Below are 72,089 nucleotides of genomic sequence, written 5' to 3'. Positions count from 1 at the left end.
CCTATGTGCTTTTGTTAAGTTTAAAACCGCTTTTATTATTATCATTTATTTTTTATAGAATTGCAACGTCGTAAAACTGCATCTTGAACCACGTCACAATCAATGCACCCGTAGTTATTGACACATTTCGACTCCGCTGAGATTTGAATTTGGGTCACATAAATGCGCACCCGAATTTAAGAATGTAATTCAATTAAGTCGCGCCTAGAGAAGCGACTACATTTCTATTATATTTGTCTCTAAAAATAAAAGAGAAAGATATCAAACTTACTTGTTTAAGCAACTACATACTAAATCTCTAGTATGTTTGACGAATCCGAACTTTGTTTGATTACCTAATTGGTTGTTTATGAGATGAGAATTACCTCATGCCTTGTCTTCAAAGAGTGAATAAGCTTTGTTAATTTGATAAGGGAGATTGCAAGCAAACTAATAACACATACTAAATTTACATTAAGCGACCCTCAAGTTTGAATTTTAAAATTAACTTATTTAGCCTTGATAAATGAAATCGGCTATTTATTAAGAAAACTACTACTAATTAGATTCGAAAATGCCTATTAGTTTTCCTCAAAAGTCATCGCATTATTTCGAAAACAATGAATCTATATTGAAGCCCATGTCGATCCTATATAGGAACAAGTAATCTAACAAGAGGGTTGGCATACATTATCACCCTGTTAATCGTAACGCCGCATGAGAATTAGTTTGGGGTACACTTATCTTGAAATCAAATGGGACCAAATATAACAGTTTTGACAGTTCAGGGATCTAGACAAAATACATACAGATGCTTGCTATGATTCTATGTTATAATGTCATAACTAAAACAAAACCTAATGGTTGTATGCATTAAAACACGTCTGATTCTAACAAACAAATGCTATCTAATAGTTCATCTCAAATCAGAATGTATGTTAATTCATACAGAGTGTTTGCAGTTTGAATTTAAACAAATACAGGCCAAACTAACATTCGACCTATTTTTGAACACAAGTATTGTAAAGTAAACAGATGTTCATTTCTTTATTTCTGTTTCAAACTTCAAACTTTCAGCCAACAAGGTTTCAAGAGTGTGTACCTGGGAATGCTTACAATCGAAGAAGAAGGGAAGTCAGTAGAATGACAATGGCAACAAAAACAGCAGCAGTAACAACAGGTAACAAATAGAACAACTCCCAGTGCAAGATATAGTTAGAGCCGATGGAAAAATGGCAGAAAGACAGCAGCAAACAATGCAGTAGCAACAAGACTCCAAGACAGACCAAATCCAGGAGAAACAAACAATGTGAATCAACCAATGAACTCAGCTGATACTTGAAAGAAAACAGACTTGATTGAACAAGTTAAACAAAATGAGAATCAAACAAACAGTAGGAAGAAACAGTTTCTGATTTTCTGTATGTTTTTCTCTCTCGTGAGTGTGTCTGTATAAGCCTCTCTGTTTTTCCTCTCACTATCTCTTTCCAGTGCCAATTTTCATTTTTTAAAAATCTACTTGAGTTATCAAGAAGAATTCTTTTTCCAGTTTTTCTGTTTTTCAGAACTCAGCTCTCAATTTTTAATCTGAGTTCCCTCTGTGTGTCTGTGTGTATCCTATCTACTTCTCTCTTCCCCCCTTTTATAAACCTAAAACTTAGCCCTTTAACAGCCTGTTCATCAATCACAAAACACCCCTCCCATGTGCTATCCTTTTTTCAGATTCCACTTAGCTATTTAAGTATAAACAAACCCCATGATATTCCCTGGCAGACTCACTTTTGAGTAATGTTTATTATTTCTGAAACTAAAGTAGAGTATGGGCAGCAGAATGTAGTCTGACAGCATATGCTGTCAAAACTATTTTATTTCAAAAAGGGCCTTTATGCACATGTTGTGCACAAGTGCACATGCCATCAATTCAGATTACAATTAACAGACTACACCTTAGATTTCTGAAATCAAATTAACAATTATAAGTAACTAAACTCAGTTCCTAATTGATTCAAGCAATGCTTAACAGAAGCAGGTCAATTGGTTATTGTTCGGACAATCGAAACTAATTGACGACATATGTCGACTCGACTATACTAAACATAACATGTACAATCGTAGTCAAAAATCAGACATTTAACAGTATCAAGCACATGATTTGAATTGTACTGACTAAGCAGAATTGTTACTCAAGGAATCAGTTAATCAGTTCAAATTTGAAATTCAGCTAATTGCACAACACATACATACATACACATTATCAGAACAAATAGAAGAAGGACTCAAAACACCGAGGTTCAGGCAAAGTGGACAGGACACAGTTGATAAAATTCGAAACAAATTACACAAAATATGAACAGACCTTGAAACCACACACGTACTGAATAACAAGGAGAAAACAAACTTACCTTAGAAGCTTTGAAAGAAGAAACAGAAAATCAGCATTGTGTTTGAACAGACCCTTTTTAAGGTTGAACGGACTCTAATCGAAGTGTTTCTTAGATGAGAAACACTTCGATTAAGGTCCATTAGACCCTAATCTCTTGGCTTGAGCAGGCACGGACCAGGCTTGGGGTTTCTAGGGTTCGTGGATGGTAGATTTGGGATTTGGGCTTCCATGGTTAGATTCGGACCAAACCAAGCATGGTTTGGTCACGAGGGGGGTCTGGGGACTATCTGGTACGAAACTGGGGTGCATCGGTGTGGATCGAGTTTTTTGCTCGAATATTCATTCGAAGATTCGAGAACCTAGAGGATGATTCGACCTAAACGGTCAACAGATTCATGTTCAGGGTGTCAAGGTGGTCCTAGGGTGTTAAGGTGAAGGTCACCGGCGTTCATGCCGCCAGGATTAATGGCGAGGAATAAGGGGGCGGCTAGGGTTTCGTGGGGAAGGGGATGAAGACGAAGGCTGGGGTATTGGATAGGGGGGCAGGGTATGGTTGGAAACTTATATATGAGATGGGTGGGGTTGATCTCAGCCATTGGATGAGGCGAAATGGAAGGCTCAGATCTTTCATCTGATGAGGAAACGGTGTCGTTTCTCATTCAGGGTTTGGGGGTTGGTTTTGGTAAGACGGGTCGGGTTAGTTCATGGGTATGGGAATGTGATCTAGGCCGTTGATCAATCTGAGATCAACGGCCCAGATTAGATCAGGTTAAAACGGTGTCGTTTGAACGCTTTTGGAGTAGGCTGGTCTGGACCGGGTCACACAGGGGTTTTGGATTTGAATTTTGGGCCTTGAATTAAAAGTAAAAATAAGCCCAACTGATTTTCAACCCAATTTTGCACTCTCTTTTATTATTATTTATTTTTTATTATTATATTTTATTTTAAAACAAGACCTAAGTAAATCAGAAATAAAATTAAATAGACACTTAATACAATTATTTGCACACACATATTAAAATATTTGAAGCAGGTAAAAATCAAAACAAAAATCACGGACAAAGATGCCTATTTATGGTTTTCTTATTTAACAACCGGATTACGGTTCCAATTACGCATGACACATACATTTTTTGTATTTTGTTTTAATAAGATAAAATGGGCAAAAATATCATAAATAATTAACAAAGTGCCATGTAAAATCCAAAAACTGTACAGCAGGACCATTTGTTATTATTGTTTATTTCTTTTGGAGCGATTGTCGCGTAAGACAAAAATCACGTGCTCACAGGTAGTAGTCCGCCAAACCAAGGAAACTGCGGATCTCTGTAGCTGAGGATGTACTGGGCCAACTCTGCACGGCCTCTATCTTCTTCGTTTCCACCTGAATACTCTCACTCGATACCACAAGGCCTAGGAATGCCACTGAATCCAACCAAAACTCACATTTTGAGAACTTAGCATATAACTTCTCTCTCAAAGTCTGAAGCACAGTCCTCAGGTGCTGCTCATGCTCTTCCCCACTCCGGGAGTATACCAGAATATCATCAATAAAGACAATGACAAACGAGTTAAGATACGGTCGAAACATACTGTGCATCAAATGCATAAAGGCTGATGGGGCATTGGTTAGCCCAATGACATAACAAGGAACTCGTAATGACCATAACGAGTCTTGAAAGCAATCTACGAGATATTGGGCTCTTGAATCTTCAACTGATGGTAACCTGAGCGCAAATAAATCTTAGAAAACACCCGTGTGCCCTGAAGCTGGTCAAACAGATCATCAATACGAGGAAAAGGTTAACGGTTCTTCACTGTAACATTGATCAACTGGTGATAATCAATACACATACGCATAGAACCATCCATTCTTTACAAACAAGATAAGAGCACCCCAAGGTGATACACTGGGCCGAATAAAACCATTATCAAGCAATTCCTGCAACTGATCCTTCAACTCCTTCAACTCAGGAAGAGTTATACGATATGGAGGAATAGAAATGGGATGAGTGCCCGACAACAGATCGATGCCAAAATCAATATCTCTATCAGGCGGCATGCTTGGAAGATCAGCTAAAAACACATCGGGAAAATCCCGTACTACTGGAACTGAATCATTTGAAAGTTATCAATACTGACATCTCTCACATAAGCTAAATACGCATCACACCCCTTCTCAACCATACCCTGAGCTTTAAGAAAAGAAATAACTCTACTGGGAGTGTGGTATAAAGTACCCTTCCTCAACACGTGGTATACCTGGCATAGCCAGCGTCAAGGTTTTGGTGTGACAATCAAAAATAGCATAATAGGGCGACAACCAGTCCATGCCCAAGATAATATCGAAGTCAACCATATTGAGTAATAATAAATTGGCTCTAGTCTCAAAACCACTAAGAGCAACCAAACACGACCGATAAACGCGGTCCACAACAAGAGAATCTCTCACAGGAGTAGAAACATCAATAGGGGAACTCAAAGGATCCCAAGGTACACCCAAATGCAGAGAAAAATAAGAAGACACATAAGAGTAAGTAGAGCCTGGATCGAATAGAACCGATGCATCTCTGTGGCAAACCAATATAATACATGTGATGATAGAATCGGACGCAACAGCCTCGGTACGGGCACGAAGGGTATAGTATCTGGCCTGGCCACCCCCTCTAGGGCGACCTCTACCTCCCTGACCTCCACTTCTAGCTGGCTGCGGAGGTGGGGTAGCAACTGGAGCTGTAGCCTGAGAACTCTACGGGGAACGCTGTAGCTGAGAAGTCTGGGGAGGTGCACCCCTCCCAAGTCTAGGAAAATCCCTCACCATATGGCGTGTGTCGCCATACTCAAAACAAGCTATGGGAGGACGTGGTGGCTGTGATTGGATAGGGCCAGGTCTGCTGGACTGACCTCTGAAAGCACTTCGCGCAGGAGGCGCGCTAGATACCGGTGGTGCATAATAAGGCTCCTAAGGTTTAGGAAAAGCTGGAGCACTACTGGCTTCTAGAAGAGTTGAATGAATAGGGAAACTCATATAACCCCTTCCATGACGACCTGCAGCTGGGATACAGGCACCAAAATAATGGCCCGACTCTCGAGATCTCTTGTCCTCCCTATCCTCTCTCTCCCTAGCATGCATACCCTCGATCCTTCTAGCAATGCTCACCACCTACTGATAAAAAATATCCATATCCAACTCATGAGTCATGCTGGATCTGATGCTGGGAATAAGGCCCTCAATAAACCGGCGAAACCTCTCGTGGATAGTAGAAACCAAGGCTGGCGCATGCCTAGCCAAACTGGTGTAACGGACAACATACTCTAAGATATTCATAGTACCCTGGCGCAAATGCTCAAACTCTGCGCGCCATGCGTCCTTGAGGCTCTGAGGAACATACTCTCTCAGGAACAGATCTAAAAACTGAGTCCAAGTCAGTGAAGCAGCCTCATTTAGACTGTCTAACTCATAGGTGTGCCACCACTCATAGGCGGCTCCTCGAAGCTGGAAGGTAGTGAAAGAAACCCTACTCGATCCTGAGATACCCATGGTATGGAAAATGCGGTAACACTCATCAAGGAATCCCAGAGCATCCTCCGATGCTAGACCACTAAATACAGGAGGCTTGTACTTCTTGAACCTCTCAATCCCCATCCTCGGAAGTTGCTGCCCTATCCTCGGGCTAAACTGGCACTACAGGCGACACAGGAATAATCTCAGGGACCTGCTCAACATGCACTCGCTGCTCAAGAGTGCGGGCGGCGGGAGTCTGTGCTCATCCCCCAGCCTGAGATGTGGCTGCAGCAAGGGGAAGCAACCCTGCCTGAGCCAAGGTGGTATACATGCTCATGAACTGCGCCAAAATCTCCTGAAGTGCTGGAATAGTAGTAGCAGTAGGCGTATCAGGTGTCTGGACTCCGTCTAGAACTGCTGGTGGCACTTTGGTAGTAGCTCGCACAGGTGCTCTGGCTGCACCACGTGCGCGTCCTCGGCCTCTGCTCCAGCCCCGACTTTTGGCGACTCTCGTAAAGGCATTGGTGCCTGATCTTTTTAGGTAGCGCATGTCCTCACTATCGGTGAGAGAATAGAAGATAGAAGTTCAGAATTCGTGATGTCAAAAATCTCGCATGACAGGGAAATCAAATGAAGTGGAATTTTCCTAACGGTTACATAGCCTCTCGTAGATAAGTACAGACGTCTCCGTACCGATCAACGAGACTCTAATAAACCGGCTTGTGATTCATGACTCTTATGAACCAAGAGCTCTAATACCAACTTGTCACGACCTCGGTTCGCCCTCCTTGACCATCGTGACGGCACCTAGTCTCTACGACTAGGTAAGCCTAAACTTGCGGAAGATAACCAAAACTTGCGGAAGTAAAACAATTTAAAAACAGAAATAAGGCAATAACATTGTTAAATGTGTCGCTCGGCATACACCAATTTATATAGATCTCAAAACCAATATTTAAATCCAAGACCCGAAAACCCACGAATCACAAGCTCAGATCAATACTACATGGCTCTAACTCTAGAATGTCTAATAAGAACAGAAAAATACAAAAGGGCTAAATACTAAAAGCGGGAATAGAAAGGGACTTCTTGGTCTGCGGACGCGGTAGATGTACCTCAAAGTCTCTAGATCAGTCACCTCCTCAAGGATGATAGGCCTGAGTAGTGGTACCTGGATCTGCACATGAAAAACATGCGCAGAAGGGGCATTAGTACACCACAGCGGTACTCAGTAAGTGCCAAGCCTAACCTCGATTGGGTAGTGACGAGGAAGTTTAGGGCCCTACTGAGGCTAAATAAATATCAAGATCAACAGTATAGAACAAAACGATATAAATAAATATGGTAGTAAAATAACACAGTATGTACCGGACAACAATAACTATATAGAAACAAGGTAAACATGGAAAGGAAGTACAGCTCGGCACCAATAATAACCATTGGGGATCTCCCAGGATACCGTCCTGTAGTCCCATATGTACATATCCAATGGATCTCCCAGGATCCCGTCCCGTAGTCCAACTCATAGTGCGCAGGGATCTACCGAAATTCCGTTTCGTAGTCCCAAATGTACATACCCAGTACTGGGGAATCTACCGGGTGTATTCCCGTAGTTCCATATAATTGTGTTGGGGGATCTACCGAGAATCTAACCATAGTCCCATAGTAAATGTGTAGGGGGATCTACCGGGAATATAATCCGTAGTCCCAAAGTAAATAGACAAGGGAGAGCTACCAGAATCCCACATCTGTAGTCCAAAAATAAATATGGAGGGGGATCTACCGGGAATCTAACCCGTAGTCCCAAAGTAAACAGACAAGGGGGATCTATCGGAATCCCACATCCCTAGTCCCAAAATAAATACACAGCAGCAGCAGGAAGATTTACAGAAATGGAAAAATTTCATATTAAGGAAATAAGTGATTCTAGCCTAGCATGCTGCATAGAACTCAAGTAAGGCAAGTTGAATCAAATAAACCAATTAAGTCACTTAGACATGCTTCCCTAAGCTAACAACAGGCTTAATAGTGCAAGAACTAGAAACATGAAAGGAAACATACTAGTAATTACTTAAAGAAAACCAGATTTCCAACAGTTAGCACAAGTACGCACTTGTCACCTCACGTACAAGGCATTTCAATTACCAAATATACCAATCCTAAGGGAAAGGTCCCCCACACAAGGTTAGACAAGCTACTTACCTCGAACCGGCTCAAAGTCAACCTGAAACCACACTCTTTCCATGAGTACTCGACTCCAAATGGCCGAAATCTATTCAATTCAATCGCATAATGTAAATAACTCTTCAAGTAACTGATTATACAATTAAATTCTAAGCTAATACGCGAAATTATGTAAAATGACCAAAATTCCCCTCGGTCCCACATCTCGAAATCGGGAGAAATTTATATTTTCAGAAGCATTGTACTCTCACGAGTCTATACATAACAAGTACACTGAAATCGGAGTCCAAATGTCCCCTCAAATCTTCAATTAAAGGCCTCTTAAACTCAAGCCCTAATTACCCATTTTTCCCAAATTTCTCGTCACTAATTAGGTCTTTAATCACATAAAAACGAGTTATGAAGTCAAGGACGTTACCTCCAAGCGATTCCCCTTTGTTTTCCTCAAAAATCTCTCTCAAAAGCTTCAAACCCGTATGAAAATGGTGAAAGAATCCCTCAAATTCGTGAAGGCAACTATTTATATGTTCTGCCAAGCGATTTCTGCATTTGCGACCCTGGGACCGCATATGCGATCTCGCTTCTGTGGAAAAGTGTCGCATCTGCGACTTTGACTTAAGGACCCAGCTTTTGCATCTGCGACTTTGACTTAAGGACCCAACTTTCGCATCTACGGAACTCTAACCGTAGGAGCGGTTCCGTTTTTGCGGACATCTCACCGCATCTGCGATTCCTGAGGGAAATCCCAAATTTTGCTTCTGCGGTCCTCTTCACTGCTTCTGCGGCACCACATCTGCGGTCCCCAAACCGTAGATGCGAAAATACCAGAAGAATAGCTACTGCAACAACTTCAACTCCAAAATTTCCTCCGTTAACCATCTGAATTCATCTTGAGGCCTCCGGGACCTCAACGAAAGGCATCAACATATCCTAAAACCTTATTCAAACTTGTACAAATCTTCAAAACACTTCAAAAAACATCAAAACAACCAAAACACATCGGATTCAAGCCTAAGTTTCAAAAATCTTCCGAATTCCGCTTTCGATCAAACACCCAACCAAACACGTCCGAATGACCTGAAATTTTGCACAAATATCCCAAATTACACAATGGAACTACTACAACTCTGGGAATTCATTCCGACCCTCGGATCAAAATCTCGCTATCGAACCGGAACTTCCAAAATTCAACTTTCGGCATTTCAAGCCTAAATTAGCTACGAAACTCCAAAACACAATCTGAACACGCTCCTAACCCCAAAATCACCCATCGGTGCTAACGGAACCATCGGATTTCCATTCTGAGGACGTCTTCACACTATTCCGACTATGGTCAACTTTCCAACACTTAAGCTCTCATTTAGGGACTAAGTGTCTGCAAGCTCTCCGAAACTCAAAACCGAACATCCCGGCAAATCACATTAGCAAAAATAAACTTGGGAAAAGCAGTTAATAGGGGATCAGAGCGTTAATTCTTAATTCAACCGACCGGGTTGTCACATCTATTATTCTTAATGTAGACATATTTATCACACACATTAATCATGAAATTATTTGACAATATTGTATGATCAAATTTCACATCCCATTGTTTATGTGCTTGTGTTAATCTGTAAAAAGACTTAACAAGTACTCACACCTTCTTTTCTTTTTTGAGAACCACAAATATTTCAGGTTGTTTCATGTGGATTTTGTTTTAACATCTATTTGATGTATTTCAAGATCGTACATGGTGGCAAATTCTATTTACACATGAATGCATGCAATCTTCGTTGCTGGCGAGTATGTCTCAAAATAATCAAGACTTTCTCGTTGTTAAAAACCTTTTACAATAAGTCTTACATTATATTTGTCAATAATACCATCATCATTTTTTCTCTTGAAAATATAGTTGGAACCTAAAGATATGTTCGTGGATGAAGAAAACCAATTCCCAAGAATGATTTAATATAAATTATATATCACTATTGACTGCCTCTGTTTAAAAGTGTGCTTACGAGGGAAGACATAACTTCTTTAAAAGTTTGTGATTCATTTTCCAACAAGAATGTCAAAATATTAAGTCCAAAGGAATTAGATGTCCTTTGACGTTTCCTACGTCCTGAATTCTCCTCATTAGATTATTCACTATATGACTTTTTTTTATACAGATACATATTTTCAGAATTTAGCATTATCCGAATCTATAAGCGTATTAATATAAATGTCGGAATTTTCTAATTTGTAAACAAGAAATCGATATGCTTTGTTATTTGTTGCATATCTTATGAAAACACAATCAACAATTTTCAGTCATATCTTTACCTTCTTGAGCTTAGGGAGTCGTACTTTTGCAAAACATCCCCAAACTTTAAAATATTTTAAGTTAGTATTTCTTTCTATTTAATTTTCATATGGAATGGATTGTGTTTTTCTATTGAAACTCGATTGAGTATTTGATTGGTTGTAAGGATATCTTCCCCCACAAGTTCTAGGGTAAATCAAAACTTATGAACAAAGCATTCATTATCTCATTTAATGTTCTCTTCTTTCTTTCTGCAATTTCATTGGATTGTGGCGAGTAAGAGGCATTTATTTGATTAATTATATCATATTCCAAATATATTTCTTCAAAAAAAGATTCATATTTGCCACCATTGTCACTTTTTATTATTTTGATTTTTCCGTTAAGTTGGGTTTCAATTTTACTTTTATATTACTTGAATTCATCTATTGCTTCATCTTTACTAGTAACTAAGTGTCGTTAATTAAATTTATGAAGTACTCCTTTCCGTCGTGATGATATTTACTTCATACGACAAATATCAGTATAACGACCAACTCGGTCATTTTGAGATTTTGTGTTCCTTTTGGTGGTTTGAGACTTTGATTAGCTTCATATGATATATTACTTGTTTTTATGGTTGATTTTAGTTTTCAAGTGGTTCGGTATTGATTTGGAAGAAAGACCCTCGATTTGGAAGCTTTAAGTTGGAAGAGTTGACCGAGGTTTGACTTTTGAGTAAATAGACTCGGAATCGAGTTTTTATGGTTTCGATAGGTTCGTATGATGATTTTTGACTTATACATATGTTCAGATTTGGTTTTGAAGGTTCCTAGAAGGATCCGACAATATTTATCGAATATTGGCAATTTAAAGAAATTAAGAGTCCATAAGTTTGACAAAGAGTTGACTTTGATATAATTGGACTCCAATTGATATTCCGAGACTTTGGATAGGTCTATATAGTTGAATTGAACTTGTGTGCAAAGTTTGGAAGTAATCCAAAGTGTTTAAGATTTATTCGGGAACTTTTTTAAAAAAATGAAGATTTAATAACTTAAGAGAAATTATATTCGGTTTGAGCCTCGATTATTTTTTTGTAATGTTCCTGTGGGTGTTTTGAGGCTTTGGATAGGTTTGTATAATGTATTTGTACTTGTTGGTATGATTGGATGGGGTCGCAAGGGTCTCAGGTGAGTTTTGGATCATTGATTGAGAAACTAGTTAAGTTAAGAATTTGGAGTTTGGCCATAGTCAATATTGGGTCAAACTGACCACTTTTCTGTGTTTTGAGTGTGCGATAAGGTTCGTAGCGTATTTTATGGTTGAAATGCATATATGATTTGTGTACGGGAGGTTAGAATGAGTTTTGAGTGCTAAAATGAAGATTTTTTTATTGCTGACATTTTTCTGGTATAGATAATTACGAAAATATTATTTATGTTCCTGAAATTTTCAGACTTCCTTTAAAACATCAAAACATTAACTCCCTTATTTTAATGCCAAATTGGGTGATTGTCATGACCGATAATCCCAACCTATCATGATGGCACCTAATACACTTGCCAGGCAATCCGAACATATAGAGAAATAAAATATCGGAAATATATAGAAATAACATAAGTTTGAAACCTCAATGCAACAAAATACCGCTAATACAAGATGAATTCCCTATGAACTGATAAATACAGAGTCATGAGCTCTATAACGGAATACAATTCTGAATACAATATAACAATACTGTCTGAACTGACAACAACAGTATATAAGAAAAGACAAGCCAAGACTACGAGTGGAACATGCAGTTTTACCTCGTTTCTCGATACTCAGCCCAACAAGAAACACTGCTATGGATAAAAAGTACCAACACTTGGATCTGCACAATTAAATACAGAGTGTAGTATGAGTACAACCAACTTAATGTATTCAATAAGTATCATAACTAACCTCGACGAGATAAGAGAAGCAATGTCACGACCCAAACTGATGGGTCGCGATGAGCACCCGGTGCCTAACTCAACCGAGTACCAATGTAACATATCTTTCTCATTACATCAATATGGGTAAATGGGCTAGAAGGGGCGTATGAGGTAACACGAATAAAACTTGAGGGAACACTCGATATAAAACGACCCAACCTGATATACTGACTTATACATATGACGTATGGGCCTATAAGGCCAAAATAATTACTCGTATACTGAATATAGGCCGACAAGGCCATACAATCTTTACAATCTTTTATATATATGACATATGTCTACAAGCCTCTAAGAGTACATAAATGTCATAAAGCCATAACAGGGCCCCGACATACAAATCAATACATGTCTAAATCATACTGACCAAATAAGCAACTCTGGAGCAAATGGAGCGCACCAATATCTTCCGCTGAGCTGATAGCCTACTTGGAGGACTCTCTACCTGTCTATTGGGACTTGCGGGAATGAAACGCAACGTCCCCAGACAAAGGGACATCAATATAAATAATGTACCGAATATGTAAGGAATGGGCATCAGTAAATAAGAGTCATAGAAACATGGAGTAAAGGACTCGACATGTAAGTTTGAATAGCTCTGTGAATCATTTAATATTTAAAATGTCATGCATATGCATATAAAAGTCATACCAACCATAGGTATATGCGTTCATAACATTATCAAGCCTCTGAGGGTATCCTATCATATCATCTCGGCCACTTTGAGCAAAATCATCAACGTATACCAGCTAATCAGGTGGTGGTGCATATATAACGCTGTAACATTTTCCCATATCCCTTATACATGTATATATATTGTTACGCCCCACAATATTACATCGATATTACATCCGGCAGTATTATATTATGATAATGTTACGCTTTGCAGTATTAAATTACGACGATGTTGTACCATATAGTATTATACGTTGAATTTATCGTAAGGTAATTGTCATCAGTCCAGAGAATTTTTTTTTTGGAGATTATAAGGATTATGCTATTTCAAACAAGTGGTGAGTAAATTCGTGAAGGTGAAAGGGGAAGCAAGTCAAAGAAAATGAATTTTCGTCCAAGTTTAGCATATTGGGATAAAATTCGGGCCAAGCATTAATACCTGTTATTTATGGACTAGTACCATACAAGGTACCATATGACCATGATAGTAGGATGTATAAAGTGTATTAAAAATAAGTAGAATTTTAAGTAATTTGAGACAATTCTTAATTATACGGGTAATTGGTTAATTACCGAATAGCGGGATATTACCTAATTACATTAATTAATTGTTGGATAAAGATCAAAATTCCTCCACCCAAAAACGTGGCAGCAAGCCCTTTCCTAAGAACATGACTATTAGCTAGTTTTGATTAGTTGGCAAGTAATGTGTCAAGACACCTTATTTTCTCATAATTAAAATACCAAGACTTGTAAGTAATATACAAAAACCTTTCATTCATATTAGTTTGAATACAAGGAATACTATCAGGTGAGAGAATTGGCTCCTTACCAACGAAAATTCTAACCAAATTCCTACAAGTTTGTAAAACTAGAATGTTATTTCCTACGAGTTTTCGAACAAAATTCTTGCGACCAAATCGATTCCAACAAGAATTATTAGAAACTTAGCAACATAAAATTTTGCGGTTCTAAAAGAGTACGATACAATCTTTTCCAAGAACATCATACGGATTTTCCCTACTCTAGATATATTAATGTTATCCCTTCTTTCCTTTTGGCATGATCCAAATAATACAAATGAAACGAGAAAAATACGCAACTTTCATAAATGATTCTATTCATAGAAATACTATGGGTGTCTATATTTTTGATTCCCCATGTGAATTATCATTATATCTTCTGTTCATGGGTCTCAGAAAAATACGTATCTGATAAAGTTTAGCCAAAAGGTATATTAATTTGTATGGCATTCCGAGAAAATCTATTAACGTCTTTCTCATGCATTTCATGCAGCTATACATGTACATTGACTCATGACCATATGGAGTTTGATACACATGTATATGTATATTATATGGATATGGGGTATGGGAAAAGATTACGGGATTATATACGCACCACCACCTGATCAGCTGGTATACATTGATGATTTTACCCACAGTGGCCGTGATGATACGACGGGATGCCTTCAGAGGCCTGATGATGTTATGCAACATGTACCTATGCACGACATGACATTTATACGCATATGCATGACACTATAATTATTTCTTGAATTACAGAATTATCCAGACTTATAGGCTGAGTCATTTACTTCGCATTTCTTTCATGTCTGTTATATACTTATTTATGTGCCTTACATACTTGGTACATTATTCGTATTGATGTCCCTTTTGCCTGGGGATGCTGCATTTTATGCCCGCATGTCCTAAAGACAGGTCGAGAGTCCTTCAAGTAGGCTATCAGCTTAGCGGACGGTGTTGGTGAGCTCCATTTGCCCCGGAGTTACTTCTTTGGTCAGTATGATTAGTACATGTATTGATGTGTATGACGGGACCCTATCCCGACCTTTATGATATTATATATTCTTAGAGGCTTGTAGTTAGATGTCATGTATTCGGATACTTGTATGGCCTTGTCTCCCTATGTTTTGAGTATATAAAGAATCATGTCGGCCCGTACTTCGTATGTATAAGTTTATATTCCCTCATGCTTGTCGCGCCCCCTTTTTTCATCCTTTGCATCGAAAAATCGGGTTTATGATATTTTGGGTATAGGACAACTCATTTTTTTGGGGAACTGAGTTTTGCATTTGAAGAGTCGTCACCTAATGATTTAAAGTGCATTAGGACACCTATAGGGTTCATTTCTAAGTTTGTTTGATAACCAGAGATAGGGTAAGGGCTTGAAATTATCCTATGGGGAAGGTGTTAGGCGCCCCTCAGGATCCACTAGTGTGGTTCCCGACCAGATAGTTTTGTGAATTTTGTACAATTAGCAGATAGATAGGTGTAGGCTCAAATAGTAGGGGATTTAGGTTTAAACACATAAGAGTTTGAAAGAACAATTATTAAAAGGTGAATTTTTAAAAGAAGTCACTGTTCTACAAATACTTGAGAATATGAAAGAAAATGGAGGGGGGTTCCTAGGTTTATTTATAATATGGATCACATCAATGCGATACCCGGTATGACACTCCTCAGAAGTGGGGATACACGTGGTATTAGCGCACCGGTCATCATATCCATACCTACCCTTCCCACCCCATTAAGGTATTAAAGCGCGGATTGGTCTTGACCTCTATTGCATGCTATTACCCGTCCCATTTCTATCAGTATCGGAGGAACTTAGGACTACTATTCCTATAAGAGGAAGGATTTTAGGCTGACTCTTGAGTTTTTAAAGGTAAAAGACTAAGGCGACATTCAAAACACATAAGACTGCACATTAGGGGAAATATATAAACAACTAAGAGACTCATATATAACTCCTCAAGTAAAGCATATAAATAGCATGACTTAAATACATTTAGGGTTAGAATTTAAAGTACTAAGGCAGTGAAGTCTTAATTGTTGAAGCAGAACAATTTATTAAATAACTCAGATAAGAAGTTCGAATCAGGCCTACCTGCTGGTTGTAGCAGTTGCTAATTAAACAAAGGCGGATTCAGTTTTGTTGTTATTACCTAAGGCTTGCCTAAGTGTGTATTGATGATGTCCTATAAGCATGATGTCTATTACTGATTAAGAAGCAAAGCAGTGACAGTTTTAAACGAGCGATTTGGATCCTATAGGCATGCTATCTAAATCGTATTAATAAAAGGAGTAGGTTGTTTAAAATTGATTTAGACAGGCATGAGTCAAACTGATTTTAACTAAGTTGATTTTAGATCCTATAGGCATGATCTCTAAGTATTAAAGGCTGATTTTTAATTCCTATAGACCTGATATCTAGTTGAACGTGAAATGAAGCAGACGGGACTTACTTGAAATTCCTATAGGCATGAATTCTATGAAAAATACTGATTTTAATCTTATAGACATGACGTCTGATTATAGCCATTTAGATCCTATAGGCATGGTGTCTAAGTATGGTAAATAACATGCAGAGTTCATTAAACAAGTCATATAGGCATGTTCTCTATCTGCGTGAAAATGTAGCATACAGAACTTGGATTAAAATAGAACAGATCCTATAGGCATGGTGTCTACCCGTCTAATAGCTAAACATGCATAGTTACCCCATCCCTTTCATTAGCCAACCCCAAAATTTGTTGAATTATTACAGACCAAGTACCGAATTACAACAGAAAAGTGCAAAATAAGAAGGTACAACCATAGGAAGCCCGATTCTGACTTCCTCTCTGAGTTATGGAATAAACCACCTCAAATGCCACTTGTTTCAAAGCCTTTCTCAGATCTGGGTGTGTCAAAGTTCCCTAAGGGTCTCAAGGGACCCCGGGCAGTGCTTACACCCAGGTTTGCATAACCAGATAAAAATGAGTGCAATGTGGAAGGGCCAACCCTTATGTGTCCAAGTTCAGAGGGAGTTCAAGGGTCCCAAGGCAAGGCGCACACAAGTGGGGTAGAACCTAGGTTCTAAGAGTATAGTGGAAGTGTAGAAACTGAGATTTATTTAAAACTGGGTGAGATTAGTAAGGGATAAGTGTGATTTGAAAACAGTAGTAGTAAAACTTGAACTACACAGAATCGGTAATTGCACAAAGGGGTGAGGGGTTTTAGGAATATATTACATGAAGCATATGACCCCCAGAAGTGTCAGGTTTGGACATGCACAACAATAGATGATGCTGACATGCCTACAAACCAACCAGAGAACACAAACACATAGGGGGATATGGGGGTTTGGGATTCATGAGTCATCAAATCACATAATAAGTGACTGGCAGAGTACATACATAAGGGAAAACATTAATTTAGAAGGGGAGGGAGCAGATTGCAGCATGCTTAGTAATGTAACTTGATTGCATAAACATACGAAGAAGCAGACAAGAGTGAAGGAAACTGAAACAGCTAAAGAAACATGTTGTTATTGATGCTTGAAGATTAACTAGGACATACCAGTAAGAAGCAAAGTACAGAAAGGAAAAGTAAGCAAATTTCCACAGCCTAGCCTTGGCTTTCAGCCAGCTAGACAAAGCAGTAGCACAAGTAAGAGTAGAGAAAAGAGAGAGTTTTGAGTTAAGTGTGTGTTCTGAACTCAGATGGTTCGTCCCTTTGAAAGAAAAGAGGATGGGTATTTATAGTTTTGAAAACAGGTGAAGAATAAGGTAATAAGTAAAGTCTTAACACAAACATGAAAACAATCACAAGTCAGAATCAATTAACCCAAGTGATTCCCTTTAATTAAGGAATCACTGTTTAATGGGTAGCAGCAGGTCTAATTAAGGAAGGAAAATCAGTTTGGAAATAGATTGATTATTGTCATAAAAGGGGTAGTAAAAGCATGAAGTAAACAATCAAGTCTAATTACAATGACATGCTTATTTTGGAAAAGATTCAGTAAGGTAAAATATCATAGTAAAGGAAAAGGATCAATTAACTTTAAATAGATGAGTACAAATTAGGGCTCGTAAAAGAAAAGCTTTTGCAATCAGTCACAAGACCAAGATCAATCAAGGAAGAAACATGATTCTGCACTTCAGTATATAAATAGAGTGAATAGAAGCATCAGACATGCGAGGCCAAGCACATTGGTAAAAGAAACAACATACAATAGTAGTAGAAATAAGCATAGGATTCAGAGTGAATAAAGTTAGATAGCCATGGCTCACACGTATAGCCAAAGTGAAGAAGAGAGTCAAAACAAGTAAAGGTCTCACAGTAACACGTGAGGAAAACATTTTAAGAAACTAGGGCTTCAACAATAGTCGAGTTAAAAAGATAGTGAAACTCAGAATTAGATAGGTCACATAAAAGACAAGAGAGTCTGAAACAAGGAACCTTTAATCGAGTCAAGTATACTTTCAAACAAGCAGTCTCAGACCAAAAGATCTAGGGTTTTCCAGAATAATCGAGTTTAAAAGATGGTAAAATTCAGAATCAAATAAGTCAAACAAGAATGAAGAACTTAATCGAGCAAGTACACATTCAAACATGCAGTTTCAGAACTCGAATGAGATAAAAAGGGAACTAGGGTTTTAACATGCTGACTCAAGTAGAAGGAAAGCATAACAAGCTGTTTGAACATAGTAAAACCATAAAACAACACCAAGAATCAGAGAAGAGATTTTTTGAAAGAGAGGTTAAGAGAAATCCTAATCAGAGAAAATGAAGATTCGTTTTGAAAGAAAAGTTGAAGAACTTTCGAGAAAACACTTAAAACATTCATAGGAAGTACAGGTCTAAAGTAGATCTGAAAGAAAAATCAAAAGATATTAAATATTAGGGTTTTGGAAAACCCTGAAAAAGTGAGAAAGACCTTGAAAGTTTCTAATCTAACCAGGAAAGTTAAGGATCTGCCTTGAAAGGCCATGAATGGACGGAGAGAGGTCATGGCTGATCGGAGAAAAGCTATGAACAGAAGTCGAGCAAGGATTGGACCAGATTCCCTTGAGGTCTGGCCATGAAACCATAGAAACAAGTACCCAGGAGTCGTAGGAGGCTGATACATATCTCAAATGACCATGGGAGGCCATGGATTAGGCAGGGGTTGAGGTAGATTAGGGTGGGGTTAGATGGCGGCGGCTAGGGTTCTTGAGAGGTTTCAGAGAGAGTTGAGAGAGAAAGGGGATTCAAAGGCGACAGGTGTAAAGAAATGATTTAGGTTTAGGGGTCGTTCAGGGTTTAAAAAGGAAAGGGAGGACGGTGGCCGTTGATCTAAATAATCAACGGCTAGGATTAAAGGGGTTAGGTGGGGAGTCCGAGTTAGGTCATTTAAATGGGTTAGGGGTTGGTTTTGAGTTGCAATTGGGCAGGGAAATTGGGTCTGATTTGGGCTCAATTTTAGGCTGAAATTGAAAGCCAATCTGGCTAGATTTTAAATAGCCATTTTACTTATTTATTTTCTAAAAATAGTAAATTAAATTCTAAACAAAAATTAAAAGCACTAAAATGATTTATAACATATCATTAACAATTTAAAAATATAGGACTTGATTTTATGAATATAAACACAGTTAAATCTTAAAAGAGGCTAATATTGCAATTATGTGCAATTTAGCTTAAAAATATTAAATAAATTTGTAAAAATATATAAAAATTACCTTAACTATATTCTAACATAAATATGAAAGTCCAATAAATTAATTAACAAAATAATAATTTTGGAAACAATTATTAGGTTTTTATGGATAAAAGAGGGAAATAAATTGATTTTAAAAACCTTTAAAAATTATGGAAAAATAATAAAACACTTGAATGTGCTCACATATGCATATATATTCCATTTTGAAGTTATTTTGCATATTGAAAAATATATAGGAAAAAATTGGGTATCAACAGCTGCCCCTCTTTACCCAGGAAGGATGAAAGAGTTGTTGGGTAATGATATGATGGCTAATTTTGACCAACGAAACACTTCGAAGAAGATAGGATGAACCCTGGCTTCTGAGCTACCTACATATCACTGGTTTTATAGGAATCGGGCCATATGTAGTTCAGGATCCGTCGGCGGAGTATGCCGATGGAGACTTTCCAAGAATGGATGCAATATCCAGGACGGGGTGATGGGCGGCTTGTGAGAATGGTTAAGGTTTGATATGGTTGTGGGAACTAGAGCGGTCTTGCTTCTGCCGGGATGGCCGTTGCTCGCCGGTGTACCTGCAATTAGAAAAACTACAAGCGTATATTGTGCATAAATTTAAACATGATGCAAATTCCTGTCGGACCATAAATGTTGTCTTTGGACGGTTAAGATGACGTCCTGGGCCATGAAGTGTACAATAAAGGATTTGCAGGCCATGAAATGATGCTCTCGGGCTATGAGGATGATGCCTCCGAACCATGATGCCTTTGAATAATGTGTAAAAGATTAAAAGGGATCATCAGGCCATGACATGGTGTTCTCGGGCTATGAAGATGATGCCTCCGAATGATGATGCCTTCGAACAATTTGGCGATCTTTCAGCCCATGCAGATGCAGTATGAGGCGATCTTTCAGCCATGCAGATGCAGTATGAGGCAATCTTTCAGCCAATGCAGATGCAGTATGAGGCGATCTTTCAGCCAATGCAGATGCAGTATGAGGCGATCTTTCAACCATACCGATGCAGTATGTGGCGATCTTTCAACCATAAGCATGCAGTATGTGGTGATCTGTCAGCCATGTCGATGCAGTATGTGGCGATCTTTCAGCCATGCCGATACAGTATGTGGCGATCTTTCAGCCATGCCGATGCAGTGTGTGGCGATCTTTTAGCCATGAGATGCAGTAAGGTAGTGTTTATCCTTATGCAAGGATGAATGCAGTGTTATGAAAATGCAGATGGAGGTAGAGCTTAACCTCGAAAGGCAGAATGGTAGCCTTATGCAATGCAAAAATGCAGATAGAGATAGCGTTTAGTCTCGGAAGGCAGAACGATAGCCTTATACAATGCAAAATGCAGATGGAGGTAGAGATTAACCCTGGAAGGCAGAATGGTAGCCTTATGCAATGCAAAAATGTAGATGGAGACAACGTTTAGTCTCGAAAGGCAGAACGGTAGCCTTATGCAATGCAAAATGCAGATGGAGGTAGAGCTTAACCTCGGAAGGCAGAATGGTAGCCTTATGCAATGCAAAAATGCAGATGGAGACAACTTTTAGTCTCGAAAGGCAGAATGATAGCCTTATGCAAGAAATAAAATGGCAAATGGTAGTAGAGCTTTCTTAGCTAATAGCAGATTGCGACATTGTGATTGTTGGGGACATTGTGACATGCGGAATATCACTGGTGTGTGCGGATAGCAAAGGTTGGTAAGTTCAATGGTTTTGAGAGTTGTGTTCCTAAATAATGTTTGTCCCATGGGTGTATAGTATGTTTGATGATTTTGCAATCCAAGTGCCTACATCCAAAGAAAAATCGTGAGTTTTGTAAAGGGGGGAGTTTAGTTCATATCTCGCTGGCTTTGCTTGACCTTCTCGGCTTTGATCTGGTGATACTGTATGTATCATTGGGGTAGCGTTGCTAAACAAAGCAGTTTCGACAAAAAACATGCATGATTTTGTAAAAGTATGACATAAGCGTATAATAAAAAGCTTTAGATGAACCGACGACTGTGACATGGTTCAGAACATTGCAAACTCTCTTGCTACGGAATTTTGAGAGTCCTCCTCAAAATTCTACCCCAATTTCCAATTGCGGAAGGGAAATGAAATTTTATTGAATCGCGACTGAACCCATATGGCTGCCTACATATCCCCCCTTAAACGGGAATTAGGTCAGGCGTAGTTCAATTTACATCATATAAAGGAAGCATAAAGATTACACATAGTAGCGCTTGACTGCATCTGAATTGATCGGCTTTGGCCAGACCTCTCCATCCATTTCTGCAAGTATGAGGGCTTCTCCTGTCAGAATCCGGTGAACCATGTATGGACCCTGCCAGTTGGTAGAGAACTTCCCTTTGGCTTCGTCTTGATGCGGAAAAATTTTCTTTAACACCAGCTGCCCCGGTGTGAACTGTCTCGGCTTTAATCTTTTGTTGAAGGCTTTGTACATTCTGTTCTGATGGAGTTGACCATGGCACACTACATTCATCCTCTTTCCATCGACAAGGGCTAACTGCTCATAATGACTTTTCACCATTCTGCGTCGTCGAGCTTAACTTCTTGTATGATCCTTAGGGAAGGAATTTCTACCTCAACAGGAATGACAGCCTCTGTACCATAAACCAGCATATAAGGGGTCACCCCGGTTGATGTGCGGACTGTGGTGTGATACCTTAATAGAGTAAATGATAACTTCTTGTGCCACTATTTATGCTTCTCTATCATTTTCCTCAATATCTTCTTGATATTCTTATTGGCGGCTTCTACAGCTCCATTTATTTGAGGCCTATAGGTTGTGGAATTCTTGGGTTTGATCTTGAAAGTTTCACACACAACTTTCATCAAGTCATTGTTGAGGTTGGAGCCATTATCAATAATGATTGACTCTGGAATCCCGAATCGACAATCAATACGGTCGCAGACAAAGTCTGTCATGACTTTCTTAGTTACTGCTCTATAAGATGCCGCTTTAACCCATTTGGTGAAATAATTGATTGCTACTAGGATAAACCTGTGTCCGTTGGAAGCGGTAGGCTCGATTAGTCCAATAACGTCCATTCCCCGGGCGGCGAACGGCTATGGTGAGCTTGTTATATTAAGCTCATTTAGAGGTACCTTTATCGTGTCCGCATGTATCTGACAGCGATGGCATTTTCGGATATACTGGATGCAATTTGTTTTCATAGTCATCCAAAAGTAACCAGCCCGGAGTATTTTCTTTGCTAAGACAAAACCGTTCATATGTGGATCGCAGGTCCCGGCATGAATGTCCTCTAGTAGCCTGGATGCTTCCTTTGCGTTGACATACCTTAATAGTCCCAAATCAGGAGTCCTCTTATACAGGATTCCTCCGTTGTGAAAGAAATTGTTGGCCAATCTCCGAAGTGTGTGTTTCTGAGTAGGATTTGCAAGTTCTGGGTACTCTCCTTTTGCCAAATATTCCTTGATATCATGAAACCAAGGCTTTCCATCTGCTTCTTCTTCGACATGGGCACAATAATATAGCTGATCATGGATCTTTACTGGAACGGGATCGATGAAATTTTTGTTTGGATGCTATATCATAGATGACAGGGTAGCCAATGCGTCGGCGAACTTATTCTGGACTCTGGGAACATGTTGGAACCCGTCTTTGTGAACTTTTTCCTCAGTTCCTGTACATGATGCAGATACGGGAGTATCTTAGAGTTCTTGGTTGCCCATTCTTCTCGTACTTGACGTATAAGCAAGTCTGAATCTCCGATTACTAGCAGTTCCTGAACGTTCATGTTAATGACCATTTTGAGGCCTAAGATGCAGGCTTCATACTCGGCCATATTGTTGGTGCATAGGAACTTGAGTTTGGCGAACACCGAATAATGCTGATCGGTTTCCAATACTAGGACTGCTCCTGTGCCAACTCCTTTGAAATTTGCTGCTCCATCGAAAAACATTCTCCTACGGTCGTAGGATTTTGTAATATCTCCTCCTATGAATGATACCTCTTCATCAGTAAAATACGTTTTCAGGGGTTCGTACTTTCCATCCACGGGATTCTCAGCAAGGTAGTCTGACAGCACTTGTCCCTTGACCGCTTTCTGAGTTATGTAGACAATGTCGAACTCACTCAACAGGAATTGCCACTTGGCTAGCTTGCCAGTGGGCATGGGCTTCTGAAAGATGTACTTCAAAGGATCCATCCTTGATATGAGATATGTAGTATAGGCAGAGAAGTAGTGTCACAGCTTCTGAGCTACCCAGGTCAAAGCACAACAAGTGCGCTCTAACAGAGAATACCGGGCCTCGTACGGGGTGAACTTCTTACTAAGATAATAGATGGTCTGATCTTTCCTCCCCATTTCATCATGCTACCCCAGAACGCAACCAAAAGCTCCATCCAATACTGCAAGGTAGAGTAATAAGGGTCTACCCGGCTCAGGCGGGACCAAGATTGGTAGTGTTGACAGGTACTCCTTGATTCTATCGAATGCCTTTTGGCAGTCATCGGTCCATTTGGTGGTGGCGTCCTTCTTCAACATCTTAAAGATTGGCTCACAGATAACTGTAGACTATGTAATGAACCGGCTGATGTAGTTAAGTCTTCCAAGAAACTCATCACGTCCTTCTTCTTCCTTGGCGGTGGCAATTCTTGAATAGCTTTGACTTTTGAAGGATCCCGTTCTATTCCTCGGTGACTCACAATAAACCCAAGCAATTTTCCAACAGGAACCCCAAATGCGCACTTCGCGGGATTTAATTTCAGGTTGTACCTTCGCAATCTATTGAAGAACTTACTCAAATCTTCCATGTGATCAGTGGCCTTTTTGGATTTAATGATGACATAATCTACATATACCTCAATCTCCTTGTGTATCATATCATGAAAAATGGTAGTCGTGGCCCTAATGTAGGTGGCCCCTGCATTTTTCAGACCGAACGACATCATCTTGTAACAATACATTCCCCACAGCATAATGAAAGCCGTTTTCTCAGTATCTTCTTCATCCATCCAGATCTGATGATAACCAGCGAAGCAATCTACAAATGACTGCAGCTCATGCTTGGCGCAATTGTCAATCAAGATGTGTATGTTTGGCAAAGGGAAGTCGTCTTTTGGACTAGCCCAGTTGAGATCCCGGTAGTCGACACAGACTTTGACCTTCCCATCCTTCTTTGGCACTAGCACGATGTTGGTAAACCATGTCGGGTATTCTACTACCCTGAGAACCTTAGCTTTGACTTACTTAGTGACTTCTTCCTTGATTTTCAAACTCATATCATGTTTGAATTTTCTGAGCTTTTGCTTTACCGGCGGACATGTCAGATCAGTTGGTAGTTTATGCACCACAATAGACGTACTCAGAACAGTTATGTCATCATACGACCAGACAAATATGTCCTCATATTTCTTCAGAAATTCTGTGTATTCCTTCTTTTCTGATGGCGATAAGTGAACATTGATTCGTGTTTCCTTGACATTTTCTGCATCTCCCAAGTTAACAATTTCTGTCTCGTCCAAGTTGGATTTAGGTCTGTTCTCAAAGTTCTCAACTTGTTTGACAATCTCATTTGGTATGTTATCTTCCTCTGAATCAATGTCCCTTTGTTGCATTGTCTCATTTCATGTCACAGTCATTGGCTCATCAAGATAAGTAATAGTGATGCTGTATAAGTAAAGTAATGAGAGAAAAATAATAATGAGTGTTGATTCATAAGGAAAGTCAAAATGCTTTGATAAATTGCATAACTATTTTGAACATAGAAGATCTTATTGCGGGAATTGAAAATGCGGAAAGAAAATCATTTAGTAAATAAAACAGTGAATAATGCTTGTTTTATCCTTGCTACCACGAGGCTCGTCGGGCTCTGGCTGTCCTGATGGTCCAATTATTGAGGCGTTCCCCTCTGCTCACAATCTGTATGGAAGGGCCTTCCTCCCCCTCCTCCTCGAGAACAACACAACAGTCCATGTCATTGTCGTCTAGGAACAAGTTCTTCACTGCTGCCAGTGCTTCTTCTTCGTCTGATCCGTAAACGATGTCAGCCTGTTGAAAGGTCTGCTCCAAACACGGTATTGGCTGCTCCAGTGGATTGTAAGGACCGCGCCACGGTGGCGACCAGTTGTTGAATTCTTCCCATGTGTAGTCATATCCTAGACCGAAAGTAGTACCATACTTCTTGAGTTTTATGGTCTTAGCGATTCCTTGGAGGTTCTTGCCGATCCCTTTGCCAGGTTCGTACCCACTCCAATTCAGTATACTCTCGATTTTGTTATCCCGCCATTTGTCCTTGTCAACATCATTTACCCGTTAAATGTGAGAGTAAGTCTCTCCACCCAGCTTCCTTCTTCCTTCGATTGTCGGAATGATCCGACGACTATATATAGGGTTGCTATCGTCACTGTGAATGATCACCTCTTGGTGATTCCATTCGAATTTTACTGCTTGATGTAGTGTTGATGCTGCGGCCCCAATAGCATGAATCTATGGCCGTCCCAATAGCAGGTTGTAAGATGCTGGCATGTCTATCACCTGGAAATCGACATTGAACCATGTCGATCCCATCTGAAGGCATAGGCTAATCTCACCAATGGTGAACCTTTGAGAACCATCAAAAGCTTTCACATTGAATGCTCCATCTTTTATCTCATGCAGCCCTTTACCCAATTTCTTGAGTGTTACTAGTGGACAAATGTTAAGACTAGAATCTCCATCGATCAGGATTCTGGTGATAAAATAGTCCTCGCATTGCACGGTGATGTGCAATGCCTTGTTGTGCCCCAAACCTTCAGGTGGCAGCTCGTTCTCATAAAAGGTGATCTTATGGCTCTCCAACACTTGTCCTACCATGTTAGCCATTTCCCCACCAGTGATGTTACTTGGTACGTATTCTTCACTTAGTACCTTTAGCAGAGCATTCTTGTGTGCCTCAGAATTTTATAGCAAAGCAAGAATGGAGATTTGCGCCGGTGTTTTATTCAACTGGTCGATGACAAGTACTCCTTGGCCTGTATTTTTCTCTAAAGATCGTCTGGACATGTCTCAATTATGGGTGGTCGATTGGAGGCCTGTTTGCTTGACTCAACTAGATGTTCCGAGGTATAGACTCTACCAGTTCTTGTCATACCCTGTGCTACAACAGTCTCTTCTAACTTGACCTTGCCTTTCCTCCTTGCCTCAGCTGTATAGTCCTAGGGTACAGCCTTTGTATGGAATGGTGTCATGGCTGACATCGCCACTGGGATCGGCATGGCTATCCTTACTCCAAACAGAGCATGTGCCTTGGGTGGTAAAACTGCAACTTCAAACGATGTGAGTGCATTTGCCGAAGACACGAATTCGACCTCAATTGGTACTGGTGTCTTTTCAAACGATGTCGCTTCGAATTCAAGTGGCACAAACATATTTACCTCAGCGCCTCCAGATGGTTGAATCTGGACTATGATTGGATTAATAGTAACTATTGGCTTCTTTGGGTCATCACCTTCTGCGATCAACCCGATTGATCCCTCGGGACCCTAATCATCCTCTATTTCAATCATGTGGATACCTCCATCCTTATGGTCTAGCAGAGGGTTGTTGCGGTCATTTGGAGCGGGTTCCATTGCCATAATAATCTTGTTATCAATTAAAGTCTGGATCTTGTCTTTCAAGGAACGACATTGGTCGATGGTGTGCCCTTTCATGCCGGAGTGGTATGCACAGGATTTGTTTGGGTTAACCCACTGAGAAGGGTTCTCAGGCGTTGCAGCAGGGATAAGGGTGACATAACCAGCAGCTTTGAGTCTCTCATACAATTGGTCAATGGGTTCAGTAATGGTTGTATATTGCTTTGGAGGTCTGCGATCAAAATTAGGCCAGGGCTTATGGAAGTTTTGGCGTGCAAGGGATGACTAATAGTGGGATGGTTGAGCATTATAGGTTTGGTAGAAATGGGTGGGTTGGAAATATCTAGGTGAAGTAGGTTGATATGTGGGAGGTGGAGGTGATTGATAAGTGGGTGGTGGAGCTTGGTATGAGGGTGAAGGTGCTTGGTAATTTGAGGTTGGCTGATATATGAGTGGAGGTGCTGGATAAGTTAGGTATTTGAGGGGAGATTTGGTCCTCTGTGAAACCATTATGGCCCCTACGTCCCTTTTCTTAGACACACCACCAGACTACAAGGCCTTATTTGTAGCTTGTAAGGCCTTGAAGTTTGTAACCATTCCGCTTTTGATACACTCTTCAATCCTTTCACCCATTTTGATAATGTCGGAGAATTTGTGGCTCTCGATCATCATTAATCATTCATAATACTGTGGGTCCTGATCCCGGACAAAAAATTTGTTCATCTGTTTTTCCTCTAAGGAAGGTCTTACCTTAGTAGCTTCAGACCTCCAGTGAGTAGCATACTCACGAAACATTTCTGTAGGCTTCTTCTTTAAATTCTGAATATAAAACACATCTAGCGCATTCTCTTTGTTAAACCTGAACCTGTCCATAAAGTCGGACGCCATGCTTACCTAGCTTGACCACTTCTTTGGATCTTGGCTGACGTACCAGGACAACGCTTCTCCTTTCAGACTCTTCATGAACAGCTTCATGCAGATTCTCTCGTCCTTCCCTACCCCAACTAGCTTGTCACAGTACGTTCTCAAATGGACCTTTGGATCCCCTGTACCATCAAACATTTTGAACTTCGGAGGTTTGTACCCCTAGGGCAGTTCGACATCAGGCTGTATGCAAATATTTTCATAGTTCAGCCCCTCGATTCCTTTGCTTCCCTCAACGCCCTGAATCCGGCTAGTCAATTTCTTAAGTTCCTTAGCTAGGTTTCTGATAAGCAGGTCCTTTTCATCAGACTCAGGTATACTTGAGATAGGTTGGGTGGAGTGTGGCATGGTCTCCACATATATAGGGGTGTTATGGTGGGTGTGAAAGTGGTCGTCTGTGGAGTTTTGGGGTTTCGGGATGAGTAGCGGACTATGGTTTGGGGTATGGCATGTGTTGCATTGGGTCTTTGGTGGAATAGTGTGATGGTGAAGAGTGGGATGATTCTGTTGCTTTGGGATGTTTAGAGGCGGTGTAGGGTTTTGAGTATTGGGAAAGGTGATATCTGGGGTGCTAAGGGAAAATGACAGGCTTGCCAGATTTCGGACCTGATCGAGCTCTTCTTGGAATTTTAGCAATTTTTGTTCAAGTTGGGATACATTCTCCTTAGGAACCTGAGTACCATCGCCATTGGTGGCCTCTACCCATTCAGTTGAATTCTCCTTTCTGACGTTGTTCAAATCTTCCATTTTGCCTTTGTTCTTGTTTGTGACAGGACTAAGAGGAGGAATGGGCGGAGGGCCCCTGGATCTCATGGAATAGGATGATGTTGCCAGAGTGCACGAACTAACCTTTGGGGAGGGGAATAATAAAAACAAAACAAATAATAAAACAAAAAGGTAACCAAGTTAGTGAGGATCATAAAAAGTATTGTAATATTTAAACACATAGTGCGGGAATTTAGATCGTGTCCTAATTTGGGGAACTCTTTATGCCCGAGGTGGGCCTAGCGACAAATTGATTTGGAGAACTTAGGATGCTAAATGCCTCATTTTGTTGATAAAAAATAGACGAATCCCAAATTGACACTAAATAAACAGGAAATAAAAAGTCATTAATGGTCATTGGCCTTATTACATCCATAAAGCGAAAAAAGGTAAACTCCTATCTACTTGGTCCTAGAAGGACCTTCCTCAGGTTGAATGCTCTCGTTAATCAAATGCTCTAGTTTGCGTATGTTCACCAGTAAAAATACCTTTGTCATGTGTTCTCCTTCGTTTCCCTCAGTGTTTTTGCAGTCGGTGACTCTCTTCCTCACTTTTCCTTCCAATTCCAGAAGACTGTCTTCCAGATATTCCAACTTTTCGCTAGCTTTGGCGGCCCTCTCCTTCCACTTATTGATTGGGTCATTTGATGGAAGATTCCTCCACCAGTCTAACAGGAGTGGGGGCGTGCTAATCATACCGAAATTGGGGACCCCGTGCCTCATTTTTTGTAAAACAAAAGGGTTAGGCCCTTACTCCCACCGGACTCAACTATTTAACATCAACAATTAGCATGAAGCATTTAGTTCTCCAAATAAATGCACAGAACGTGGTGATGTCCGTATGGGTTTAGAGAAACCTAGTGGACTTTGGACAAGGCTATCTTAAAGGATCATTATGTGAACAACATAACTGACCCGGCTAGGTTTGACCATGATGCATGCACAATTTGAACAGAGTAAGGTTTCTATGGGGTTTTAGACTGGTACCCTTGAGCGGACAACTCAAGGGGGAAGGAACGGAATTGTCGACTGCACAGCTAATCGACTAGTTTTACCGCAAATATGCCTTTTCGAATTTAGGGGTAATGATATAGGAAGAGCGCAACCACTCATTATAAGTATTTCTATAGTATTTGTTTGGCACGAGTGGAGTATGATGTTGAGCATGATTATGCAATAATTAAAAAATGTTGGCACGTATGTTAAGAAAGTGATAAATACACTAGTTTCATAATTTAAAGCAGCAATAAAGGAAAGAAACAAGAAGACATGTCAGTTTTGCTTTTGAAAAGAAATTAAATACTTAAAGGAATTAAACAAGTAATTGAACATAAGGGAGGGTACAAATTCACAAGAACAATCTGAAGTGGTAAAAGCCTAAGTATCCCCAGCAGAGTCGCCATGTTGTTGCGCCCCCCTTTTTCCTCCTTTGCATCGGAAAATCGGGTTTATAACATTCTGGGTATAGGACAACTCATTCCTTTTGGGAACTGGGTTTTGCATTTGAAGAGTCGCCACCTAATGATTTAAGGTGAATTAGGACACCTATAAGGTTCATTTCTAAGTTTGTTTGATAACCAGAGATAGGGTAAGGGCTTGAAATTATCCTAAGGGGAAGGTGTTAGGCACCACTCAGGATCCACTAGTGTGGTTCCCGGCCAGATAGGTTTGTGAATTTTGTACAATTAGCAGATAGACAGGTGTAGGCTCAAATAGTAGGGGATTTAGGTTTAAACACATAAGAGTTTGAAAGAACAATTATTAAAAGGCGAATTTTGAAAAGAAGTCACAGTTCTACAAATACTTGAGAATATAAAATAAAGGGGGGGGGGGTCCTAGGTTTATTTATAATATGGATCACATCAATGCGATAGGTATGACACTCCTCAGAAGAGGGGATACATGTGGTATTAGCGCACCGGTCATCATATCCATATCTACCCTTCCCACCCTATTATGGTATTAAAGCGCGGATTGGTCTCGACCTCTATTGCATGCTATTACCCGTCGCATTCCTATCAGTCCTGGAGGAACCTAGGACTACTATTCCTATAAGAGGGAGGATTTTAGGCTGACTCTTGAGTTATTAAAGGTAAAAGACTAAGGCGACATTCAAAACACATAGGACTGCACATTAGGGGAAACATATAAACAACTAAGATGCTCATATATACCTCCTCAAGTAAACCATATAAATAGTATGACTTAAACACATTTAGGGTCAGAATTTAAAGTACTAAGGCAGGGAAGTTTTAATTGTTGAAGCAGACCAATTTATTACATAACTTAGATAAGAAGTCCGAATCAAGCCTGCCTGCTGGTTGTAGCAGTTGCTAATTAAACAAAGGCGGATTCAGTTTTGTTGTTATTACCTAAGGCTTGCCTAAGTGTGTATTCGTGATGTCCTATAAGTATGATGTCTATTACTGATTAAGAACGCAGTAAAGCAGTGACAGTTTTAAACGATCGATTTGGATCCTATAGGCATGCTATCTAAACCGTATTAATAAAAGGAGTAGGTTGTTTAAAACTGATTCAGAACAGGCATGAGTCAAACTGATTTTAACTAAGCTGATTTTAGATCCTATAGGCATGATCTCTAAGTATTAAAGGCTGATTTTTATTTCTATAGACATGATATCTAGTTGAACTTGAAATGAAGCAGGCAGGACTTACTTGAAATTCCTATAGGCATGATTTCTATGAAAAACACTGATTTTAATCTTATAGATATGAAGTCTGATTATAGCCATTTAGATCCTATAGTCATCGTATCTAAGTGTGGTAATAGAACATGTAGAGTCCATTAAACAAGTCCTATAGGCATATTCTCTATCTGCGTGAAAATGGAGAATGCAGAACTTGAATTAAAACAGAATAGATCCTATAGGCATGGTGTCTACCGTTCTAATAGCTAAACATGAATAGTTACCCCATTCCTTTAACTAGACAACCCCAATATTTTTTAAATTATTACAGACCAAGTACTGAATTACAACAGAAAAGTGCAAAATAAGAAGTTACAACCATAGGAAGCCTAATTCTGACTTCCTCTCTGAGTTATGGAATAAACTACCTCAAATGCCACTTGTTTCAAAGCCTTTCTCAGACCTGGGTGTCAAAGTTCCCTAAGGGTCTCAAGGGACGTCGGGCAGTGCTTACACCCAGGTTTGCATAACCAGATAGAGATGAGTACAGTGTGGAAGGGCCAGCCCTTATGTGTCCAAGTATAGAGGGAGCTCAAGGGTCCCAAGGCAAGGATCACACAAGAGGGGTAGAACCTATGTTCTAAGAGTACAGTGGAAGTGCAGAAATAGAGATTTATTTAAAACTGGGTGAGAATAGTAAGGGATAAGGGTGATTTGAAACAGTAGTAGTAAAACTTGAACTACACAGAACTAGTAATTGCACAAAGGGGTCAGGGTTTTAGGAATACATAGCATGAAGCATATGACCCCCGAAAAGGCCAGGTTTGGACATGCACAGCAATAGATGATGCTGACATGCCCACAAACTAGCTAGAGAACACAAACACATAGGGGGATATGGAGGTTTGGGATTTAAGAGTCAGCAAATCACATAACAAGTGACTGACAGAATACATACATAAGGGAAAATATTAATTTATAAGGGGAGGGAGCAGATTGCAGCATGCTTAGTAATGTTACTTGATTGCATAAACATAAGCAAAAGCAGGCAAGAGTGAAGGAAACTGAAATAGCTAAAGAAACATGTTGTTATTGATGCTTGAAGATTAACTAGGACATACCAGTAAGAAGCAAAGTGCAGAAAGGAAAAGTAAGCAAATTTCACAGCCTAGCCTTGGCTTTCAGCCGGCTAGACAAAGCAGTAGCACAAGTAATAGTAGAGAAATGAGAGAGTTTTGAGTGAAGTATGTGTTCTGAACTCATATGGTTCGTCTTTTTGAAAGAAAAGAGGGTGGGTATTTATAGTTTGAAAACAGGTGAAGAATAAGGTAATAAGTTAAGTCTTAACACAAACATGGAAACAATCACAAGTCAGAACAATTAACCCAAGTGATTCCCTTTAATTAAGGAATCACTGTTTAACGGGTAGCAGCAGGTCTAATTAAGGAAGGAAAATCTGTTTGGAAACAGATTGATTATTGCCATAAAAGGGGTAGTAAAAACATGAAGTAAAAAATCAAGTCTATGTACAAAGACATGCTTATTTTGGAAAAGATTCAGTAAGGTAAAATATCATAGTAATGGAAAAGGATCAATTAACTTTAAATAGATGAGTACAAATTAGGGCTCGTAAAAGAAAAGCTTTTGCAATCAGTCACAAGACCAAGATCAATCAAGGAAGAAACATGATTCTGCACTTCAGTATATAAATAGAGTGAACAGAAGCATCAGACATGTGAGGCCAAGCACATTGGCAAAAGAAACAACATACAATAGTAGGAGAAATAAGCATAGGATTCAGTAGTGAACAAAGTTAGATAGCCATGGCTCACACGTATAGCCAAAGTGAAGAAGAGAGTCAAAACAAGTAAAGGTCTCACAGTAACAAGTGAGGAAAAACTTTTAAGAAATTAGGGTTTCAACAATAGTCAAGTTAAAAAGATAGTGAAACTCAGAATCAGATAGGTCACATAAAAGACAAGAGAGTCTGAAACAAGGAACCTTTAATCGAGTCAAGTATACTTTCAAACAAGCAGTCTCAGACCAAAAGACCTAGGGTTTTCCACAATAATCGAGTTTAAAAGATGGTAAAACTCATAATCTAATAAGTTAAACAAGAACGAAGAACTTAATCAGGCAAGTACACATTCAAACATGCAGTTTCAGAACTCGAATGAGACAAAAAAGGAACTAGGGTTTTAACATATTGACTCAAGTAGAAGGAAAGCATAAAAAGCTGTTTGAACATAGTAAAACCATAAAACAATACCAAGAATCAGAGAAGAGATTTTTTAAAAGAGAGGTTAAGAGAAACCCTAATCGGAGAAAATGAAGGGTCGTTTTGAAAGAAAAGTTGAAGAACTTTCGAGAAACCACTTAAAACATTTATAGGAAGTACAGGTCTAAAGTATATCTGATAGAAAAATCAAAAGATCTTAAAGATTATGGTTTCGGAAAACCCTAATCTTTTCCCATACCCCATATCCATATAATATACACATATAATAAGACCCAATTTCCCAGTCAAATTGCAACTCAAACCCGACCCCTAACCATTAAAATTTTAAAGATTAGGGTTTCAGAAAACCCTTAAAACAATTTGGCTGGGAAATTGGGTCTTATTTGGGCTCAATTTTAGGCTGAAATTGAAAGCCAATCTGGCTAGATTTTAAATAGCCATTTTTTCCTATTTATTTTATAAAAATAGTAAATTAATTTATGAAAACAAATTAAAAGCACTAAAATGATTTTAACATAAAATTAACAATTTAAAAATATAGGACTCGATCTTATGAATATAAACGCAGTTAAATCTTAAAAGAGGCTAATATTGCAATTACGTGCAATTTAGCTTAAATATACTAAATAAATTTGTAAAAATATGCAAAAATTACCTTAACTATATTCTAACATAAATATGAAAGTCCAATAAATGAATTACCAAAATAATAAATTTGGAAATAATTATTAGGTTTTTATGGATAAAAGAGGGAAATAAATTTGATTTTAAAAACCTTTAAAAATTATGGAAAAATAACAAAACACTTGGATATGCTCACATATGCATATATATGCCATTTTGAAGTTAGTTTGCATATTGAAAAATATCTAGGAAAAAATTGGGTATCAACAATGCTTTACTCTGGTTCATTTACCTATGATAGAATGATATGAAAGATACATTATGTTGGTACTCGGTTGAGTAAGGTACCGGGTGCCCGTCACAACCCATCAGTTTGGGTCGTGGAAAAAGTGGTATCAGAGCAGTTCTATCCTAGGGAGTCTACAAGCCGTGTCTATTGGAGTTTTGTTTATGGGTGTGTCATGCACCACACTTATAAGCAAGAGGCTACAGGGTATTTAGGACTGTCACTCTTTCTTCTTACTCTAGATCGTGTGGTAGAGCTCGGTTGTAAGAACTCAATTTCCTAAACTCTATCTTATTCATGATACGATGACGCCTACATCTAGAAAGATGTTGGGTAAGGAATTAGATGTGGTTGTGGAAGAATTGAGTCAGAGGAATTCGATTTTGCATCATGCTTATGATGAATGTAAGGTCTCCAGCAGAACATGAGGACACTAAGACGTGCAAGCTTCTTGATAAGGATCCCTAAGGCAATAATGTCTATCCACTCTTATGGTAAGGAATAAGAGAATCAGAAGGTAGACACAAGTTTCAACAAATAGAAGAAGCAAGGTGAAGAAGGGTACGAGGTACCTAATTAGTAGAGATGAACATTACCTACAATACATGAAGAGAAATATAAGCATTTTGAGTTACCTTCATTAATAACAGAGGTATGTACAATTGGTCGCACCCATCTCAATTATGCCCTATGGGGGTTAACATATGTAGTTTAAGAAAAGGGTGGAACATTAGAATCCGGTTGGGGTTAGAGTAACCCAAAATGGTGAATGGATTGTTTGTACTAGTTGACATTTCCAAAGGATATTATAGATATGCTAATAGATCTCTTTGTAAGACACCCAGGTGATGCAATCTAGAATATTACAATTAGATGTGAATACACGCATGATCAAAAAAAAATCCGAAGATAGGCACTGAAATGACGGGAAAGGATAAATATTACCTTAGTGTGACTCTCGTGCCTAGTAGAGCAAGGACGTTGAGCAACCCGAAGAGCCGATGAATGAAGCAAGGAGAAATAAAAGCGAAAGAATGTCTTGTTGAAGTTTTCATAAGAAAGAGATAGGCAGAAATATTAGCAGAGTAAAGAGAAGAGAGATAAGGAAGAATTATGAGTGAAATGCGATCTATGAGTGACAATGGTAGAGTGTTACAGAATCTATAGTCATGAAGAAAAAAAGGATGAGAGCTGACAGGCTTTGAGATAAGAAAAGAATATAGGCCATAAAGTCATATCCTCATTTCGAGAAATAAGCTTGTGACTCCAACACGACTACCAGAAGGAAAAGTTAGACACTAGAGTAATAGAAATCGGTATGGACTAGTGAACAAGGTAAACTAAACATGAATTAAGGACTGAGTAATTTGATAATGGTCGGCATCATGAGAATTTCAGATTGCATTCCGGCCTTAATAGAAAGGACAACAAAAGAAGATTCATAAGAAATTAAGAGAAAGGTCATTCAGGAAGACGCTTCCCTAAAGCAAGCAATGTGAGCAAAGTTAAGCTTAAGGGACTGTATGTGCCAGTTGCGCTAAGTGTCACCATCGCGAGTAAGGGAATTTGTTATCCTTGGTACAGAAGGATTGCTGCAAGGTGAGTAAGGATCATTAATGTTGTGAAACGACACCAAAGATGAAAAGGTAAAACATCTATAAGTAGATCCTTGTCGCTTCAGCTCTTAGTACTCCCCTAAAGGGGGGAATATGGAGTGATGTGGCGTTAAATCAGAATTAAGTGGTTCTAGTGACTATGGAATAGTAAGGGGAGAATGCGATAAAAATGAAAAAGGAATGAGATGGCACTTATCCAAAATCCTACAGATACACTACGATTATGAAATGTGGTGCAAGAACGACGTTAAGGAGAGAAAGTAAAGGTTCCTGCCCGATCTGTTATTAATAAATAAGGAGCTAGTGCGACACGTAAATTAAGACAAAGGAAATAACCCAAGAAAGATTACGCGGAATAATGATATGAGAATGGGCCAACGAGTATTTAGTAATTGATCAGGAAGATCCCAATTATGACTAAACAGGAGGTTAAAGATGAGTCAGCAGATCGTGTAAGATAAACATAGTAAAACCCAACATGGAGAATTCAGCCTCACAGTAATGTCATTATAATACATGAGATATATTCAAATAGGAGTCGGGGTAGTTAAAGGTACCGTATGAGTATTACGGGGATAAAAAAAGTGCCTCTAGGAAGGCAGTCAAAATATCAGTTCAGAAGCAACCCTACAAGCACAAGGACATGGAGGAAAGCAACTACGGATGATTATAGGTAAGGAAGGACATCAAAAAGGTCTGTAATAATCTCACAGGTTTACGAGAGTCAATGGTTCTCCCTAAGTACTACAATGAAAGACCAGCTGAGGAGATAAGGAAGAAGGCTTCAACCTAAGCATAGAGACCTAAAGAGGAAATGGTCATGTAACAACAGTCTCGCAACAACATTGTAAGCACTCTAAAAGAAAGTGGCACCTACCGTGGCTAATGAACGGGAAGTAAAATTAAAAGTAATATTCGAGATCATATGAGTTGTATGAAAACTCTGGTAAATATGGGCACTAAGATAAGCTAAGTATGGACACAACAAATAGGCAGAAAGACTAGGAAAAGTAATAGCTTACATTGAAAGAAAGTTAAGATAGAACGAAAGAAATTATTTGATCAATGATCCATAGTGGGTTACGTTATGAACGCACTTACGGGTTCAAAGTTTTATACGTACAGCATATACAACCATAGAAGATTCTAGTATACGTTAAAAGAAAGACTTGAGCCCAGGACTTAGACGAAAGATTAAATTGTTAAAGGATTATATCATGTATATTCCTCAGCGCCAATGAGAGGCTAAACAGAATAACTATTACCATGAACCACAAATCGGGAGATAACTTAAGCTAACATAAAGGCAATCAGAAGAAAGAGGAAACTAAAGAGTTACATCAACTAAGTAAATAAGGAGTCTGCTTATTGGACCCAGAAAGTTACAAGCATCAAGATTGAGAATATTGTAGAATCACTCTTAATATCAGAAGTACAAGAGAAATAGTACAGTAGCCATATTCTATAATAGCTCTACGATAGAGCCAGTTAGAAAACTACCAGCCTCATAGGAATTCGATATGGAGCTCGCACTGGATTGTATAGGCACCAGAGGTGCAAGTATTATGATTAAGCTTCAAATGGTGGATGTGATTTATACCTTTGTGGGAGGGAGATTATGAAAGAAATAGAAGAATGTGAGGTGATATTTTAAAGTAAGTAAGGTAAAAGTAAATAACGTACGAAATACTCAAGTATAGAAGGAGTGGTCCATACTACAGGTAAAAGACTAGTAGCGTTGGGATTCAGTATCTAGGAATGATAGCAGTGTCGTCGGTGGCATATCTTCCAGCCTATGGTTTCTAAGAATCGAGAGGTCTATTTAGGAGAATAAAGAAGAGTTAGAGACGATGTGATGTCTCGCTTGATGTTCCAAAATAACATAAGGAAATCTATGGTGCAAGCAAATCGAAGGAAGGTTGGGAACACGTATGAATAGATATGTGTAGGTCGCAAGCTAAGGTATGGTAGAGCAACAAGGTTTTAGGAAGACAAGAGTAAGGATAAGAAAAGGTAAGTGAAAAGGTGACAAGAATGGATAAGTTCTTGGGATTAAGCTCATGAAAATAAGAGAGCTGATGGATTCTAAGTTATAGAAGGCTTAGTATAGCTAGAATGAACTCAAAGGAGTCTAAGACTAGTAGATTTTAGAAGAGATTGAATGCTGCCTTGGTAGTGGAATAAGGGCGTAATTGTGATAGATAAAGGATGACGTTCGGACCTTCGATCGAGTAATGACTTGAAGAGGATTGTATGAATTATAAGGGGCTAGAATACCCATATAAGGTGAGTCACATTGGGATGCTATAAAGTGCGGTTATGGAAGTATAGTATCAATTCTAGGATCAACCTAATTACTCCTGATGTCCCCGATGAGACGCGAGCTCTAGCGGCGATATTACATAAAAGATCAAGTTATCAGTTGTAGATAATGAATCGACATTAAGGTGAATCAACAATATATGGAAAAAAGTCCAACAGTATGAGATGAGATTAGACCATCAGTCCTAAGGATAAGTATTGAGATTAACCTGGAGTTGGTTGCAGACCTCAGTAACGATAAATCCAAGTAAGAATTATGGTATAGTATAACCTATGTAGAGGCAGTAAAGTCATACGAATTGATAGTGAGGTCTACGAAATAAGATATAGCCATATTCCCAAGTTCGACAAAGTACCAAGCAAAGAACTTCAGTAAAACCTATAGATTTCCGGAGAGGCATCCTATTAAACATTGTATATGTTTACAAAGTAAGGCCTAGAGATTGGCTAAAAGTTGGAAGAAAAAGGAGAGAAGATTCGCATAGGCACACTTACAAGGTCAGTATTGTAGAGGTTGCATGATAGAAGGTAGCAATATTTACAAGATTGAAAGGAAATCGATCACAAGTCATGGCATAGGAAAGAGGCCTAAAGGAGGGAATGCCCTGGCCTTGGATTTATTCACAGAACAACTGCCTAAATGGCAAAGAGAGTATTGAGGTACTCACAAGAGCTATAAGTTGTGAAAATGGTAAGAGCATCAGTCAACATTCGAGGATGAATGTTCCAAAGGGTAGAATGATGTTACGCCACACAATATTACATCGATATTACTTCCTGCAGTATTATATTACGATGATGTTACACTTCGCAGTATTAAATTATGACGATGTTGCACCTTGTAGTATTGTACATTGAATTTATCGTAAGGTAATTGACATCAGTCCAAGAAAAAGATTATTTGGAGATTATAAGGATTATGCTATTTCAAACAAATGGTGAGTAAATTCGTAAAAGTGAAAGGGGAAGCAAGTCAAAAAAATGAATTTTCATCCAAGTTTGGCATGTTGGGATAAAATTTGAGCCGTGCATTAATACCCGATATTTATGGACTAGTACCATACAAGGTACCTTATGACCATGATAGTAGGATGTATAAAGTGTATTAAAAATAAGTAGAATTTTAAGTACGTAGAGACAAATCTTAATTATGCGAGTAATTGATTAATTACCGGATAGCAGGATATTAACTAATTAAATTAATTAATTGTTGGATAAAGATCAAAATTCCCCCCACCCCCAAAACGTGGCAGCAAGCCCTTTCTTAAGAACATGACTATTAGCTAGTTTTGATTAGTTGGCAAGTAATGTGTCAAGACACCTTATTTTCTCATAATTAAAATACCAAGACTTGTAAGTAATATACAAAAACCATTCATTCCTATTATTTTGAAAACATGAAAGACTATCAAATATGAGACTTGGCTCCATACCAACGAAAATTCTACCCAAATTCCTACAGGTTTGTACAACCAGAACGTTATTTCCTACGAGTTTTCGAACAAAATTCTTGCGACAAAATCGATTCCAACAACAATTATTTGAAACTTAGCAACGTAAAATTTAGCGGTTCTAAAGGAGTACGGTGCAACTTTTTCCAAGAACATTATACGAATTTTCCCTACTCCAGGTATGTTAAGGCTATTCCTTCTTTCTTTTTGGCATGATCCAAATAATACAAATGAAACGAGCAAAATACGCAACTTTCATAAATGACTCTATTCATAGAAACACTAGGGGTGTCTATATTTTTGATTCTCCATGTGAATTATTATTATATCTTTTGTTCAAGGGTCTCAGAAAAATACTTATTATATAAAGTTTAGCCAAAAGGTATATTGATTTTTATGGCATTCCGACAAAATCTATTAAGGTCTTTCTCATGCATTTCATCCAGTTATACATGTACATTGACCCATGACCGGGTGGAGTTTGATACGCATATATGTGTATATTATATGGATATGGGGTATGGGAAAAGTTTACGGGATTATATACGCACCACCACTTGATCAGCTGGTATACGTTGATGATTTTGCCCACAGTGGACGAGATGATATGATGGGATGCCCTCAGAGGCCTGATGATGTTATGAAACATGTACCTATATATGACATGACATTCATACGTATATGCATGACACTATAATTATTTCATGAATTACAGAATTATCCAAACTTACAGGCTAAGTCATTTACTCCACATATCTTCCATGTCTGTTATGTACTTTATATGTGCCTTACATTATTTGTACTGACATTCCTTTTGCCTGGGGATGCTGCATTTCATGCCCGCAGGTCCTGATAGGCAGGTCGATAGTCCTCCAAGTAGGTTATCAGCTTAGCAGAAGCTATTGGTGCGCTCTATTTGCTCCGGAGTTGCTTCTTTGGTCAGTATGATTAGTACATGTATTGATTGGTATGGCGGGACTCTGTCCCGACCTTTATGATATTTTGTATTCTTAGAGGCTTGTAGATAGATGTCATGTATGCAGATACTTGTATGGCCTTGTCGGCCTATGTTTCGAGTATATAAAGAATCATGCCAGCCTTATAGGCGCGTACTTTGTATGCATAAGTTTGTATTCTCTCATGCTTTACTCTGGTTCATTTACCTATGATAGAATGATATGAAAGATATGTTATGTTGATACTCGATTGAGTAAGGTACCGGGTGCCCGTCACGGCCCATCGGTTTGGGTCGTGACATATATATATATATATATACATCCTATCATGGGTCAATGTATATGCATAAATGAATGCAATGCATGAGAAGTACGTCAATAAAATCTTTCGGAGTGTCATAAGACCATTGTGCCTTTGATTAATATCATGAAGTAAACTTTATCAACTTACATATTTTCTGAGACTCATGAACAGATGATAGAATAATAGGACACATACGGAATCAAGAACATAAGCATCTCTAGCATTCTATGAATAGAGTCATTTATGGAAGTTGTGTATTTGCTCGTTTCATTCGTGTCGTATAGATCATGCCAAAAAAAAAGGAATAGCCTTACCATACCTGAATCGATTTTTTTGACAATCCCTTTAACACTCGTTGGTTGCGACAACACGTAACGACAGATTGAAGTAGGGGAAAATCCGTATGATATTCTTGAGAAAAATTGCACTGTACTCCCTTAGAATCGCAAAATCTCATTGCTATTACACAATGTAATTTCATATGAAATTTTTGCTTAAGATCATGTTAATCTATCTTACTTTGTAAAAGATTCATATGAAATCTTGTTTGAGATTTTCCATCTGTAAGTGTCTCACTTAAAGATATATGAAAATCCCTTACATTTAAGATTTGTGGGACCCACTTGCATAATGACTAAGCCACCCAAAATTTACCTAGCTTTGCCACTTTGCAACATAATTCATGAGTCACTAATTATAGTATTGGGCTTCCACATTGAGGAAGGATCTAATCTTATACACTTTCTCTAATTACTCACCCAACAATTTTTAATCAATTAGGTAATTCCCATTATCCAATAATTAACTAATTACCCACATAGTTAATAATTATATCAACATACTTAAAATACTACTTACTTTAACATACCTCATATACCTTACTATCATGGTCATGTAGTTCCTTGTATGGCACTAGTTCATAAGTACCGGGTATGATAGCTCGGACCGTATTTTATCCCAAATTGTAAAACTTCAACGAAACTCATTTTCTTCGAACCGCTTACCCTCTCACCTTCACGAATTTACTTATTGCCTGTTTGAAATAGCGTAATACCAATAATTCCAAAATAAATCACATTCCCGAACTTACGTTGATTAACTTACGACGAAACTTTAATGTACGAAAATGTGAAATGTAACATCTCATTTCCGAACTTATATAAATTTACTTATGGTGTACTTTCATGTATGAAAATATGGGGTGTAACATCATTCCCCCCATTTGGAACATTCGTCCTAGAATGTTGACTGATGCATTTATCATTTTCATAACCTATGTGTTCTGAATACTTTAGTACTCTCCATTCCATCTAGACAATTGTTCTATGAATAAATACAAAGGTCGGGGCATTTCTCCCTTTAGGCCTCTTTCTCACACCATGACTTATAGTTAGAATCCTTCAAATATCGTAACTGTTGTTACCTTCTATCACGCAGCATGTACGACTCTGACCTTGCAAGTGCACCTATGCGACTCTTCTCTTCTTTTTCCTCCAACTTTTAGCCCATATATAGGCCACACTTTGTAAACATATACAGAGCTTGACAAGATGTCCCTCTGGGTCCTCTATAGGTATACTGAAGTTCTTCGCTGGGTACTTTGTCGAACTTACGAGTATTGCAATATCTTATTTTATAGACTCGATTATCCATTCTTATGACTTTACTGCATCTAAGTAGGTCATAATATACCATAACTCTTACCTCGATTTATCGTTACTGAGGTCTGCTACCAAACTCTAGGTTACGTTCGTTGCTTACCCCATATGTATACATCTATTTCCTTTAATGCTTCCTCATTACTGTTCATCTTAATAATGACGGCCTAATCTCACCTCATACTTTGTGACTTTTGTCAATCCATTGTTGATTCACCTTAATGTTGATCTATCATCTACCACTGATAACTTGATCTCTTATGTAACACTGCCGCTAAGGCTCACGTCTCATCAGAAACATCTGGAGTAATTAGATTGATCCACCTAGGGGCGATACTGTACTTCCATAACCCTATTTCATAGCATCCCTTCTTTTTTTCTTCAAATCATTACTCAATAGAAGGCCCAAATGTCATCCTTTATCTATTACAATTATACCCTTATTCTATTATTAGGGCAGCATTTCATCTCTTCTAAATGCTACTTATAATGAGTAACTCCTTTGAGTTCATTCAGGCTTTAATGAGCTTTCTATAACTTAGAGATACCATCAGCTCTCTTGTTTTTATGGGCTTAATCTTGAGGACTTATCCATTCTCGTCACCTTCTCATTCTCCCTTCTGTATCCATACTCATGTCTTCCTAAGACCTTGCCGCTTTACCATACTTTAGCTTGTGACCTGCACATATCTATTTATACAACTCGCAACCTTCATTCAACTTGCTTGCACCATAGATTTTCTTATGTTATTTTGGAACATTAAGCAAGACATCACATCGTCTCTAACTCTTATTTATTCTCATGACTATGCCTCTCGATACATAGAAACCATAGGCTGGAAAATATGCCATTGATGATGCCGTTATCATTCCTGGATACTAAATCCCAGTGCTAGCCTTTTGTCCGAAGTATGGACAATTTACAACCTTCTGCATTTGAGTATCTCGAATGTTGTTCACCTTTACCTTACTTACCTTAAAAATCTTGCATCACATCTTCTATTTTTTTCATGACATCCCTTCCACATAGTTATAATTCACATTCATAACTCAAAGCTCTATTATAATACTTGCACCTCTGGTGCATACACAATCTGGTGAGAGCTTCATGCTGACTTCTTATGAGGCTGGTTCAATTCTAACTAGCTTTATCTTAGGGCCGTTATAGAATATGGATATTCCACTCTCTCACTTGTACCTCTAATATTAAGAGTGATTCTGCTATGTTCTCAATCAAGATATCTATAATCTTCTGGTTCTAATGATCAGACTCCTGACTTACTTAGTTGAAGTAACTCTTTAGTTTCCTCTTCCCTTTGATCAATCTTTATGTAGGCTTAAGCTATGTTCCAATCTGCAGCTCATGGTATTACTTTGGCCTTTCATGGACGCTATGGAATATCCATGATACAATCTTCTAACAATTTAATCCTTTGTCTATGACCTGGACTCAATTCATTCCTTTAACTTATACCGGAGTCTTCTACAGCTGTATGATTATCAGCATATATGTTGCATGGATAATACTCTAACATCTTAGGTGTATTCACAATGTAATTATCTCTAGATCATTGATCGAATAATTCCTTTTGTTCCTTCTCAATTTTCTTTAAATGCAAGCAATTGCTTTTTCTGCTCGTTGTCGCACCTCCTGTTTACCGCGCCCGCGTGGGTGCGTGGGGAGTTTTCTCCAATTGAAGGACAGTCGAAACGGGATTTATTTAATTATTTCAGAGTTGCCACCTGGGAATTTTAAGGCGTCCCAAGTCACCAATTTTAATCCCTGAATCGAGGAGAATATGACTCTGTTTATTATTCTGCGAACCAGAAATCCTGAGTAAGGAATTCTGTTAATCCGGAAGAAGGTGTTAGGCATTTCCGAATTCCGTGGTTCTAGCACGGTCGCTTAACTGTTTTTATTATTGGCTTAATTATCTTGATTTTATTAAATACATTTGTTACGTGATTTTTCTACCACTTTTACTTATTGTGATTAAGGACGCTTCTTTGAATCGAATTACGCGTACGTATATTCGTGTTATAAATTTAAAATTGCGGAATTGTGTCACGCGTACGTGTACACGATAACTTTTGATAATATATTTATTAAACAATCATTTTTTCGAAATTGTGTCGAATCAAGAAAATTTGTTTTTCTTAAATAGTGAACCGTAAATCTCGGGTTTTTATGAAATTGATTTAACGCTTTTGGAAAAATCCTTTTCTTGAATATTCGCTCGAAATTGCGCGTACGCATAATCCGAATTTGCTTTTAAAAATATAATCAGGGTACGCGAACGCATCCCTAATTGCGCAAAATACTTGTAATGGTATTAGGGATTTTCCATAAATTGTTTATTATATCTACACATTTTATATGTGAAAATCATGAGAAACTCCCATTTTAGAGGCCTATAAATTCTTTGAAAAGAATGCACAATCTATTAAAGGTTGCCCGTCGATTATAATTTCCGAGTATAAATTATATTCATTCCAGCTATTCAAATTCAGAGAACAGAATAAAAATATGATTAATACTATTTTTTTTTAAACAAATATGACATATATATATGCCAAAGAATAAATTGCATATGAAACTGAAAATGAATGATTCATAAGGGGAGGAAATATTTTCCAAGAATTTTCGTTATTTACTTAGTGCAAATTCTATTTCTAATTACCATTGACATAAATTGTTGCAATTTGTTCTTATACATATCATCTCATTCTCACATACTTGTTTTTAATCCAATAGGCCTAATTATTTATTTAAGATGGTAAATAGGCATCAAATTGATAAGAAAGGGAATTATAAATCAATTAATAATATTGCCTTACATGTAACATAGTTTGTATGTCTAAAACATTCATAGCACTTTAACATCATAATGAGCCATAACAACTCAACTTGCCATCCACTTAATGGTTCTATAGATACCTGTTATAATGCCACATAAGAACGTACAACTTATATCATTCCTTCCACAACTAAATCAGATTATCAGAATAAACTAGCAATATGGTTTTGACATTTTCACGCTATTCCTTATTCAACTAACAACGTCACAAGGCCTAGTTAATGGCCAATCTTTATGTCATGTTTCCTATCTTGACAGTTCAAACATGACTAAACTAATGAGATGAAGGGCTAACATTATTACAAAGCTTTATACAAATTTCAAAGTAAGACAATTAACTCATAGTTATCAAATTGAATTCTCTACTAATTAACTACCATGAAACAAAAATGAAATTTAAACTGATGAACTTGGACAAATGGAAAACAGAATTGCAATTCAAACTTCATTGATTAGTCATGTTGAATCTCTTTCCAACATAAAATTTAAAAGGCATGTACCTGAAAATGAAGGTAGAAGGAGTAAATTTCAGCAACAGCAGCAGTAACAAAATACTGGCAGAATATCAGTATTCCCACAGATTTGAGTAATAATAAGACCCGAGAAATCCAGATTCACAAGAGCAACGCTTCTTAAAGAATTTCAGATTTTTTAAAACCAAATAGTATCAATACCCAGACCCGGACAGATTCCAAAAAGAACAACAAGGTTTCAGATTTTTCTTAACAAGGTTTCAGATTTTTCTTTTCTTTTCTGGTATCTGTTTCAGCTTCACTGTGTGAGTGTTCCTTTTTGTTTGTTTTTCTTTTCAAATTTCTATTTCTGATTCTATTTCAATCTCTTTCTTTCTTTCTGTTTTTCTCTTTCCTGAACTATCTTAAAATCTGATTTTTATTTCTCTTTCAAACTCTTCTATGAAAAAAAAACTCCTCTTTTCTGAAAACTGATCTTAAATCAAATTTTTCTCTCTCAATTCCCTCTTCTAATCTGATTTCCTTTCTTTTTCTTTCTTAAAATCTTCTGTTTTTCAGATTTTCTCTTTTTTCTCCTAAATCAGATTTCTTCAATCTAAAAAATCTGCCCTCTAAAGTCTGTCCAGCTCCCTGTATTTATACAGGGCTGGTCCTATACTCTTTTAATGCTGGATGGACCCTTTTCTCTTTTTAAAATCAGAAAGTTTCCATTAAAACTGCTTTTGAATAATTTAAAACTAAGTGCTATTTATCCTGTTTTTCAGCAGCCCCATTATCCCTTGTTCCCCATTATTACTTAAATTATAGCCACTATCATATTATTGAAAGCACACTATCGCATTACCCTATTGTTTCATTCTAAAATAAACCTGAAATCCTTCTGTAATTACAGCCCTTAAACTAAAATCAGAGTATGTTGCAAAACAGATTTTAAAGTCTGCTTTAACAGTTATAACCAGTCCTAGGATTAAAGACAGTACATCACATTTATGCACAAGAGTTGAATTAAGATAGATGATTCTCAATTGAATACTGAACCTGAATAATACCCACTAACATTACACAGAATATGCAGGATCATTTCGACTGAGATTCAAAACTGAACCAAAAAAACAAACAAATACAGGAGCATTGTCAATATACTGACAATGCCCTGAAACTCAATGCTCAGAAATCAACACATATACAGCATTCATTTGAATTTACTGGTTTATTAAACAAGAACTAACTGCTTAACAATAACTAATTAACTGGTTATAGCAAAATAATCTATTCAAAACAGGCTATCTCAGTCAACATTTCCAAAAGCAAGATTCATAATACAACTAATCGACGAACTTAATCGAGTCGATTACACACATTGTACATAATCACAATCAACAGAAACAATTCACATTTAGAATCAAGTTGACGGGTAGGGGACAATATAACAAAATTTGACTAGAAAATTATGAAAAATTAAACAAACTAATGAAACGAACATAGAATACACATAGAATGCACATAAGAAACAGAAATTACCTCTGAACCTTTAAATTCAACTGAACTCAACTCGACTTGGATTTGGACTTTGTTTGAAATCAAACAGACCTTAGTCGAAGTATTTTCCACTGAAAATACTTCGACTAAGGTCGATTAAACCTCAATCTTTATTCAATCTGGACAGAATCCAAAAGTCTGGTATTTTTAGGGTTCTTGAAAGTTCGATTTGAGATTTACTCATTTCTGGTTAGATTCGAGGGAAACCAAAGATGTTCTAGGCACGAGGGAGGTCAGGGGGTAACTGGTGTGAGTTTGAAGTAGGTTGGGATAAGGTTAGGTTGTACTCGAATCTTCAAATGAAGATTCGAGTAGTTCCAGTATGATTCGAACCATGCAACTAACAGATCCTTGGTGAGGGAATTTAGGAGAAACTGTGGTGTTATTTTGGAGGTCATCGGAGAAGATAAGGTTTTCAGGCCAACCTTCGATTTAAGATTCGAAGAGTTGGGGCCTGACTCGAAGGAAACCAATGTTAGATCTGTGTAGAGGATGTTCAGGGGATTCTAGGGTGTTATTTTGGTGACCGGCGGCGTTGATGCCGCCGGGTTTCAGGCGGTGGGATCCTAGGGCGGCTAGGGTTAGGAGTGGGGGTTTGGGGACGATGATGAATAGTAAGGAAGGGGGGGTGTTTTAGTTAGGGGGCCGGGGTAGGGGTCTGGAACTTATATAGGGGAGGGGTGGATTGATCTTGTCCGTCCGATCAAGTAAGATTCACGGTCAGGATCATCTCACTTAACCAAACGACGTCGTTTGGTTTAACGTTGGGGTCGGACTGAATCGGGTCAATGGGTCGGGTTACGGGTAAGGGTAGGGGATATCAGCCGTTGGATTGATTTAATCCAACGGTCCTTGATGGAGTGTGACCAAACGTCGTCGTTTGGATTTACTCATGAGTTGGACCGGACAGGTTGGTTTGGATTGGGCTGTGAGGGGGGAATTAATTCGATTTGGGCCTGGATTTTAATCCAGGTCCGATTTTGTATATATGTATTATTTTTATTTTTATTTTTTTCATTTTTTCTAATTTAAATTTCTAATTTTAATTATAAAACAATTTTAACTTCACAAAAATATATTAATTATTCTATAACAATTATTTAACATATAGACAAAACATCAATCACACAGTGGAATATTTAAAATAGAACTATTGCATATTTTTTTGTGATTTTGTTTAAATTATCTTTTAAATACATAATTAAATCCTATATGCATGCAACATGTATTTTATTTTAATTTTCATTTCATTATGACAAAGTAAACATTTACGGACATAACACAAATATTTAACACCACGCAAATTCAAAAATTACACAGTAAAAGAAATTTATTTTACTTTTTGATTTATTTTGGAGTAGTTTTTCGTAAGGCAAAAATCACGTGCTCACACACATCACCTACCACAAGTAAAATGTTTAAAGAACTGAAGCCAGTAAAATTTCACGATAGGTACCACTTTCTAATGGGGTGCATACAATGTTTTTGTGAGACTGTTGTTACAAGACCATTTCCTCTTTAGGTCATTATCCTTAGGTTGAAGCCTTTTTCCTTATTTCCTCAGCTAGTCTTTCATTGTCGTACTTAAGGAAGACTCTCTGACTTTTGTAAAGTTGCGAGCTTATTACTTCGTATACCCAATAAATATTTTGATGTTTTTTCTCACCTATATTTATCAGTAGTTACTTACCTCCACACCCTTTGTATACGGTGAAATCAGAGGGTCTAATTCCTCGCCATTGAGGCACCTCAGAAGGTCATCTCGAAGCCTCGAGGCTACACGGCTATGATCGAGTTTCCTCCCTCGAGGTTCATCGACGCCCGACCTTGGGACAATGTTGACCACGACTATGGTAGAAATGGGGAGTTCCCAAGGTACACGACTAGGACTGACAGAGCCTAGTGGACTACCCTAACCCTGAATCAGGGTGTCATTTAGTTGTCTCATCCCCTTACCTTTGTAATTAATGCATTTTGTATTATGTTGGGATTCTCCTCATATATAAAGGGGATCCTTATCATTTTAGAGGGGCACGTTGCTTTAGTTGCTCCACATGAAATATACAAGAAAATGCTCTTTGCTTTCTAACATATTCTTTGATATTATTGCTCCCATTTACTATCTTCATTATTGTTCTTCATTTATTGCTTATCATTGGCCATAAAGAGCCTTCGTTGATTTTATTATAACTATTAGTCATACTTCGATCACCTTCGATAGCTCACAGTCGACCCTCGAGATCGACCCCGAGGCCCCTGAGTTGACAAGCTCAAGGACCCGATAGTTAACCTATCGGTTTGATTATCATCTTACTCCTTACTCTTATCTCGTTTATTACCTTGGGGCCATTGTCGCCCCCGATCGACCCCGTGATTCTCGACTTCTGCCGACGTTATTAGGTGACTCTAGGCTAAATTCATCCTTTGTTCTGGCGCATTGTTTATATGATCAGGTATTATTCTAACATGATAAAGGAGATGCCCTTCACCCTCAACGACCTGATCCGGATGTATAGTCCCTGTCTCCTCCGAGAGGCTTTAATCAAGCTTCGCTTTCGAGCCCCGAGGTCCCCTTTTGCCTGCATCGAGGAGCTCGATAACGAAGGATGGATAAGTCGATTCATTCGAGTGAGGACTTCTGACCTGATTCCGGCTGAAAAGATGCCGCTCCCTGAGAAGTGGAACGCTGGTCATAAGTAAACGCGTTGTCGGGTCTTCCTTCGCTTCTCTTTGGCAATATTTCTTCAAGCATTTAGCTCCATTTTTCTTGCCTTTTTAGCCCTAGAAATATACCCTGGTAAGGTTTCAGACCTCCAGGGCTGGGTCGGCCGCTTATACTCAATTTGCCCTTACGTCGAACGAGTGTGGCGGGATTTATCCCGAGTCCAGTGGGAAGCCAAAGACCACGGTAAGCTTCGATCCTTATTGCATCCACATATTTTGACGCAAATCGCTATCAGTAGCATTTTCCGTTCTTTGTGTTTAACTTCTGCATTTGTATAGGTCTGGGGGAAGTCCCTTTGACGAAGGGGGCACCACCGCCGAAGAGGACGCCCTAGTGCCTGGCGAGAGGAAGAGAAGGCAGGGGGATTTTCCGGTCGAGCCTCTGGAGTTCAAGAGGGTTAAGACGGAGGGATCCAAGGTTGACCTGGCAGCTCCGACCTTGAAGACGGCAGAAAATCCTCGGGCTGAAGGTGAGGGGGAAAGCAGCTTCCCAACGGCCTCCGAGGAGCGTATAGACTTGGCCGATTGTCGGGCCGTGGGGATGGAGGCTTTCGAACCGGAGACTGATGCCGATGTGGCTTATCTTCGTGGTGGGGAGGCAACAGATGGAGTATGGAGTACTATCCCCAAGTCGGCTGGTGGCCAGAATTCTTCCAGAGTTGAGGTGCCTTTGGTGGGTAGTTCGGAGGGGCCCAGCTCTGGGGTCTAGGGTGAACAAGGGACGGAGACTTTGACTGATGGTGAAATCGAAGGGTCCAATTCCTCGCCATCGAGGCACCTAATAATATCATCTCGTAGCCTCGAGGCTATAAGGCTATGATCGAGTTTCCTCCCTCGAGGTTTGTCGACGTCCGACCTTGGGATAATGTCGACCACAGCTATGGTATAAATGGGGAGTTCCCAAGGTACACTACTAGAACTAACAGAGCCTAATGGACTACCCTAACACTGAATCAGGGTGTCTAGCTGTCCCATTCCCCTATCTTTGTAATTAATGCATTTTGTACTATGTTGGGATTCCCCTCATATATAAAGGGGATCCTTATCATTTTAGATAGGTCTATTGCTTTAGTTGCTCCACACAAAATATACAAGAACATTCTCTTTGCTTTCTAACATATTCTTTGATATTATTGCTCCTATTTACTATCTTCATTATTGTTCTTCATTTATTGATTATCATTGGCCATAAAGAGCCTTCGTTGATTTTATTATAAATATTAGTCATACTTCGATCACCTTCAATAGCTCATAGCTAACCCTCGGGATCGACCCCGAGGCCCTTGAGTCGACAAGCTCAAGGCCCCGATTATTAACCTATCGGTTTGATTGTCACCTTACTCCTTACTCTTATCTCGTTTCTAAACCTCACACTTAGCATCAACTGCTTAACAACCAGCATAAAAATAGATCACGTATTTTTAGAGTCCCATAATCAAATTTAATTATTATTACCATTTTCACAGTAAACACCCTTGTACTTGTAGGGTTGCCTTTGGACTGATATTTTGACTATCTTTCTAATGGCACTCTCTTTTACAGTACCTTTTAAGTACCCCAACTCTTATCTGAATATTTCTCAAGTATTACAATGACATTACTGCGAGGCTGAATTCACTATATTGGGTTTTACTATATTTATCTTGCATGATCTGTTGACTCGTCTGTAACCTCCTGTTTAGCCATAACTAGGCTTTTCCTGAATCAATTACTAACTACTCGTTGGCCCATTCTCATATCAGTATTCCGCGTAATCTTTCTTGGGTTATTTCTTTTGTTTAAACTTATGTCCCGTACTGGCCCCTTATCTATCAATAACATCTCGGGTAGGAACCCTTACTTTCTCACCTTGACGTCATGTTTACATAATGTTCTGGAATCGTATAATATCAGTAGGATTTGAGTAAGTGAAATCTCATTCCTTTCTCAATTTTATCGCATTCTTCCTTTACCACTCCATAATTACTAGAACCACTTAATTTTGTTTTAATGCCACATCACTCCATATTCCCCCCTTTAGGAAGGTGCTAAGATTTAGTGCTATGACGAGCTACCTATAGATGTTTTTCCTCTTCCCCTTTGGCGTCCTTTCACATCATCGATGATCCTTACTCACCTTGCAGTAATCCTTCTGTACCAAGGGTAACAAAATTCCTTACTCGCGAGGGTGACACTTAGTATAACTAGTACATACGGTCCCTTAAGCTTAACTTTGCATACATTGCTTACTTTAGGGAAGCGTCTTCTTGAATGACCATTCTCTGAATTTCTCATGAATCTTCTTCTGTTGTCCATTCTATTATCGTCGGAATGAAATCTAAAATCCTCATGATGTTGACCATTATCAAATCACTCAGTCCCTAATCCATGTTTAGTTTATCTTGTTTGCCAACCCATACCGATTTCTATTACTCTAGAGGTCTAGCTTTTCCTTCTGGTAATCACGTTAGAGTCACGAACTTATTTCTCGAAATGAGGATGTGACTTTATGACCTATACTCTTTTATTGCATCAAAGCCTGTTACCTCATATTTTCCTTTCCTTGTCTATAGACTCTGTAATATTGTCATTTTTTTTATCTACCGTTGTCATCTATGTATCATATCTTACTCATAATGCTTTATTATATCTCTTCTTATTTCCCTGCTAATATTTTTGTCTATCACTTTATTCTGAAAACTCCAACAAGTCATTCTTTTGCTTTTAGATCCCCTTGCTACATCTACTGGCTCTTCGGGTTGCCTAACATTCTCTCTCTACTAAGGACGTGAGCCATACTGAGATTATATTTTTCCCTTCCATTCTTCTAGTGTCTATCTTTGTAGTACTCATATCTAGTTGTACCTCTTTTAGAGTGAACCATCTGGGTGTCTCACAAAGAGATCTATTAGCACATTTGTAATGTCCTTTGGAAATGTCAACTAACGCAAATAAACCATCCACCATTTTAGGTTACTCTAACCCCAGCTGGATCCTGATATCCCATCCTTCTCTTAAACCATTTCTGTTAGCTCCCATAGGGCATAACTGAGTTCGGTGTGGCCAATTGTACATGCCTTTGTCACTATTGAAGGTAACTCAAAATGCTTATATCTCTCTTCCTGAGTGGTAAGTAATGATAATCTTCTCTAGCTTAGTACCTCGTACCCTTCTTCATCTTGCTTCTTTTACTTGTGGAAACTTGTATATACCTTTTGATTCTCTCATTACTTTTTATCATTTGGTGGATATAAATTCATGCCTTAGGACTCCTTTTCCTAGAAGCTCACACGTCTTAGTACACACATGATCTGCTAGAGACCGTAGATTTACTCATAATAAATATGACGAAAGATCGAGTTCTTCTAACTCAAATCTTCCATAGCCACATGCAACCTCTTACTAATTGTCTTTCTGGATGCAGGTATCGTCGTATTTCAAATAAAACAGAATTTAGAAGTTCGAATTCTTACAACTGAGCTCTACCACACGATCTAGAGTAAGAAGAAAGAGTGACAGTCCTAAATGCCCTATAGCCTCCTGCTTATAAGTGTGGTGCATGACACACCCATAAACAAGACTATACTAGACACGGCTTGTAGACTCCTTAGGATAGAACTACTCTGATACCACTTTTGTCACCACCCAAACCGATGGGCCGCGACGAGCACCCGGTGCCTTACTCAACCAAATACCAATGTAACGTATCTTTATCATTACATCAACATGGATAAATGGGATAGAAGGTACATATGAGGTAACAAGAATAAAACATGAGGGAACACTCGACATAAAATGACCCAACCTGATATACTGACTTATACATATGACGTATGGGCCTATAAGGCCAAAATAATCACTCGTATATTGAACAAAAGCCAACAAGGCCATATAATCTTTCATATATATGACATATGTATACAAACCTCTAAGAGTACATAAATGTCATAAGGCCAGAACAGGTCCCCGACATACCAACCAATACATGTCTAAATCATACTGGTCAAACAAGCAACTCTGGAGAAAATTGAGCACACCAACATCTTCTTCTGAGCTGATAGCATACTTGGAGGACTCTCGACCTGTCTATTGGGACCTGCGGGTATGAAATGTAGCATCCCAGGCAAAAGGGACGTTAGTAAATAATGTACCGAGTATGTAAGGAATGGGTATCCGTAAATAAGAGTCATGATAGAAACATGGAGTAAAGGACTCGACATGTATGTCTGAATAGCTTTGTGAATCATTTAATATTTAAAATGTCATGCATATGCGTATAAATGTCATATCATGCATGGGTATATGTGTTTATAACATCATCAAGCCTCTGGGGGCATCCCATCATATCATCTCGGCCACTGTAGACAAAACCATCAACGTATACCAGCTGATCAGGTGGTGGTGCATATATAATGCCGTAATCTTTTCCCATATTCCTTATACATACATACATATATATATATATATATATATATATATATATATATATATATATATATATACATACATACATACATACATACATACATACATACATATATATATATATTGCTGCGGCGTGCAACCCGATCCATAAATATATAATCCTCAATGCATGAGAAGTATGTCAATAAAATTTTTTGGAGTGTCACAAGACCATTATGCCTTTGATTAATATCATGAAGTAAATTTTATCAACTTACATATTTTCTGAGACTCATGAACAGATGATAGAATAATAGGACACGTGGGGAATCAAGAACATAAGCATCTCTAGCACTTCTATGAATAGAGTCATTTATGAAAGTTGTGCATTTGCTCGTTTCGTTCGTGTCTGTGATGACCCAAAAAGCCATCTGTTGTTTTTGAAGTCAAATCTATGTTTTGAGGCCTTAAAACCCTCATTTTGTCTCACCTCTATTTGCATGCACAGTCCGAACGCGTTTTCGAAAAGCTTTTATGTGAAATTTAGGAGAAATATTGAATTTAGCCTTTTAAAATTGATTAAAGTTGACTTCGGTCAATATTTTTGGTAAATGGACCCGGAACCATAATTTAATGGTCCCGTAGGGTCTGTAGTAAAATATGGAACTTGGGCGTATACCCAGAATCGAATTCCGAGGTCCCGAGCCCAAGAAAAGAATTTTTGAAGAAAATTGTTTGCTAGAAAATATAAAGACTTTTGGAAATGAAATGGTGTGTGTTCTTAATGGTATTGGGCCCATATTTTGGTTCCGGAGCCCGATGCAGGTTTAAAATAATATTTAAGTCGAATCTATGAAATTTGGTAAGAATCAGAGTTGATTTGATATAAATCGGCCCTAGGTTGAGAGAATAGAAAATTTGAACTCTCTTATGAATTTCATGAATTTGAGGTTAAATTCGTAGTTGTTGATTTTCTTTTGATGATCTAATCGCACGAGCAAATCCGTATGATGTTTTTGGACTTGCGTGCATATTTGGTTTGGAGCCCCAAGGGCTCAGGTGAGATTTAGATAGGCCACAGGGTGATTTGGACTTAGGAAACTCAGTTGTGCATCTGGTATTTTTGCACAGGCCTCTAATCTCGCAATTGCGAGATCAAGCTTCGCAATTGCAAAGTGAACAGGCCTGGGAAATGCGACAAATATGTCGCAAATGCGAACCAGGCCTGGGCAAGCCACTCTCGCAAATGCTAACTCTGGGCCGGAATTGCGAAGGTCATTCAATAGCAAATATGATGTTTTCTTCGCAAATGCGAAGGTAGGAGTATTTCAAAGCATTCGGAATTGCGAACCCCTGATCGCAATTGCGATAATTGCGACCTGTTAAGTGAGATTTCAGGTGGGATTTTCATCGTTTTGCAATTTTCTCAAACCCTAAACATCCCTAGGCAATTTTTCAAAGACCCAAACTTCTCTAAATCATAGGTAAGTGATTTCTAACTCATCTTCTTCAATTAATTCATCTTTTTACATGATTTCACTTCAAAATCTAGGGTTTTTCATGGAAAATTCGGTGTTTTTGGGTAGGAATTAGGATTTTCAAATTTTGGCGATTTGGACCGCAATTTGAGGTCGAATTTCAAAACCAATTGCATATTTGAGTTCGTGTGTGAATGGGTGATCGGGTTTTGGTTTGAACTTCAAGTTTTGACCAAGCGGGCCCGGGGTTGATTTTTGACTTTTTGGAGAAAACATTGGGAAATCTATATTCATGCATTAGAATTGGTTTATTTAGCATTTATTGATGTTATTAAGTAAATTATGACTAGATACAAGCGGATTGGAAGTGGAACCGAGAGGTAAAGCGGTAATTGAGGCTTAATCTTGTCCATGAAATTGAGGTAAGTGTTTGGTCTAACCTTAGCTTGAGGGAATAGTAGTTATGGTCTTATTTGCTACAGGTTAATGTTGAGTACAACGTATAGGTGTGGTGACGAGTATCTATACATTGGTGTCAAGCATGCCTATAACTCGTGTACCATGATTGTTGTGACTCTAATATGTATTGTTCATGCATAAATTGATGATTATCAATATTGAACAAGACTTATGATAATTTCTTGGTAATTGACCATTGTTGAGTATTGACTCAAGTTGAGATTTATTTTGTGAAGTAACTGTTAAAACGATATTGGTCATAGTTGATTCCCTTGCCGAGATGTTATTGTTTCTATTGTTGATTCCCTTCTAGGGACGTATTGTTTCTATTATTTGGGTGAGGAAGAGTGTAAAGCATGAAGGGTGATGTCGTGCATGATATTGTGAGTTAGTGTAAAGCAAGAATGGTGATGTCGTGCCGATATCATGAGTGTTAATGCATGAAGGTTGATGTCGTGCCATGATTTGAGAGTTAATGCACGAAGGGTGATACCGTGCCGATATTGCGAGAGTTAATGCATGAAAGGTGATGATGTGCCATGATTATGAGAGGCAATGCATGAAGGGTGATGCCGTACCATTTCAGTTGTTTCATATGGTGAGGATGAGAGTAAAAGCATGAAGTGTGATGTCGTGCACGTGTTATTGTTTCAATATTCTTGTTGATACAAATATGATGTTCATTATGCTTCACTATTGGGTTACTGTTAGAATTCAATATTCCCCGCAGCATGTCCCCTTCCCATCTTTATCTGTTGTTTCTTGTTTCTATTGTTCTGTTTGTATATGATTTAACTGCACAGGTTTATATGGTTGTCGAGTCCTAGCCTCGTCACTACTTCGCCGAGGTTAGGCTCGACACTTACCAGTACATGGGGTCAGTTATACTGATACTACACTCTGCACTGTTTTATGCAGATTTTGGTGCTGGACCTTGTGAGTAGCTTGACGTAGATGCCTTCAGTCCAGGGAGACCAAGGTAGATCTATTGGCGTTCGTAGATCCTGAAGTCCCTCTTCTCCCCATTTTAGTTTCTTTCATCTCTTCTATTTCGAGAACAATTATACTTCTTTCAAACTTGTATTTGTAGTAAAATCTTAGTGCGTTTGCGAACTGACCCTTTTGTTGAAAGCTCTAGACATTCTATTTTGATAAAGCTGACCGTGACATATTGCGTTCATTCTTTTTATGTTTATGAGGGCTATTTGCTCATAGCGGCTCCTTATCCATTCTGCATCACTGAGTTCGGCTTCATGTATGATCCTTAAAGAAGGAATTTCTGCCTCAGCTGGAATGACAGCTTTGAGTATCATAAACCAGTAAATAGGTAGTTCCCCAATTGATATGCGGACCATAGTGCAGTACCCCAATAGGGCAAAGGGTAACTTCTCGTGCCATTGTTTGTGATTTTCTACCATTTTTCTTAGTATCTTTTTGATGTTCTTGTTGGCAGCTTCCACAGCTTCATTCATTTGATGCTTGTACACTATAGAGTTCTTGTGCTTGATTTTGAAGGATTCACACATGGCTTTCATCAAGTCACTGTTGAGGTTGGCAGCATTATCAGTGATAATGGACTCGGGAACCCCGAATCGGCAAACAATACGATCCTTGACAAAATCTACGATGAATTCTTTGTTACAGCTTTGTAAGATGCAGCCTCTACCCCATTTGTGAAATAGTCGATAGCCACTAAAATGAACTGGTGCCTATTAGACTCTGTGGGCTCGATTGGACCAATGAAGTCCATTCCCCAAGTAGTAAAAGGCCATCATGCACTTGTTGCATTGAGCTCGTTTGGTGGTACCCTTATCATGTATGCATGTACCTGGCATTGGTGGCATTTATGGATGTATCAGATGTAATCCGTTTCCATGGTCATCCAAAAATATCTAGCTCTGAGTATCTTTTTGGCTAGAAAAAAAACCGTTCATATATGGTCCGCAAGTTTCGGAATGTATCTCCTCAAGCAATCTAGAAGCCTCATTTGCGTCAATACACCTTAACAACCCTAGATCAGGAGTTCTTCTATACAGGGTACCTCCACTTTGGAAGAAGTGATTGGACAACCTCTGCGGTGTGCCTTTCTGGGTATGGCTTGCCTGTTCTGTATATTTTCCTTTTGCCAAATATTCCATGATGTCGTGGAATCAAGGTTTTCCCTCTATTTCTTCTTCAACATGAGTACAGTAAGCCAGTTTATTATGGATCCTTACCAGGATGGGATTGATGAAATTCTTATCCGGATGTTGTATCATTGATGACAAGGTAGACAGTGCATCTGCGAACTCATTTTGAATTCTGGGCACATGTTTGAATTCTATCTTTGTGAATCTCTTAATCAATTCCCGCACATGATACAAGTATGGTAGTATCTTGGTGTTCTTCGTAGCCCATTCTCCTTGAACTTGATGTACCAGAAGATCCAAATCGCCAATTACCAGCAACTCTTGTATATTTATATTGATGACCAAATTGAGCCACATAATGCAAGCCTTGTATTCTGTTATATTGTCGGTGCACGGAAACCTAAGCTTTTTGGATACCCGGTAATGTTGACCTATTGGTTATACCAAAACTGCTCCAATGCCCACTCCTTTGAAGTTTGCAGCCCCATCGAAGAACATTATCCATCCTTCGTAGGCTTCAGCAATGTCCTCTTCTACGAATGATACTTTTTCATCAGGAAAATACGATTTCAATGGCTCGTATTCTCCTCCCACCGGATTTTTAGCAATATGGTCTACTAGTGCTTGTCTTTTGACCTCCTTCTAAGTTACACAGATGATATCAAACTCACTTAACAATATCTACCACTTGGCTAACTTCCCGGTCGGCATGGGCTTCTAAAAGATGTATTTTAGAGTGTCCATCCTAGATATGAGGTATGTGGTATAGGCACAGAAGTAATTCCTCAATTTCTGAGCTGTCCAGGTCAAAGTACAGCAAGTGCGTTCAAGTAGAGAGTATCGTGCTTTATAAGGTGTGAACTTCTTACTCAAGTAGTATATGGCTTGCTCCTTTCTTCCTGTCTCATCATGTTGTCCCAAAACACATCCGAAAGCTCCATCTAACACGGATAGATAGAGTAGTAAAGGTCTCCCAGGTTCTGTTAGGACTAGGACTGGCAGTGTAGACAGGTATTCCTTGATTTTATCAAAAGCTTTCTGACAATCCTCGGTCTAACTGGTTTCAACATCCTTCCTTAACATTTTGAAGATGGGTTCACATATTACTGTGAACTATTCTATGAAACGGCTGATGTAGTTGAGGCATCCTAGGAAGCTCATCACGTCCTTTTTGCTCTTTGGTGGTGGTAAATCTTGGATAGCCTTAACTTTGGATGGATCCAACTTGATTCCTCGACAACTGATGATGAATCCCAACAGCTTTCCTGTGGGAACCCCGAATGCACATTTTATGGGGTTCAGTTTTAGATTGTACCTCCTTAGCCTTAGAGTTAATTAATTTAATTTGGTAAGATAATTTGGTTTAGGGATTAATTTAGGTTTTATTTTTAATTTTTTGAAAAAAAAAGGAATTTTGAAATAAAAAGAAAAGAAAAAAGAAACAAAAGAAAGGAAGGGGATCAGATTTTGGGCTAATTTAATTCCAATTCACCCAGGCCCAAAACATTTTCACCCTTTACCCATCCAAACCCGACCAAACCAGCCCAAAACTCGTTCCCCTACCCGGTTCGGTCATTTAAGTAACTAAACGGTATCATTTTAGTCGTTCATCCTTGGCGGTTGACGATGAATCCTAATATCTTTCCTATGGGAACCCTGAATGCTCATATTGCGAGGTTCAGTTTTATATTGTACCTCCTTAGCCTATGAAAGAACTTTCTCAAGTCTGCTCTGTGATCTGCGGCCCTCTTGGATTTGATGATGACGTCGTCAAGATACACCTCTATTTCCTTGTGTATCATATCATGGAAGATGGTCGCCATGGCTCTCATATAGGTAGCCCCAGCATTCTTTAGACCGAATGACATCATTTTGTAGCAGTACACTCCCCATGGTGTAATGAAAGCTACTTTCTCTACGTCTTCTTCATCCATCCAATCTGGTGATACCCCGCGAAGCAATCTACAAAGGATTGGAGTTCATACTTGGCGCAATTGTTGATCAGGATGTGTATATTTGGCAGTGGGAAATCGTCTTTGGGACTTACTCTATTTAAATCCCAAGAGTCAACACACACCCTGACTTTCCCATATTTCTTTGGAACTGGTACAATGATGGCTAACCAGGTTGGGTACTCAACTACCCTGAAGATTTTGGCTTTGATCTGCTTAGTGACCTCCTCCTTGATTTTCAGGCGCATATCTAGTTTGAATTTTCTAAGTTTGTGCTTCACCGACGGACACATTTGATTGGTAGGCAACTTATGAGCCACTATGAGTGTGCTCAGACTGGTCATGTCATCATATGACCATGCAAAGATATCCTCATATTCCTTTAGAAAACGAATATATTCTTCCTTCTCTAACGGTGATAAGTGAATGTTTATGCGAGTCTCCTTAAAGGTTTCGGTGTCTCCCAAATTGATTGCTTCGGTTTTGTCCAGGTTGGACATAGGTTTGTTCTCAAAGTTCTCAACTTCTCTGACAACTTCCTCAGGTATTTCATCTTCTTCTTCTGAGTCACTATCCTTATATTGTGTTATCTCATTACATGTCACAATCATCGGTTCATCAGGAAAAGTAATAATAATGTTGTAGAAGAAAAAATGTGAAAGATAATAATGAATACTAAATAGCAATGCATTAATTAATTTTGAAAATATCCAAAACAGGTATGGCTCAATGACTCGAGCAATTATTTTGAAATAAAATGCGTGTTTAAAACAAAACTACTGAAAATATCTTAAATTCATAGTATGGCTATTAAAACAAGTCAGGCTAATTGCCAAATTACCCAGGAACTTGGTGGGCCCGGGATCGTGTGGCAGTCCAATTCTTGAGAATAGATCCCTTCTCTACAGTCTGAATGGTAAGGCCTTCTTCCTCCTCCTCCTCAACTATCACATTGCAATCCATATTCTCGTCTTCTAGGAACAAGTTTCTCAACCCATCCAAAGCTTCTTCCTCTACAGATCCCCATATTGTATCGGCTTGATGAAAAGTCTGACTTAGTGTGGTATTGGCTGCTCGAGAGGGTAATAAGGACCACGCCATAGAGGCGACCAATCATCATATTCTTGCCATGTATACTGATATCTGAGCCCAAATGTTATGCCTTGACTTTTTAACTGTATCGATTTAGTAATGCCTTGGAGTTTCTTCACCAGCCCTTTGCTGAGTTCATACCCAGACCATGCTAGTATGCTTTCTATTTTGTTACTCCACCACTTGCCCTTCTCAATTGCATTGACATGTTCAATGTGGTGATAAGTTTCTCTACCCAGCCTTCTTCAATTCTCGATAACTGGGATAATTTGACTGGTGTAAATGGGGTTACTTCCATCTCTGTTAATGATTACCTCCTGATGGTTCCATTCTAACTTCACGGCCTGGTGTAGCGTGGAAGCCATGGCCCCAGCAGCATGTATCCAAGGTCGACCCATTAGAAGATTGTATGTAGCTGATGCCTGATATGTCTAGTACTTGGAACTCAACATCGAACCAAGTTGGTACCATCTGCAGACAATGGTTAATCTCCCCAATCATGGCCCTTTGAGACCCATCAATTGCTTTTACGTTCATACTTCATGCCCGTATCTCATGGAAATCTTTGCCCAATCTTTTTAGAGTAGTCAACGGACAAATGTTGAGGCTTGAACCCCTATCTATTAGGACCCTGGAAATGAATTTGTCTTCAAATTGTACCGTGATATGCAGTGCCATATTGTGACTTAACCCTTTAGGCAGTAGTTTATCCTCGTGGAAGGTGATCTTGTGACTCTCCAGTACTTTGCCTACCATGTTGGCCATCTCTCCACTGGTGATATTGTTGGGAACATAAGCTTCATTCAACACCTTCATTAGAGCATTCTTATGTGCCTCTGAATTTTGCAATAGTTGATAGGATGGATATCTAGGCAGGGGTCTTGTTTAAATGATCAACAACAGAGTATTCCCTCACTTATACTTTCCTCCAAAGATCGTCCGGTCCAGTTTCAATGACAGGTTTTTGATAGTAGCCTTCTTGCTTGATCCTCCCAAATTTACGGGTGTATAGATCCTTCCAGTTCTGGTCATTCCCTGTGCGGCACTAGATTCTTCCATATTTTCTTTTCCCATTCACCTAGCTTCGGCAACATAATCCCAAGGTATGGCGTTGGACTTGAAAGGAGGCGGTTGTTACTATCACTATGAAAGGTGTGTCCACTTCTACCTCAAATGGAACAGGTGTGGCTATAGGTGGTGTTACTTCTACCTCAAATGGAACCGATGCGGTTACCTCAACCTCAACTAGTGGCTGTACTTGGACCATAATAGGATTGAGCATGACTGTAGGTTTCTTAGGATCGTCGCCCTCTTTGATAAGTCCAATTGATCCCTCGAGATCCCACTCCTCATCAGTTTCTATCACATTGATCCCTTCACCCCTATGATCTGGAAGAGGATTGTTGTGGACGTTGGGTGTAGCTTCCTTCACCTGTAGGACCTTGTTATCAATCAATGTCTAAATCTTATCTTTCAATGTTAGGCACTCGTCAAAGTTGTGCCCCTTCATACCGGAATGATATGCACATGTTTTGTTCGGGTTGACCCATTGAGATGAATTCTCCATTGCCACAGTGGGAATAAGGGTGACATAACTAGTAGCCTTCAATCGTACAGTTGGTCGATGGGTTCAGCAATGGCAATGTATTTTTTGGGTGGTTTGCGATCAAAATTAGGTCGGGGTTTCTGGTAATTTGGACGAGTTAGAGGTGAATGATAGTAGGTTGGCTGGGTGTTGTAAGTGTGATAGGCAGTGGCGGCTTGAGAATATCTGGGAGGTGAGGGTTGGTATGTAGGTGGAGGTGTTTGGTATGTGAGTAGAGATTTTGGGCCTTGGGCTACCATTACTGCCCCTACTTCTTTCTTCTTTTATATGCCACCTGATTACAATGCTTTGTTCGTGGCCTGCAGTGCCACAAAATTTGTCACCATCCCTCTTTTAATACCCTCTTCAATCCTTTCTACGAGTTTGATGATATTGGAGAACTTATGATTCTCAATAAACATTAGCCTTTCATAATACTGTGGGTCATGTGCTCGAACAAAGAACTTGTTCATCTGTTCCTCATCTAATGCTAGTCTGACCTTGGCTGCTTCTGACCTCCATCGAGTAGCATACTCACGAAAAGTCTCAATTGGCTTCTTCTTTAGGTTCTGGATATAGAAAACATCTGGTGCATTCTCCGTATTAAACCTAAACCGGTCCATAAAGTCTGATGCCATGCTCACCCAATTGGCCCATTTCTTAGGATTCTGGCTTATGTACCAGGACATGGCATCTCCGGTAAGACTTCTCATGAAGAGCTTCTTTCGAATCCTTTCATCCTTTCTGACCCCCACAAGCTTGTCACAATAAGTTCTCAAATGAACCTTGGGATCACATGTTCCATCAAATATTTCAAACTTGGGAGGTTTGTAACCCTCCAGCAGTTTCACATCTGGTTGAATGCATAAATCCTCATAGTTTAGACCTTCTATCCCTTTACCTCCTTCAACACCCTGAACTCAACTTGTCAACTTCTTGAGCTCCTCGGGCATGTTCTTGATGAGCAGGTCCTTCTCAGCGGATTCTCGTGTATAGGAGATTGGTTAAGTGGAGTGAGGTAGGGTTTCCATATATATGGGGTTATTTTGGTGGGTGCTAGGAATTTGGGTGTAGTGGTAGTCGTTGGTCGAGTTTTGAGGATCGTAAATAGGTTATGATGTGTTTAGAGGAGTGTGATAGGCAGTGGTTTGTGGGTACTAGGTAGAAAGATGTTGGTACTGAGGAAAAGCGGGTACTGGTGGATAATTTGGATTTTGGGGAGGAGTTGCATATTGATGGGTGCGAGAGGATTTTGTGGACATTGGTTTGGCGTATTTTGAGGAGGTGTTGGGTTTTGAATATTTTGTTAGTTAATGTCTGGGACGTTCAGAGTGAGGGAGAGGTTTGCCAAGTTGTGGACCTGCTCAAGTTCTCCTTGTAACTCCAGTATTTTCTGCTCTAATTATAGGACCAAATCATTCTGGGCCGGAGTACTCCGACCGTCTGAAGTTTCAATATTCTTAGCATTTTCTTTTCGTATACCACTCAAGTCATCCATCTTAGTTTTTCCTCTGCTTTTCAGATGACTCGGAGGAGGAGGTGGTGGAGGGCCTCTAGATCTGGTGTGATATGCTGATGATGCCAGTATGTGCGAACCAACCTTAGGGGATGGGAATAATAAAAATAAAGAAAAACAAAAAGTAAACAAGTCAGTAATGATTCTGAAAGTGTTTGCAGTATTTGAACATATATTGCGGGAATGTAAATTCGCGTCCTAATTTGGGAGCCTTGTCGTGCCTAAGGTAGGCCTAGCGACAAATAGATTTGGAGAATTTTAGTGCCAATAATTGCCTCATTTCATTAATCTAAAAATAAATAAATCTAAAATGACACTAAATAAGATAAGTCATTAATGGCACTTGGCCTTGTTACATTTGAAAAAGCAAATAAACCTAATCTACTTGGTCCCAAAAGGACCTTCTCCGGGCTGGATGTCTTGGCTTCGTCGATCAAAGTCTCTAGTTCGCGCAGGTTTAGTAGTAGGCATGCCCTTGCTAAATGTCCTCCTTTGCTTCTTTCAGTGTTCTGTCAATCGGTGACTCTCTTCCTCATTTTTCCCTCCAATTCCATCAGACTGTACTCTAGATATTCCAACCTTTCGCTTGATTTAACAGCCATTTCCCTCCATTCATTAATTAGTTCCATATCGGTCTTGTGTCACTCCATGTACTTGGCCTCGGACTCGTGAACTCTTTTGTGCAGTTTGTTATACTTAAATTGTGCCTCGGCAGCTTCATCTATGACTCTATTTCCCGGACTAACCCTTGGATCGAATACTCCTGCTATGTTATCCTCTGACCATGATGGGTAAAAGTAAACATGACCAGCAAGATATCGATCTGGCTTGATGGTATCCTTTTCCACGATGATTATCAAATGCCACATGTGCTGAGCTTCACACTTGTATGGGACGTCATCATTCTGAAAATCTGCCTTGTAGTGACTCATTTTAGCAACACGCGGTATGACCTGCTTCATGCATGCCTGTCTCATAACTCTGAGGGGAGCATAAGGGTATATGCCCCTCAGCCCGATCAGTACCAAGTATGGAACACCCCTAGATCTTATGATGAACTCGTCGGTAGGGAACCATTCAAACATCTACTGAACCTGATCCTCGGTCAAATTGCTGAAAAGCTGCACCCATCCTATAGCATTTTCGGGTTGAGCAAACCTATCTGGGATATAAGTCATTCTCTTTGGATGATGGAAAGCGATGTGGTCATTCCACGGCCTTCGCGGAAGCTCTTGACGGTATTTACCTTTTTGGAGATGCTCTAACAACCAAACTTGTAACAGCAGATTACAACCTACAAAGTATTTGTACCCCTTCTAACAGCGCTCTAAGGCCCGGTATATGTCTGCTATGATCATAGGGACAATGGTATATGTTTTCCCTTCGATCCCATCCATCAATGTTTTGGCTACCATGGCCAGTCTGGTGTGGATTATGTCCCCTTGGATTGGGAACACTAACATACCCAAGAAATAGACAATGAACACAAAAACCATGCGGTGGATCCAACCCATGGAAGCGATGGAGAATTCATCATCGAAAATTTGATAAGATCTATTGTGACCGTATCGTTCATAGAGGAAGTCGAAGGGTATGTAGGAATTTTTCATGCACTCCAAGTCATCATTCTTCTTTAATCCCATCATCTTCAAAAACCTCCTAGTAGAGCGATTTTCCGGCACCAATAAACCAAGACTATCCCAAGGTAGCCCAGCGAATCCCCTATTTCTTCCAAGAGAGGGGTCATTTCTTATGTTTCCAAAGCGGAACACGACTCTTTATTTGTCCCAGAACATTGTGGCAGCTTCGATAACATGTTATTCGGCTGGATTAAAGAAGGCAAATTTCCCAAGACCCTTTTCATATGATTTTTATCACTTGAAGGAAGATCCTCCCATCAATCTAGCAACAATGGCGGTATGTTACGGACCATGCCGAACCTGGGGACTTCGTGCCTCATTTTCTGCAAAACAAATATGGTTAGGCCCTTTCCCCCTCTAGATCCGACTATTTATACAATAATGACTAGCATATTGGCACTTATTTCTCCAAAATTAATGCACACAATCGGGGTTGCGTCCATTGGAATTATGGAAAACCTGATGGATTTTTGGACAAGGCTTGTCTTAAAGGGTTATTATGTGGACAACATATTAAACTCGACTAGGTTTGACCATGATGCATGTACAATTAATCAGAGTAAGGTTTCTAGAGAGGTCTAGACTGGTAGCCTCAAGCGGACAACTTGAAGGGGAAAGGCACGGAACCGTCGACTGCACCGCTGATCGACTAGTTTTACCGCAAATACGCCTTTTCGAATTTAAAGGGTGATATATAGGAAGGGCGCAAACACTCATCAAGCGTTGCTATAGGATTGATTACGCACCAGTGGAACATGATGGTGAGCATGATTTATGCAACAATAGATAGCATGTTGTCATGTATTTGCACGTTAAAAATGGTAAATGCGGTATTTAATAATTGAAAGACTTTTAAGAAACAAAACAAGAAGACAAGTCAGTTTCTGTAATAAAGGAAATCATAAATGCTTGAAAAATAGGCAATTAAATCTAAATAAGGGGGGAGGGAAAGGGTGGACGTGTATTAACAGAATAAATCATGCTTAAAACTAATTCACAAAAACAAGTTTGTTATGGTAAGAGCCTAAAAATATCCCCAGTAGAGTCGCCATGTTGTCGCCGCGCCTTTTTCCTCGCGGAGTCCGGGTTTCGACATTTTGGGAAAACTCCTTTCCTTTTGGGAATTGGGTAAGAGATTTGAAGAGTCGCCACCTAACTGATTAAGGTACGTTAGGGCACCTAGAGCAAATAACTCATGAACTAGTTTACATTACCAGAGATTGGGTAAGGGCTCAAAATTACCTTTAGGGGAAGGTATTTGCACCCATCGAGGACCACAACGGTGGGTCCGGCCAAACTCAATTTAAACGAATTAGTCTTATAAGGAAATAAATAAATTTAAACAAATATATATTACATTTAAAACAAGGAGTAAAGGGGGTCCTAGCTTTTTTAGCCTATAGGATCACTTCTGTGCAATACTTGGTAATCGTCCCCAAGTTGGGGTGCTACACATAGCATTAGCGCACAGGTCATCATTTCCTTTAACTACCCAATTACCCTGACCTTTTTGATTATTACCTAAGTGTTCTAATAACCTCCAATGCGTACCTTACACGTGCACTACCCGTCCCGTACCTCTGGCCCTGTAGGTGTTTAGGGCCTCTATTTAAGGCGGTTCTAGACTCACTTATGTTGTTTAAAAGGAGAAAACTAAGTGACAAACAAAAGTCAAGAAGGAATGTCACATAAGGAGAAATTAAGTGGCTCATATTAACCTCCACAAGTAGAAAAACAAATGCACGTTGTTCAAACAAACAACTTTAAATGATTTTAGGATCTTATAGACAGGATATCTAAATGAGCACAAACAGAATATGCAATAGTTTATTAAAGCGAGCAGATGAGTACCTATCAGTTGCCTACTAATTTGGTTAATACTCTGAATCTAGGCATATTTCAAACAAGCAATCACAGTTTTAGACCCAGAATTTTAATTAACCTATAGGCTTGCCTAAGGGATAGTCGGGCAGAACCCTATAGACATGGCATCTAAGCTGTAAATAAACTGCTAATTTTTAACAGGCAGATTTTATCTTTAAATCCTATAGGCATGCTTTCTAAGTGATGAAACGGGTTTTGAAATCCTATAGGCAAGATTTGTAAATGCAGAAACTGATTTTAAAACCTTATAGGCATGATATCTGAATGCAGAAACCGATTTTTTGAAATCCTATAGGCATGATTTCTAAACGCAAAACTAATTTTAAAACCTTATAGGCATGATATCTAGCTGACGTAAATTCATATAGACAGGATCTCTATTACTCATGTGTAGGCAGAATTCTTTTAAGCACATTGCCAGGAAAATGGTTATTTAAACAGACAAGATCCTATAGACATGGTTACTAATGCATATTGAATTGAAAATACGTGCAGATCCTATAAACAGGATTTCCAATGTGCAAAGTTAAACGTAAAGTCCTATAGCAGGATTTCTAATATGCAGATATGCAGCACAAAGTCAAACAATCATAAAATCATATAGGCAGGATCACAGTACAGCATCCACATAGTGCAATCAAACATAGTTAAGTCCTATAGACAAGTTCCCTACCCAATTTCAACAGAGATGTAAGAATAGACCCTCCCCCCCCCCCAACTTTTACTAATAACCCCAATATCTATTTTTATAAAGATTATTAGGCCAATATGAATAAATTACACAATAAGATTCACTATACTATAGGGAGCCTTAGCAGGCCCAATATAAACCTGAGAGTCAGGCCTTCAGCACAACAGTCTTGAAACAGTGGCAGGGATCCATTCATAACACATTAAACCAAACTTCCAGTGTGTCAAAGTTCCTAAAGAGCCTCAAGGACTCCGGGCAATGCTCACACTGGAGCCATGTATTCAACACGGAACTCATAAAGGGTTGGAAATTCAGCCCCAATGTGTCAGAGTTCAAAGGAGCCTCAGGGACCCTAGGCAATGCTCACATTGGGGATGTTAGGAACCTAAATGACTAATAGTAGCAATTTGAAAACCAGTACATAGAAAGTAAGGGGGACAGTTTTAGAAAACAGTTTAATTTTAGTAGCCAATAGATTCAGGCTATAGGGGTTGCAAAAATATGATCCATACACAGCACATGATTCAGAAAGATTGATATTTGTTTAGATTGGATACTTATATCAGTAATCACAGAAGCAAGGGAACTTGAAATAACAAACAGAGTTAACCACATTACATGTTTGCAGTATCCAGCCATGTTCAGAACAGGGAACATACAACTGATTTAGACAGGGTTTCATATAACTTAGTTTATTAACTAGGTGGACTCATGTAAACATATACTGAACAAAAGCATGTTGGAATATGAAACAACTAACAAACAAACATATAGCACAGGATAGCAGGAACAAAAAAGCTCTCTAGTCTGGAAAGAAGTACCCAGAAATCATGGATCAAATAGAAACATGTTAATGTAAAAAAGTTTATAATAGCATACAGAATAGGATAGGTTAACAGGAATTGAGGCTTGCTAGTTAATAGAGAAACAAACATGAAACAGATACATGTTGATGTCTATTGTGAACTGACTACATAGCATATAGAATAGAACATGGTAATAGAAATTGAGGCATACTAACTAAGAGAGCAGCAAACAGGAAAACATAGGGCAAATAGAATCATGTTGAGGTATAACTACATAGCATATAGAAGAGAACATGATAACAGAAATTGAGGCATACCGGTTAAGGGGCAGTAAACAGGAAGGTGAAGATGAATGAAATCCAAGAGTCTAGCCTTGGCTTTCAGCCAGCTAGACAGTGCAATAAATCAAAGAAACTGAAATTGTGTAAGTGTGTATCAGTATGTGCTTATGGGTATAGATGTCTGAGTCTGAGCGTGTGTTCGTATGTTTTAAAAAAATCAGAATGGTGAGGTTATATAGCATTCAGCAGAGTAGAACAAACAAGGTAAAGGAAATTAAGAGTTCACAAATAAGGTATACAAATCACTCAATCAATTAATTAAGGCTAAACTCAATCAATTAACATGATAGGATCCGGAAAGACCCCTTAAATTAGGGAAAATCTCATACGAAATCAATTTAGCGGACAAAATTGAGGTTTAATAAGGTAGGAAATAAGTCAGAGACCATTTATAGGTTGGTCAGAACAAATCAAACCCAGAAATTAGGCCAGTAGCATAATTAAGGAAGACAGTACCAATTATAAGTCACATATAGGAAAGAAAAAATAAAAATCTTATAAAGATACCATTATTAAAAGAAAAATATAATTTCAAACCCTAGTCAAGCAAGTAAACCAATTAATCCGTTTATTCAACAAAGCCAAAATAAACGAGCAAGATCGGTGAGGTAAATAATTGAATAGCGGAAAGCTTTAAGCATGTGGAAGCACATAGATGAAACATCAAGCAAAGGAATTAGTCAAGTAGTAAAGAAGAAAGGCCATGGTTGAACCTTTAAATGATTTAAAACATTTGCAGAAACTTAAAAGATGAAACCCCAATTTTTAAGGAAAAAGTGAAACGGTAGATAATAGCGGTAAAAACAAAAGAACCTTAAAGGAAAATGGTTAAACAAACCCCAAACACTTCAGATCTAAAGAGATCTAAACATATTCGACCAAAAATAGTTAGGTCATGCACAAAATAGACAGAGGTGAGAAAAATCTTGTTTGAACCAGAGATTTGAAGCCATGAACACGAAGATACCAGCACTCATAAACATAGAGATGAATATAGGCAAGTTCATCAAGAAAAATGAAGAGCTAAAGCCAGGTCTGTGTTGAATCTCTTCGAGAGGCCATCAAACAACAAGGAAATCGAATATCCAGTAGAAATAAGAGGCTAGATGTGGCCTAAAATCGAAGGGAACCCTCATGGATTGAAGGGTTTCTGGTGACGGCGGGCTAGGGTTAGGGGGAGGTCGAGAGAGAAGAGAGGAGATAGGGATTCAAGGGTGGCGGTTTGTGTAAAATGAGGTAGGGTTTGGGGGTTTGGTATATTAAAAAGGAAAGAATGTCCTGACCATTGATCTCTTGAGATCAACAGCCAGGATTGAATCTGGGGTTGGGCGAGTTAAAATTGGTTATGGATATTGGGTTAGTTTAATTGGTCTGGGGTGGTAATTTGGTCCAAAGTCCGAAATTAGACAAAAATTAAATAGGCTATTTGTTAAATACCCAATTAACTTAATAAAACAATTTTATAAAATAATTTATAAATGATAAAAATATCATTTGTGCATGAAAATGATTTAAAATAATTACTTAGTATTATCAAAATATAAAAGGTTATTTTCTTGTGAAATAAGGTAATTATGTACACATGGGGCTATTATTGCAAAGTTATTGCAGTTATAACCCTAACATGTACATACGGCCATTCATGAAATAATTAAAGCTTAGTATAAATATAAATGATAAAATTAAGCAATAAAATTATC

This window comes from Nicotiana tabacum, chromosome 5 (genome assembly GCF_000715075.1).
Source record: "Nicotiana tabacum cultivar K326 chromosome 5, ASM71507v2, whole genome shotgun sequence".
Lineage (NCBI taxonomy): Eukaryota > Viridiplantae > Streptophyta > Magnoliopsida > Solanales > Solanaceae > Nicotiana > Nicotiana tabacum.
Note: the sequence above shows the minus strand (reverse complement) of the source record.